At 44.7% G+C, this 72089-nt stretch overlaps 1 protein-coding gene and 1 pseudogene across 1 annotated transcript; both read left to right on the top strand.

Annotated features, from left to right (window-relative positions):
* Positions 1 to 26150: 26150 nt before the first annotated feature.
* LOC136523621 (uncharacterized) lies at positions 26151 to 27725 on the top strand. The gene is made up of 4 exons (XM_066517240.1): positions 26151 to 26282; positions 26417 to 26479; positions 26579 to 26722; positions 27336 to 27725. Exons 1-4 carry the CDS (start codon positions 26151 to 26153, stop codon positions 27723 to 27725), a joined length of 729 nt encoding a protein of 242 aa, XP_066373337.1.
* Positions 27726 to 28296: 571 nt separating this feature from the next.
* LOC136523620 (uncharacterized) lies at positions 28297 to 29597 on the top strand (annotated as a pseudogene).
* The last annotated feature ends 42492 nt before the right edge of the window (positions 29598 to 72089 follow it).

Raw genomic sequence — 72089 nt, 5'->3', positions numbered from 1 at the left:
TTGGAATTTGGAGGTGATCTAAACAAGGCCCTGGGCAGGCCCGGGGACGAGGAGAACGGACTTTTTGTACGAGCAGCAGCGGACACATCAGCACCGACCACAACTATCGTTATAATAATAATAAAGCCATATTACAACATATCGGTATGAAGGCCTTGTTTAGATTCCATCAAAGTTCCAAGTTTTTTCACTCTCTTTCCATCACATTAATTTTTAGCCGCTTGTATGGAGTATTAAATGTAGGTAAAAAAAATAACTAATTACGCAGTTTAGTTGGAAATTACGAGATGAATCTTTTGAGCCTAGTTGTCCACGATTGGACAATATTTACCAAATAAGACGAAAATGGTACTATTCATCTGGTTGAAAAAAGTTACAATCTAAACAAGGCTGAAGTTCGATTCTAAAACTTATTGCAATATTAAAAAAAAAGCTAATAGGGTTGAAACTCGATTCGAACCGTGGTTGCTAGCTCAACTCTAGCACGAGCTAGCCAACCAGGCTCAAGCCCGCTTGCACAATATAAGACGATAGCTGAATAATTCTCTGATCCACAAATTATCTAGGTAAACACGCAACAAGTTATAAGTTTCGTTGCAACGCATAACACACATTGCTAGTTAAGATAAAGCCACGTTGATACCCACTTTTCAACGAACATTCCTTACCATATTTGTATTTGGTCGAGTACAAATTGGGAGAGTATAACATATACGACGGATGTACGTGCTAGCAAGCGTTTGCGCGAAAAAGCCACAGGCTCTTGCGATCGGAGCCGCCCTCCGCTACACGAGCGTAAGAAATAGCGTCACAGACTGACGGCTGCTGCATTTCGCAGGCTTGACGCATCATCATCGGATAAGCAGGGAAGGAAAAGGGCAAAAGGCGCCTTGTTTTATCAAAAAAGGAAAAGGCGCCTTCAAAAGATCACATGAGATTTTGATCTCGGCGATGGGGTCTGCCGAAAGGACAATGATGGGGCATTTATATTTTCTAATAATGTTGTAACTTGTAACGATATTTTTAAGGAAACACGAGCGCTCGCAGATGAGCTTCAGGGGGACTGGGTTTTGCTTTCATAAAGAGAAAACATAATAGAGTTGATGGTCTTCTAGCATAGTATGTATGCTTAATTATAAAGTTTTGTCTTCTCGGCAATGTTGTTGCGACATGTACCCAATTTTGCTGTAAGATTAGTGGTAATGATGTAACCTTTCCTGATTAATAAAGCTCAACCTTTCTCGCAAAAAAGGTCCTCTGTTCTCGGTTATTAGTTACTTGAAATCTAGACATTTGAGACTAACCGAGATCTAGACATTTGAGAGTTTTTACAAGATGGTTTGGTTCAGGACTAAACTTTTTCATGTCTTCTGTTCTCGGTTAGTTACCTGAAAGTTTTTTTTTTAAAAAAAAGAAACAAAGTTTCCCCTCAAAATGGTGCGACGAGAGTGCTGGATTTATCCTTTGTCTTTCTTGGCCTTCAATGGTATATATATCTTATATAATCATAAATCCTACTAGAATTACATCTCGAAATGCAAGTCGTCCACCTCAGCAGTCAACTATCAGACGTAACTAGAAGTATCCCACGCGTTGCTACGGGGATTGCGATGAATTTAGAATGAAATTGAATAGATGACGTATGTGAATAGCTTACAATTAAGTGATTAAGAGATTGGAAGTTAGTGGATGACATGGTTATTAGTGAGAGATGACGTCAATAGTTACCGGGGATGATGTGGATGACTTGCATGTTGAGATAGACTTGTAGTGTAGATTAGCTTTATTATAAGAGATATAGATATATAGATTACAATGCATATAATCAATTATAATATACAGGCCAGAGATACATACTCCCTCCGTCTCATAAAAAGTGTCGCTCACACTTCCCGATAAATCATATATTTTTTACTTTTACCAAATATATATAAAAATAATATTTATGGTACATGATTATTAGTATTATTAGATATATCGTTGAATATATTTTCATAATAAACTTATTTAGATATTAAAAAAAATGCTAATATCTTCTACTAACCTAGTCAAAATTGAAAAAGTTTGACCAACACTTTTTCCATAGCGTCATTTTATATGGAGCAGAGGGAGTCTTATTCACTAACATATACGTGCCATGTCATCCACTACTATTATTTTATAATAGTTTATTTATCCCTTCGTATAAGTAGTTATATGTTGTCTAATTTCATTTCAATTTTTTCACCCGCAAGTCGTGCAGCAACGCAAGTGATATGTTTATAGTATAATTAATTATGATTTGCAAAAAAAAGTTGTTTCTGAAATTAATTAAGAAATCATGCACAAGTCTCCAATCAAAGAGCAGGAAGTTCGATTTTGACACTGACCACACTTTCATTATTGATGTGTGCGGTTAGTTTCTGCGGCGTCAACGTCAACCGCACAAACTGTAGGATATCTCTTCCCTTTGGATCCCATGCATTCTCCTACAAGCTGGCACGAGTTGCTTTCCAACATTATATATGCAAATCAACAGATAGTTGAAAGCGTCCTGGTCGGATTCGATGGATGATATGTGATTGCTTCAGAAATCACACATTCATGTTAATGGCCAGTCTTTTTTTCTAAAAAAAACATAGTACAATAAACACGATCGAATTTAGCTTAGCTACTTGGTAAGAACACGATCGATCGGGCTAGCTATTACGTACGTGATGAGATAGGTAGCATTGTTCCACATCCACACCGATGGATTGATGGATTGCCCTTTGTCCAGCAGTATGTACTAAGTAGCCATCGTTTGCGATCTGACACCGATCTCAGCTCTCTCAGCATCCTGGATGATCTGGCGATGGAACCTGTCGGCTGTGGCGTGCATGCATGGCGATCTATCTTTGAATGAACTGATGCTGCTGCAAGCTAAGTGCATGCGTCAACTCGGAAACTGAAGTTAGGAGATAAGTGATACAACTTAAGACTGACGTAGATCTAACAGGTATAAACTTGCATTTAGGATATAGTAAATCCTAGAACATGATCTAAAACTGAGAGAGATGATGACACTACGTCAGATTTGGACATCACTGCCGGCCTCATTACTGCCGGATTTGTGAGAACCAGCAGTGATGTACCTTCACTGCTGGTTATGAGCTTGAAAATAAGAAAATAATTAGGGCTGGGCTAAAACCGGCAGTGATTTGGCTCTATCACTATCTGTTCTAGCTAAGAACCGACGGTGATAAGCCTACAACACAAAAGGCTGCAGCCGTCCTCTTCTTCCTCCTCTCTTTCATCCCGAGAACAGAGGCTCGCGTTTGGGCTCTTCCCTCCATTGTTGTGGCTGCTCTTCACCATGAAGCTAGCGCTTGTATTTTGAAGAATGGCTTGATCTTTTTGCTTTAAGGTTAGTAACAAATATACACTTCTTTAATTTTGTTGCTTAATTAGCTTCGTTTTGATTGCTACATTGCTTGATTCTCATTCTAGTTCTTTCTCCATTCTAGAGAGCACTTTTTCAATTGGACATTTGTGCAAGGCTCAAATAATTCACCATCCAAACGGTTGGTGTCTATGAACACATTTAAATTTCTAGCTAATTATTCCATAGTGGTCAAGATCATCATTGTTAGTATGTGATGCTATAATTAGTTTTTAGAAGTAGAGTAGAATAGTTGTTCTTCAATATTGTGCAATAATTGTTTTTTACTACAATTTTCAATTTACAGGGTCGGGGCTACCAATTTCAATTTTTCAATAATTAGTGTACAATAATGTTTTCCAAAAATGGTACTTTCGAGCTACAATTGTTATTCATGAAGCTCGATTTTTTATTAATTTTTTGTAATTACTGTCTCAGTATTTTTTTTGTGCAGAGATGGATCGAGAGTGGATGCATCTGTCCTGAACGGACAAGCGGTACATGCATGGGGTCAGCCAGTTTATCACCGATGCCAAAGCCCATGCTGGGAATGGGAACCCTGTCTTCTGCCCATGCAAAGATTACAAGAATCAAAGGAACTTTTGTTAAATTGAGTCTATACGATCGCACTTGATTACCAGGGGTTCATGCCAAACTGTACGATATGGACTATGCATGACGAGGTTGGTGTGAATGTTCTGCAGGAAAATAATGATGATGTGGACATGCCTGGTGTAGCCATTCACGATGCTGACGAGGAACCCGGTATCAACAGGGAACCTATGGCCACAGTTAATAATGTGTTTAGGAACACGTACGCTAGCTGACGACACCGAGGATAACGATGGTATTTCTCAGCTGCTACGTAATATAGAGACCGGATGTCTTAGTGAAAGACAACTGAGAAAGCTAGAGAAAATGAGATAAGATGGCAAAACACCATTGTATAGGAATTGTCCAATGAGCAAACTGGAAGCCGACATCATGCTGTTAGAGTTTAAATCAACAAACGGATTGAGCAATAAAGACTTCGATCAGTTGTTAGGTATAATAAGGAAAATGCTAAAAAAATGAGTTGCCAGAAAAGACATACTTGGCCAAGCAAATGATCTGCCCCATCGACCTCGAGGTTGAAAAAATCCACACATGTTCTAATGATTGCATATTGTACTGTGGAGAAAAATACAAAGACTTAGACAAGTGCCCCAAGTGTGAAGCTCCATGGTACAAGCAAGGGCCATCAGATGAGGGTACCAAGACCAAAGGAGGTCCCGTAAAGATCGTTTGGTATTTTCCTATAGCTCTCTGGGTGCATAGGCTATTTGCATGTGCAAAGTCAACCAAGCTATTGCGTTGGCATGGCGAAGAGCGTAAGAAAGATACAATGATGAGGCACCCCGCCGATGGACATGACTGGAGGACTGTTAATACTATATACTATAAGGACATCGGTGGAGAGGTAAGGCACCTTTGGTTTGCTTTGAGCACAGATGGGATGAATCCTTTGGACCATGTTAGAAGCAATCATAGCGCCTGGCCAGTGACGCTCTGTATATACAATCTTCCACCTTGGGTCTGTATGAAATGATCGTACATCTAGATGCCACTACTGATCCAAGGGCCAAGACAACCTGGAAATGACATCGATGTGTTTCTGGAATCAGTGATCGATGAACTAGTGGAGATGTTTGAAAATGGTGTGCCGGATGTTTGGGACGAGTACAAAAAGGAACATGTCAAGATCAAGGGAGTACTTATCGCTACAGTCACCGACCTGCCAGGTCGAGGTTCGTTGTTCGGAGAGAAGACAAAAGGCCATACTGGATGTGTCGAGTGCTTAGACGACACCGATGCGGTAAATCTATCAAATAATTCAAAGATAGTTTATATGGGACACCGTAGGTTTCTACCTAAGGACCACCCTTACCGTAGGAATAGAAAAGATTTCAACGGTACTATTGAGAAACGCTTAGCTCTAAAATATCGAGACGGGCCTACGATACTTCGAGAACTCAACAACTGGAGGTTGTCCTTGGGAAGGGGGGACAATGCAGTAGCAGCGTCTGATGGGAGCATTTGGAAGAAAAAATCGGTTTTCTGGAAACTACCTTACTGGCCATTTTTGAGTGTACGCCACTGTCTTGATCCCATGCACATCACTAAAAACGTGTGCGCTAACACTCTTAACACCTTGATGGACACTGGGGGGACATCGAAGGATTCACTAGCCACACGCCTGGACATGCAACACTTGGGAATCAGGAAGGAGCTGTATCCCGTGGAGCTAGAGAATGGCCAGTTCGAACTTCCAGTTGCATCATGGACATTGAAGAAGGAAGAAAAGCGTGCGCTTATTTCTTTCTTCAATGAACTCAAAGTCTCGATGGGCTACTATGCAAACCCAAAGATGCTAGTGAACATGAGAGAACTCAAGTTCAACTATGGCCCTATGAAGGCCCATGACTGTCATGTCATTATGACTCAGCTGCTCCATGTTGCCCTGCGTGGTATCCTCCCCCCAAAGGTCCGTGCCTCAATCATAAAGCTTTGCTCGTTCTTCAACGTGATCTCAAAAAAGGTCATTGATGTGTCCACGCTAGAGCAGCTATAGCGGGACATAGCCGAAACTCTCGTTAGGCCTGAGATGCATTTCTCGCTGACTTACTTTGATATCTCATTACATCTGCTCATTCATCTTGTTGACCAAATTAGAGCCCTTGGCCTAATGTACCTACATCAGATGTTCCCTTCTGAAAGATTGATGAAAGTTTTTAGGAGGTATGTTAGGAACAGATTCAGGCCAGAAGGGGGCATGGTTGAAGGATGGTCTACGGAGGAGGCCATTGAGTTTTGCACATATTATCTGGACATCAAAAGGGTCGGGGTTCCAGAATCTCGTCATGAGGGAAGACTACCCGGCAAAGGAATGATCGGGGAGAAATCTGTTATAGTAGACGACCCTATTTCTTTTAGACAAGCACAGTTCGCTATTCTCCAGCAAGCCGAGGGTGTGATGCCATACATTAACGAGCACAGGCAATCGCTGCAAACTCTGTATTCGAGCAGGTCATAGGCTTGGCTGGATAAAAAAATATAAGGAGGAATTTGTCAACTGGTTACGATGTCGCTTGCTTGGAATAAAGTTGGGTAATCAACTGGATGCCTTAGCCAAGGGACCTTCGAGTACATATCTTAAGTACCAAGGGTATGAGATCAATGGATTCACATTTTATACAAAAAATCAAGATGGAAGGAGCACATACCAAAATTGTGGTGTTCGTTTTGATGCTCACGATGAAAACGGCAATGTGCAGGCGACATACTATGGTTTCATAGAGATATGGGAGGCTAGCCTATGATCCATTGAAGGCAGCTCTTTTTCGCTATCGGTGGGTCCGGCTTGAGGAAATCAACACTGACAACGAAGGGTTCACTACCGTTGATCTCACTAAGACCGCATACAGAGACGACCCATTCATCCTTGCAAGAGATGTTATGCAAGTCTTCTATGCAAGGGACAACAAGGCAAAAGGAAGGCTAAAAGTAGTCCTAGAAGGGAAAAAGAAGATTATCGGTGTCGATGGAGTGACGGACGAAGAAGACTACAGGGGCTATCTGGAAGTGCCTCCATTCGGGGCGAACGTACCCCTACCTATCCTTCAAGAGGGTGACAAACATGCTTATGTATGGCTTGATCACAATGAGGCCCTCATTGTTGATGCACCTAAAGATAGTTAGATTATTGTTAACTATGTAATCATTGTGCACATAACCGTGAAGGATGTTTGATGCTGATGAAACTCTCATCTCCTCTCTCCTCCTCGTTAATACTCTGCCAACTCAGCAAATATGCCGACGTATCATAGCAATTAATGAGAATGAAAGTTATTTAAAACTACCATTGAGACTGACCTTATACTATTCAAACACTCAATTAAACTTCCAATAGAAAGACATTGGGGTGGCCATTCTCTTCCGAGCTACTACTAGTAGTGAGGGATCCACAGCTCCTCGGCGCCATTGGTCCCCAACCAGTTTGTAGTCCCTGCTCGCAATACTCAAAGGAGCCCAGCCCACAGTCGGTATTGAGCAAAGGTGTAGTAGCTCCATTCCTCCTCCAACCTTCATTGATCATTGATGTATGTGCTCCTAGAGATGTGAATGGGAATGCTTGTGGCTTGTGTGTTGACTGTTGAGTGATCCATTTACTTGATGCGTGTACTGTTCTAGTCTCCAGATCAGGCCAAGATGAAGAGGAGCACTAAGAAGGACATAGAGAAAGAAGGTGCAAAGGTGTAGTGGTTAAGGCTCCAAACTAAGAACCCCGAGACCTGGGTTGGAATCCTAGGCTCGGTTTTGGTGATTTTTTTTATATTTTTTTACTAAAAGGGTGCGATGGCGGAAGGGCCCTTCACTATCGGTTTTGGTTTTAAAACCGACAGTGATAGCGCTACGATGGTAGGCTCCAAACTGATGGTGATTTTTTTAGATTTTTTTACTAAAAGGCTACGATGGCAGCAGGGCCCTTCACTACCAGTTTTGGTTTTAAAACCGATAGTGATAGCTTCTATCACAGTCGGTTGCTCGAACCGACACAGAAGACCCCATTCACTGTCGGGTTTTAAACTAAAACCGATAGTGATGTGTAGATGCTCCTCACATGCCAACAGCGCTCCCATGACCACAACAGTTGGAACACTGCTCCCACCTATCTCGACAACTTTAGTTCAGAAATAAAAATGTACCATGACTGCTAGCCCCTATAAAATGGCCCTCGGCCAGGAGCTAGCCTCTCCATGCATGTTGATTTCAGCCAGGCCTTATCAACCATGATACAATATTTTTCTCTCACAACAAACCACATATATCGTTATGCGTCATAGTCCACCAAAATGGTGCACACATGAGGTACTAGAAGAATGCTACTAAAGATAGAGCAACACCGAAGATCAGAGATGCCACAAGGTTCACAGAGCCATCCGCTACGGTGCACATCTAGAAAAAGGCCATGTACAGACAAGGCGGATTCATCGATGCCACCTTATCATCTCCAACCGGTATAGCTCGTAGACCACCTTGGTGCTGCTGTTTAACCCTAGTTGGTGCTAGAAGAATGCTACTGAGGTGGTTACATTATAATGTGTTGATACACATTGATGGTAACATTGACCTATACGCAAATAGGTCTTTGTTATCGTATATGGAATTTTAGTGTAAGGTATTTGTTATCGTATATGTAACTTATTTCTAATATTTTTGTAATTTTTTGATGTATTTCATTACTATATAAATAAATATATCATTGTTGTTAAAACTTTCCCACTGTACTATCTAAATAAATATATCATTTACATATATGCACCTTCACTGTCGGTTCTATTTACAAACCGGCAGTGATAGGCACCTTCACTGTCGGTTCTATTTAAAAACTGGCAGTGATAGTAACTTTCACTATCGGTTCTATTTAAAAATCGGCAGTGATGTCCATGTCCCTCTATATAAAACAAACCGCCGGCCACATACATCGATCCCACCCACCCATGAACTCTCACAGTCTCATTTCTCATGTTTCACTCTCACTTCTCAAGACATCCACTCTCTCTCTACGTGATTTGGTCATGGCTCCTGCATTTGTCAATGGTATTGATATGTTGTCTTCTCCAATATTCTATCTATATTCATTTGATCTATATTTATATTCTTATTTCTTTGCATTCTACATTTATATATATTCTTATTCCTTGAATTCGATCTATATTTAATTATGTTGCCATATTTTACTTAGAAATTTTTTTGTGCATATATTTTATGTTCATATTTTTTGCATTTTATCGATCAGGTGGTATGAACAACGGACTTCCCCCACCGCAAGAACTAGGTTTCCACCCTAGCGATGAGCCATTCGCTCCTAATGTGGCCATTTCATGGTTCCCTATTCCAGCTATTGTATGAAACATTTTCCAACATCTCTTTGTTTTTTTATGCTAACAAATAAGTGTAATTAGTTTAATATCACTGTTGCATACATATATGTCGCAGACTATATCCCAATAGATTGGCTGCGAACAACACTTAGCTGGTTCTTTATCTCGGACATCGTCGAGAACACGACATCTAATGCAAGTGGTCGGCTATGGACGTGTGAACTTAGTTTTTCCATCCCTGTGAAGGGTTCAAATCATCTGAACCATATCCACGGGACGGAAAGACAGAGCCCGGACGTGATAAGCGTCCAATTAAGTGCCGTGTGCATCTGTTTAGAGGCACTTCGACGTATTTGCTATGATGTGCCTAATTTCTCGCACTTCAAGGCACTTGCTTTGAATGCTGGTGATATCCCCATCCCACAAGCAAGCAAATGGTTTGCGAGCTACAACCATGCGGATGTGGTAAAATGATCACTTATACCTGAGTCGTGGTTATTTGTTGTTTATTATTGTAATAACATTCTCTAATTCTTTTTCTTTTTCTCCGCATGTAGATTACGCTCCAGGACCTTACCTATGCTGCATGTGGCTTGTGGGCCATTCTAGACCAAGCTACGGAGCAACTTGTGTACGATTGGGACTTCTACAATGGAAACCTCAGCCAGGTCACTATAGAAGGACGCCAGTACTGTATAAGGATTACTAACAGGGGCAGTGGTCATTCAGTAGGTTACATCTATGGCCGACCATTCTTTTGGTATTGTGAGGCACAAGAGAGTGCACTCATACGGGTATTGACCTTTATCGATACAAGCAGATACATAATCTGTGACATCAATTACCATATATGGCTACAGAGGCATGTTAGTGTGCGTGGCCCGATCGATCCCTGCACTGATTCCGATAGTAATTAATGTTTATTTAGCTAGGTTTTCAAGGTCATAGTTTAATTGGGTTCTAATTTTAATATGTACGGCTTTGTGTGTTTAATTATTGTCATGCATGTAATTCGTGTAACATTTATTGTGCAACTAGAAATATACATTCTGGTATCGTATTGGTCTCAAAATTATTCTCAAGCTTGCATGTGCCATGTGTGAAGGAAACACCAAGTTTGGGATTTTTCGGAGATGGTTTGCTACTTTATGAGGTTTAATTGAATTTCCGCGCGACGACACCGATTAATTATCGGTTGAACTGAGTCTACCCACAAAAAGATCCCGAATGGTGCTAAACTTTTACACAGGCTCTAATGTGCCCTAGGGATAAAAATTTTGTGGTGGTGGATGAAAAAAATCTATTGGGTACAAGATGAAATTCAACCTCTTTTGTCTCATTCGGCACAAAGAAAAATATAATAAATAAAAAAATAATCAGAAAAACCTCATATCCTGTGTGGGGCCTTAATTTGGGTGTACATTCTTGCTAAAAAAATTCAAGCCATTTCGACATAGACGGAGTATACATGCTTCACAGTGGTATTTGTGCCCTTTCATCGAACCATGACTATACACATAGGTTATCAAGGTTTTCTGGTTCATAGGCATTCCGGTGTCGTATTGGTCTCAAACTTTTTCTTAGGCTTGCACGTGCCATGTGTGAAGAAAACACCAAGTTTAGGATTTTCTGGAGATGGTTTGCTACTTTCTGAGATTTAATTAAATTTCTGCGCGACGACACCGATTAATTATAGGTTGAACTGAGTCTACCTACGAAAAGATCCGGAATGGCGCTAAACTTTTACATAGGCTCTAATGTGCCCTAGGGATAAGAATTTTGTAGAGGTGGATGAAAAAATCTATTGGGCCCAAGATAAAATTCACCATCTTTTGTCTCATTCGGCACACAGAAAAATATAATAAATAAAAAAACTAATCAGAAAAACCTAAGATCCTTTGTGGGGTCTTAATTTGGGTGTATAAGCTTATCAAAAAAATTCAAGCCATTTTGACATAGGAGGAGTATACATGCTTCACAGAGGTACATGTGCCCTTTCATCGAACCATGACTATACACATAGGTGATCAAGGTTTACGTGGTTCATAGGTATTCCGGTGTCATATTGGTCTCAAACGTTTTTAGGCTTACATGTGCCACGTGTGAAGGAAACACCAAGTTTTTGATTTTCTAGACATGGTTTGCTACTTTATGAGGTTTAATTGAATTTTCGCGCGACGACATCGATTAATTATAGGTTGAACTGAGTCTACCAATAAAAAGATCTAGAATGATGCCAAACTTTTACACAGGCTCTAATATGCCTTAGGGATAAGAATTTTATGGAGGTGGATGAAAAAATCTATTGGGTCCAAGATGAAATTCACCCTCTTTTGTCTCATTCGGCACACAAAAAAATATAATAAATAAAACAATTGATCCGAAAAATCTAAGATCCTGTGTGGGGTCTTAATTTAGGTGTACAAGCTTTCCAAAAAAAATTCAAGCCATTTCGACGTAGAAATACACATGCTTCTATTTATTCAGTATATAAAAGAATTTTTTAATATATATAAACATCACTGTCGGTTTTAAAAAACCGGTAGTGATGAGAAGAAATCGACAGTGATGCTGGTTATCACTGTTAGTTTATTTTGAAAACCGGCAGTGATATATAAAAAATTAAAAAAAATTGTGCCAGCCCTCGGGTTCTAGCTCGGGTCTTGGGCTACAGAGTTCAGATACTTAACCGCTGCGCTAGTATAGGATGTGTGCCAAGGTTTATTTATTTTTTCTTTTTGACCTTTAGGCCGGTTAATAAATTATAAAATTAAACCAAAAAATTCGACCGCCTGGGATTCGAACACGGGTCTCCAGGGGCTAAGTTACGGGGTCTTAACCGTTGAGCCAGTTGAAGGTATTCGAAGGAAATGGAAAAGATAACTTACTTATGCCGTAACCGCTACACCGCAATCACTGCCGGTTTAAATAATGGTCTGACAGTGATATGTCTTTATCAGTGTCGGGTTAGACTTACAACCGACGTTGATGAGCCATTCCCCAAAGTCATTTAATAATTTATAAAATTGAACAAAAAATTTGGGGCACCTGGGACTCGAACACAGGTCTCGGGGCTAAGTTGAGGGGTCTTAACCGTTGAGCCAGCCAGAGAAATTCGAAAGAAAATAAAAAGTTATCCTACTTAACACCTAACTGCTACACCCCATCACTGCCGGTTTGGGGAATGACCCGATAGTGATGTACCCCCATCACTGTCGATTTATAATTAGAACCGACAGTGATGAGCTACTGATATAAAAGCAAGGCGCGGGTTGAAATTTCACAAATTCATTTCAACCCCACGCCAACCCCTCCCCCGTGCCGCTGGAGCACCACCCCGCGCTGACAGGCACCACCGTTCCCAGCGCACCCGTCCACCGCCCCCCGCGCCGCCTTTCCTAGCCCCTCGCTCCTCTTCTTCGACGCCGACGCCCATGCACCACCCCACGTCGGTCCATCGCCCCACGCCGGAGCACCGCGTCGTCCGTGCCCTCGTTCCTCGTCCATGATGCCGGCCGTGCCCCTCCTCCTCCAAGCCTGCAGTCCCACCGCCAAGGCCTTCCGGAGCATGTGGACAACTGCTTTCCCACCCCCACGGTGAGTGCGTGGCTCACTGCCCGCTAGGTGTTTGATGAAATGCCCCACGATTTGGAGTTTTGGTAGCTCAACCTGGTTTCCCACAACGGTTGGCCGCCGTCAACCTTATCTCTCTCTCAGTGATTGCTCAAGCTCGAGTTGAATTTGTTAATAAAAATGGTTATACTGAGCACAAGTCCATTGTTGAAATATGTTTGTTATATAAATCTGAGCACATGTCCATGCCAATGACGATTGATTATATTATGAGGATTTCTCTATACCAAGCACATGTCTATGCTTATGATGGTTGTTTTTAATCTGAGCATTGATCCATTGCCAATGGTGTCTTCTTACTTCTTAGCACTGTCCATTTCCTATGATGTTAGTGCCGATGATAACTATATTTAATCTAAGTGTTTTCTCTCGTCTATGATGGCACTTAGACTAAGGTTATGATGACTTAATATATTAATTGGACTGAGGCTATGGTCATGTGCAATGATGATATAATCATAAGTTGTAGTAACTATTACTGAGGCTATAGACATGTGTGCTATGGTCATGTATTGTTATCTTTTTGGTTATTTTTTTAAGCTTCCATTTATAAATTATTTTGTTCCCCTCTATTTTTTAATCTACAGCAAAGGCTTTAAGCCTGCTTGTACAAAGAACTACATTTAGGAAGCTGAACTCAACCTGTACATTGCTTAACAACGTACATTAGTAAAAAAGGTCTATATCTAGAAATGATGTATAGCATGCTTAAAAAAGGCATCTATAGATGTTTGTTCTAGAAAAAAGTTAAAAACAACTTTTAAAATTGGTCTATATTAACAGACTAACGTAATGAAACCATGGTGGAAAGCTGCAGACCTATATCAGGAACATTGCCAACATAAATATATTAAATTTTATAAGAATACATCATGTTTGAATGACAACCTAATTTACTTAAATATATAGGAAACCATGTCATGGTATGTATTGCATGTTGGTCACATGCCTGGGATTTATCGAACCTAGGAAGATTACTATGCTCAAGTCAATCGCTACCCTGGTAATTTGCATAAAAAATACAACACAGAAGCTAAAGCTTTGAGGGCCTACTATAGTCATCCGGCCTACCTTGCAAACCATGGGCAACCGACCTACTATGGTCCAATGAATGCAAACTATGGCCATCCGCTGGCACTGGAGATTGAAGAGAAGCCACCCGCTGGAGATGTGAAGATTAGGAGAATTGCTCCTTGGTCTTAGAAAGATGTCATGCTTTTATTTATGGCTATGGTCATTACTTTTCTTATTTGAAAGTTGATGTAGGCATAGTTTCGTAGAACAGTTTGTGGACTTTGTTGTATGTGGTCAATCAAACAATGAATTTGTTCTAGGTGAACATATGCTATTATTTGACTTTGTTATATGTGGACTTATTATTAAACTTTGCATTAAACATATTATATATATAATATGAACATATACTATTAGTAGTTGTCCGCAGCCAAAACTAACCACGATTGTGTCACAACCATGACTCGTCGTCGCCTGTTACCCTATCGTCAAAGAACAGATCGACAACAAGAAGCGGCTGATATCGCTGGGATGAGAGAGCCACATGATCCGACAAACGGTGACGGTGTCAATCAGGACGGTGAGAACGAGCAGCCATGGACCTCGTTTGACCTGCTCGATCTAGGTCAAAAGGACCAAGATGGCTAGGTAACTTTGGTATCATGTGACTATGTAGCCACACACGCTAATCAATTGAGAGGGTCATAGCTTACTTGGTGTCTCCAATAGGCACCTCCGCCGGCCGAGGAGCCAGAGGGTTCAGGTAGCAGGAAGGCCAGATCCAAGCGAGGCGTGTCAAAGCTTCCTGTTGGTAGGAATGCATACTGGCACATCACTGAGTTCGATGAATTCAGGGATCCACTCTCACCGCCTATAGCTTTGACCAAATACAAGACTATCCTTGGGTTACTTGTAAGGGACTTTATCCCGATTAGGTACAGGAAGTGGATTGGGAAAGATGATGACCCATGGAGGGTTCCTGAAAGTGAGAAGGATTACATATGAGATATCAAGATCCCATAGTATTTCACTTTCCCAACGGAGTATGACAAGGAATTAGTCAAGAAAAAAGCAAAAGAAATCATGGGGACATGCTTCAAGAATTTCAATGGGACATTGTACAAGAATTTTGTCCTCCAAAATAAAAAGCCATATTTCGATGGTGGACAGTTTAGCTAGTAGAAGGGCTTCTAGCTGGATTTTAAGGAATACAGGTTATCTAAGGAGTACTTAGAACTGAGCAGGAAGAATAAGGAGAACTCACAGAAAGCGACGAATCCTCATCATCTCGGCTCTCGTGGCTATGCCAAAAAGATGCTAGAATTTGAAGCAGAACTTGAAAAGATAGATCGCCTTGCTGAGGAAGGCGTTTAGGTTGAGACCACCGATTGGGAGCCTAGATCGGTAATATACTGTATGGGGAGGAATGTACGGCACGCCGAGGACGGGAGCTTTAGCTCCACAAATCAACCCATGAGCGAACTCATCCAGAGGATCTCCCAGGTAACTGAGGAGGTGAGGCAAGGGACTCACACTTCTAATAGGGAGAAAGACGTGCTCACCCAAGCACTCGGAACCAAGGAGCACCCTGATAGCACTAGAGGAACCGGTGTTGTTCCTTAAAAACTAGCATTCCCCCAAGAATCTAACACTTACTGGAGCCGCTCGAGGGGTAGAGCAGATCAGGAGGCAGAGTATTTGAGGCGACTAAAAGAGATGGAAGACAGAATGGACGCATGGATTGAGGCGACTGTTGAAGCGCGAGTCGAGCAAATTTTGCTGTCCAAGGGGTCAGGAGTACCACAAAACCCTACTCCTACTGCCTTTAGCCCATAGTTTAGGGGTTGCAGCAGCTGCAGATCGACCCCGCTTGACGAAGAAGAGGTGAATGTGCCTCATCCGGTGGATGGCATCACTGAACCCATCAATGTCAAGTTGTACATCCATCAAGAATGGACAAAGGACAATGTGGCGCTCGGCCAGGCCTGGCCTACGGAAGATGGGACAATTAATGGCCACCCAATTCCATAGGGGTACGCTCGCGTCACCATTGACAGAATACTTGATAAGAAGTATAATAAGATACACATTGAATACCCCACAACAGAAGATAGGCCGAAACTTGGTCATAACAAGGGCTCTCAAGTGGCCTAGCGCAAGCGCTTCATTAAGCTTGACCACCAATTGTCCTCTGATGATGAGGACGACTGCGAGTCTTCACCCACCCGCGATGATCACTCACCATCTCCCAACAGAGATCACTCTCCTCCTCATCCGGAGCCATCACCCCCGAGAAGACAGAGGTTTCCTTCTATTCCTCCTCTTCCGACTCTAGCTTCATCAGCCCCGAGAAAAGAGAAGACTCCTCCTCCTCCTCCATCTTCATCAGCGTCGGGAAAATAGAATTCTCGTCATCATCCTCCTCCTCCTCCTCCACCTCAGCCCAAAACAAGATCAAGGACATCCTCGTAGTCGCAGAAAAGGTCCTTGGATTCGGTCGCCAATGCTCCCAAAGTGGACCAACAAAAAAGAAAAAGGTCGTTCAGTGGCAGCGTTACCACCTTGATGAAAGAAAAATTTATAGCACACATCTCGAAGGAAGATTGTGTTAGTTTCTTCAATCTCTATGCCTCACTGCCTTCGCTTTTGTTGAAGTCCGAATTCAAAAGGCAAACATAGAATCAATATGCTACAACAAGAGCCGAAGAAATACATAATAAAGATTTAAGGAACATACAGAAGTACGTCGAAGACAACCCTGCTTTAACCATGGAAGAGGCTGCGAGCATCTATTATGATATACAAGGGACGAAAACACCGGCAATGAAGTATGAAAGGGACAATCTTTTGGTTCCCAATCATGAGTATAAAAATTTGACAACATATATGCGCCAGTTACATGAATATTACATGGCTCAAGCAACAGAGATGGACGACTTCAGTTTTGTGGTTATTATTCGTTTGCCACATGTTTTCCATTATCCTGAAGAAGAGAAGTTCAATGTCGAGTGGGAGTGCTTGTTCCAGCTATACCAGAAACGCTCTCTCGATACACAAATGTTGACGCTGTGGACTATGTAAGTACCGTACACGCACGATATTACAATTAACTACTCTCTCGAGACACAAATTGTTAACTTTTGAGCACTTTCCATAATTTTATGTAGGTGTATAGCAAAATTTTGCATTCTAAAAAGCAAATGGGATAACATAGGCTTCTTGGACCCCTTGTGAGTCAATGAGAGGACATGTCTAGGCCTCCATAGATGTGACGTGGAAGACCTGAAACATAGATTGATTGCTGTTTTTGATGAATTCACGATGAAGAACAAAACCCACATACTTCTAGCCTACAACTACGAGTATGTGTTCTCGGCTTTTAATTTTATGCTTCTTTTTTCGTTAAGATTATTCAATAATTAGAATTCTATGATTGCAACAGCCATTTCGTCTTCATTTATGTTAATCTTGCCAAAAATCTGATCGAGGTGTGGGATTTGAAGAAAAAACCATTTCATCATCTGGATGCACTGGTGGCAGTGCATAATTAGTAAGCGATCCTAATAACATATTATTTTCTAATCACACATACCGCTTTCTAATATTTCTCCTTTTAATGTTGCTCAATGTCCGAAGAAGACATATCGGTGGGACACAGGTCCCATTCAAGGTTGTCAAAATGGAGGGGAAGTACCTAAAAGAGCCGGCGGGAAACAATGAATGCGGGTTTTATGTAATGTGGGCAATGCTTCGCTACATCGGCAGGAAATCGGAAGAAGCCGAAAAGTTGGTGTGTATAATCCCATTTCATTTATGTCTGTTAATAATTCAACAAAATGATTTACTGATTCCTCTTTGGATATCATCTTTTTTGAATGACAGCGCAAGAAATATAACCATGAAAGGCTGTTAGACATGGAGATCGTCGTACTGCAATCAGAGCTGGCAAAATTCATCTTAGCCGAGGTATTGGAAAAAGATAGAGTATTTTCCATTGCACAATCTGTGAAGTACAAGGACCAGTATGGCCTAGAGCGGCTCACCAGATTATTGTAAGAAGTCCGAGAAGCATTGCACAATCTGTGAAGTATGAGAACATTTCTTTTTTATTTTGAGTTATCGAGATCTTGATAAGAACATTTGAATTGTAACCGTAACATTTGTAATGTTTAATATTGATGGACCTATCGTCTACGTAGCGTATATAAAATGAAACCCGATTCCATGAAAAAATATAAATTAAAATAAATTATAAAACAATAAAATATGAACATGACATCACTACCGATTAACAGCAAACCGGTAGTATTGTCGTAAACATCACTGCCGGTTAGCAACAAACCGACAATGATGACACTGCCGGCTGGAGCCATAAACTGGCAGCATTGGCTTAGCCATCACTGCCGGTTCTTGTCACAAAACAGTAGTAATTCTTACGACAACACTGCCGGTTAAAACACAAACTTACAGTGTTGGTGGAACTGAACTCTACCGGGTGGTCTTATGAACTGGCAGTGTTAGTGGAACTAAACTCTGTCGGTTGTGTAAAGAACCGGTAGTGAAGTTGAGGAACACTGCCGGTTTGTAGGAACCGACAGTGATAGCTTACCCTCATCACTACCGGTATGGTTGTGCCGGTTCAAAATCCGGCAGTGATGTGGTGTTTTGAACCGGCAGTGAAGTGCTATTCTGACGTAGTGTGAGAGTGGGGAGGCGTTACCGACCATCGACAGGCTTGGTGGAGGAGCTGGCCATGGTGTTGATGTAGGGCAGCAGTGGAGTCCGGTGGCGGAAGCGATGGCGCTTTCCATCGCTCACAACACCCCCTCTAGATCGGCTTAGGGTTTGTAGGTGGGGATTATGGCGGTGGCAGTGAACCGCGGGATCAAGGTCCAACTCGGTCGTTGGACCGAGTCGGAGGAGATCAACCTAACATTCTCCCCCTTCATCTCAACTTATAACTTAAACTTAACTTACTTTATCTTGTTCCCATTCCATCATAGATCAGTACATAGAGCGCGTCTTATCATCATGGTCAGTTGCCATTAGATTAACAGCTACAATGCACCTCTCTATTTTAAAATAGATTCTCATCTAGGCCCTTATTGTCTAGGAATCATAGGTTTTCCTTTAAACTCATGTCGGCTAAGTGTTCTCTGAACACATTGAGTGGTAAGCCTTTTGTGAGCGGATCCGCGAGCATCTTTTCTGCACTTATGTGCTCAAGACTAATTATATGATCCTGAACTTTGTCTTTCACAACATAATACTTTATGTCAATGTGTTTGACAACACCACTTGGCTTATTGTTGTGAGCATAACATACTGCTGAATTATTATCGTAGTATAACTTGAGTGGTTTATATATGTTGTTTACCACTTTCAACCCAGGCATAAACTTCTTCAGCTAATTCACCTGCCCTGTGGCCTCAAACACGCTACAAACTCGGCATACATCGTAGACGATATAGTGACGGTTTGCTTAGAGCTTTTCCACGATATAGCTCCTCCTACGAGAGTAAATATGTATCCTGACGTGGACTTTCTATCATCTCCCACATAATCTAAATCTGAATACGCCTCTATATGTAGGGAATCAGATCTTCTGTACGTTAGCATGAGACCTTTTGTGCCTTGTAAGTAACGCAAAACTTTCTTTACCAGTCTCCAGTGTTCTATTCCTGTATTACTCTGATATCTGCCAAGTAACCCGATAACAGACGTTATGTCAGGGCATGTACACACTTGAGCATACTGTAAACTTCCGACAGCTGAAGCATATGGAACCGCTTTCATTTGATCGATCTCATATTGGTTCTTAGGACATTGAAATTTCCTAAATCTATCATCCTAGCAGGTGAAGGCTTACAATTTTACATACTGTATTTCTTTAGAACCTTTTCTAAGTATGTCTTTTGTGATAATCCTTAAACCCCTTTTCTTCTATCTTGGTGAATCTCTATTCCTAGAATGATCGAAGCTTCACCGAGATCCTTCATATTAAAATTCGAGGACAAGAACTTCTTCGTTTCTAGTAGTAGATTAACATCACTATTAGCGAGTAAGATGCCATCCACATACAAAATTAGGAAAATGTATTTCTCATTCTTAAACTTTGCATAAACGCAATTGTCCTCTACATTTTCTTGAAACCTAAACTTTTTTTATTGTACTATCAAATATTAAATACCACTGTCTTGATGCTTGTTTTAATCCGTAAATGGATTTCTTCAGGCGACATCCCATACGTTCTTTTCCTTCCACAATAAAACCTTTTGGTTGTGCCATGTAAACATTTTTCTCCAAATCCCCATTTAGGAACGCCGTCTTGCCCCCTTCAAAAGGAGGAATGTGCGAGATGAATGCCATAGGGTTGAGTCCTAAAAACAGTGCCAGAGATAGTGAGAAAATAAGACATAATAATTGCATGCCTTAATTTAACGTTGGTCAAAATTAAAACATACAACATTATTCTACATCACCGTTGGGCAGAAATAGAATTAATGCATGGAAAAACTCATGAATACAAAATTATAATATTGCTATTGTCAACGTTATTCAAAAAATAACAATATCATAATTTAATGAATAAAATTACTGCTCTTCAAATCAAATCCTCCTGTTGGTTCGAATTTAATTAGAAGATAATAAACATCTACTTTGCAGTGGAAACATAAAAAATAAATTATCTACTTTTCAAAAAGCATTTTATTGTACTCATCTACTCTCTGAAAAAAATTACCCCGTTGGTTCAAATTTTGACAGAGATTTAATATCAAAACTTGACAAAACTCATCAAAACTGCTTCTAAAAAATAATAAAACTAAAACAGTGAATTTACTGTGCATTCACCCCGACCCATCAGGCGCTCGCGCGTGCCTCTACACTTCACGGCCCAGCAGCTTTGCGCGTGGCCCAGTACACAGCAGCTGTGCACGGCCCAGCAGCGCCTGCGCACGCTCGTGCGGTGCCTCCCCCACGCCCAGGACGCAACCTGGGCCTGGGTTGGGATTTGCCAATCCCGCCTGGAACGAAGCGATCCCAAGCGATCTAAGCCATTCATCACCATCCGACGGTCGGGCGTTGATTTCGTGAGTTCAAAACCGCTCACTGCACTGTCTCCCAAACCCTAGGTCCATTTCGTCCCTCTCCTTTCTCTCTCTTCTTGCACACCATGGCCGCCGCACCCGAGGTCTCAAGAGCGGACGCGACGCAGGAGGTGGCGGCGCCGCCGTGGCGTCCTTCGCCGGCGCACGCGTGCGGCCGGAGCCGAGCGTGGCACCGTCGAGCGGCACCACGGTGGTGCCCTTTGCGCCCTGCGCACGTGTACGCGGCGTCGCAGAGCGGCGGCGGCGGCTCTCTTCCAGCGTGACGGTCTTCCCGCACGACGGTGGTAGCGCCGGCGGTGAGGGAAACCCGGGTAGGTCCCTCCCCTCGCCAACCTTTCTTCTAGGGTTAGGGTTAGGGTTTGAGAAATTCGAAATCTTTTATCTCCTTATTTCTTTTCAGTTTTTCTACCCCGATCAGGATCTACACATTAACCTGGCTTTGGTACCATTGATAGAACTTACGACCGACTAGCAGTAGATCTAGCGGCTATAAACTTACATTTAGGATATAGTAAACCCTAGAACATGAACTAAAACTGAGAGAGAGAGAGGATGAGAGTGGAGAGGCATTACCGATCATCGGCAGACTTGGCGGAGGAGCTGGCCATGGTGTCGATGTTGGGCAGCAGTGGAGTCCACGCGGCGGAAGCGATGGCGCTTTCCCTCGCTCACAGCGCACCCTCTAGATCGGCTTAGGGTTTGTAGGTGTGGATTGTTGCGGTGGCAGTGAACCTCGTACCTAGTGCCCTGGCCCCCACCTCATTTTTATGGCGCTGCGCGATAGGGAGCCTACCAACTATTGATTCGGTTGGACGTCTCCGATCAAGGTACGGGATCAAGGCCCGACTCGGTCATTGAACTGAGTCAGAGGAGATCAACCTAACAATAAGCTCATAGCTAGACTGGACTGGCAAAATGCAAAGACTAGGGCGCTGCTGCGTTCAACGAAAGTACATGGATCCGATCCGATCTGATTCGATTCGTTCCCTTGGTTCAGCTGCCGGCCGGAGAAGACGTGGCCTAGCACTAGCGGAGCTAGCCAGCTACCTAGTGAACTCGATCGACAAGCTAGCAAGCCAGCCAGGATTCTGATGGATACGAGCGAATCTTTGACGAAACGTATTATTGGCAGGACCGCACGACAGTGACAGTGAACTCTGAACCTGAACCGTTTCATAAAAAAAAACTCTGAACCTGAACCTCATATAGGAGTATAGCTGATCTTGACTGATTCTTCGGCCTTTAGATTGAGGTTAGAAATCAGTATTTTGCACGGTAGCATTTTCGTTTGTATTTAACAATTATTGTCCAATCATGGTCTAATTAGGCTCAAAAGATTCGTCTCGTAATTTACAATCAAACTATGTAATTAGTTATTTTTTTATCTACATTTAATACTCCATGCATGTGTCTAAAGATTTAATATGATAGAGAGAGAGTGAAAAAACTTACAATCTAAACAAGGCCTTCGAATTCACGAGCTCTGTGTCTGGCGCTCTGGCGGCCTTGGTTCTAGAAAACCGGAGGCCGGGTACGTACGTACTCCCTCCGTCCCTCAACAAAGGACGTTCTGGGATTGAACGCAGAGCCCAAAGTAAGAGCTAAAAGACCACAACACCCCTATAATGTAATCAGGGCTCATGGTGTCAGATTGCAAGACATGCACCACTTTTGTCCTCCAAGGCACTGTCTTCAGCCTATGAGTCGAGAACGTACAACTGTCCCTCGTAGTCCACACGCAACCGACCACGTCCGTTGCGGCGCCCGCGCACGTTGCTCCCGTCTCCGACCTGTTCGATCCCGTCGCCGCGGCCCATCTCGACGATGTGCTTCGGGCTCCCATTGCGGCCGCAGCTCCCCAAGTTGAGAGCGCAGGTGCCATCATTGCCGCCCTCCACCGCCACAACGCGGTTCCGGATGTGATCGCTGCCGCAGCTCCCCAATACGGGCTTCAGGCCACAGCTGCCGCTAGCCCCCACCTCCATGACGTGCTTCGGGCTCCCATCGTAGTCGCAGGTACCCATGTTGGGACCGCAGCTGCCGCCGTCGCCTCCATCTCCAACCTCAACGGCACGCTTTCGGCTAACATCGTGGCCGCCGCTCCCTAGCTTGGGGGAGCATGTCCCGTCGCCACCGCCGCCCCCCAGCTTCAGGGCATGCTTGGAGGCCACATCGCCGTCGCGGACCGACGGCTTAACAACGGGCTCGGGGTTCCCATCGCTTTCGCTGCTGCTGCCTCTCAGCTTTGCGCCGCGCTGCTTCGGCCAGGTACGGCGGCGGATCTAAGCCAGGCGGTCGGGTTTAGGGCGGCGCCGCCCAGCGCCAGCCATGCCCGATGGGGAGGAGATGGAAGACGGGGATGCGGCACTGGGATGCGGAGGAGATGGAAGATGGGGAGATGGGGAGGCGGAGGAGATGGGGATGCGGCACTGGGATGCGGAGGCAACAGGGATGGGAGCCGACGGAGATGGAGAGGTGGATGCAGGATGCGGATGGGTGTGCTTCCTCCGTCCGTGACCGAGAGGATAAGCCTCTGGAGATATTTTTCCTTCCTACCAGCTGTTTTCTTTTTTTACTTTTTTATTCGTGGAGTGAGAGACAGGAACGTGATGGATGGATAGTTGCAGTACTCAGTATTGAATGCTTGGACGTCCTCTACCGAGGAACGGAGGGAGTAGGTGTCAAAAGGAACTTGCGATGACCCGTGAGTTTCTGTCATTCTTTATTATATATACATACATGCATTCACTGATCGACATATAGATTTTGTGTCGTCATGGATAGCTTGAAGATCCAGGCTTCTGATTTGTGTAGTACCACTAGCCCTGGATAACGAGCCGGCTCGGCTCGTTTGGGCTCGGCTCGTTCTGGCTCGTTAAGATAACGAGCTAGCTCGGCTCGGCTCGTTAAAAGCTCGAGCTGGCTCGTTAAGCTCGCGAGTCAAGTATAAAAAATACACAAAATATAATATTTGCATTTATCTAAAGTTTAAGAATAATAATAATACAAAAGAAATGCATCTAGACCAGTTACCAGTCAATTTATAGGGTCTAGACTAGTTACCAGTCAATTGTAAAGTGCAAGACATGAAGTAATACAAAAACTAATACAAGTTTTGATACTTTTTTCCTGCAAGCTTGGCTCGTTTAGCTCGCGAGCGGCTCGCGAGCTGGCTCGAGTTGGCTCGTTATAGCTAACGAGCTAAAATCTTGGCTCGGCTCGGCTCGTTATCATAACGAGCCGAGCCGAGCCGAGTCGAGCTAGCCACGAGCCGAGCGAACTAACGAGCTTCGAGTTTTTCGTCCAGCCTTAAGTACCACCGCACCAGACCATGAGTCGTTGGTGTTCAAATCGAATGGATACACCTGCTGCTGCGGCGTAGCGTAGAGAAGTCGTCTTTCTATGATATGGGATGATAGATACGCGAGCATCATCTATCCACGATCCTGTATGATAATGAAGACAAAACCCGCGCTATGTGTAGCCTATAGATATACAGCTTCTCTACTTTAGTACTTGAACGTCTGTTCCCTCTTCCATGACCCAGGCTGTTCTTGCAGGAAAAGTGAAGAGATCTGCTGCATGCATTGTTAACTTCGGCCATGTTTAGATTGTAAAAAATTTCAAACCAATGAATAGTAGCACTTTCGTCTTATTTGATAAATATTGTCCAATCGTGGACCAACTAAGCTCAAAAGATTCATCTCGTGATTTTCAACTAAACTGTGTAATTAGTTATTTTTTTACCTATATTTAATGCTCCATGCAAGCGGCTAAAAATTGATGTGATGGAGAAAGAGTGAAAAAACTTAGAATTTGGAGGTGATCTAAACAAGGCCTTAATTCGTCATGGTTCAGATCGCAGCGAGTCAGTGTCGTCGATCGTCGTCTGGATATCGTCTGACGTATATGTATAGCAGCTAGGGCTGGTTTAGATCGCAAGTTTTTTCACTCTCTCCACGTCAAATCTTTGGATACATGCATGAAGTATTAAATGTAGATAAAAAAATAACTAATTACACAGTTTGATTGTAAATTACGAGACGAATCTTTTGAGCCTAGTTAGGCCATGATTGGACAATAATTGTCAAATACAAACGAAAATGCTACAGTGTCAAATACTGATTCCTAACCTCAATCTAAACCAGGCCTAGGAACAGTAGTTGGGTTCTGTGGCAGAGTCGTCGTCGTCACTCCGATCCGCATGCATACGGCAGGGGGACATGTCTGCATGCTGGTCAAGCTACAAATCCATAGCAAGATCTATCCCGTGCCGTCAGGATCCTGCATGCATGCATGCTCCTGACTCCTGAGTCATATATAATATATAATGCATACAAATATCATGACGAAATCATTTTTCTTACTTTGATGTGCACCGTGCATGATATTATATATATATATATATATATATATATATATATATATATATATATATATATATATATATATATATAGTATTCGTGTTATTTTTTCAAGTATATATACTAAGGGCCTGTTTGGGACTGCTCTGCTCAACCTTTTGTAGCTCTGCTCTCAAACTTTTCTGTCAAACAGGTCTAACTCCACAAACTCTGCTCCCAAAAAAAGATGGAGTTTTGGTCCAACTCCATGTTTTTCGCGGAGCTCCTCAGAGGGTACTCTACAAACCAGCGTTTCGTATGTCCTCGTGGAGTTGGAGGTAATTACCCACAATTGCCACTCGTTACACAAATACCGTTTCGTTCTATTTCCTTCAGTCGCCCCCACCCGACGCCCTCATCCTCCTCTACTCCTGTCGCCTCTCTCCTCTGCTCCAGCCCATCCTCCCCAAACCCTAGCGACGCCGCCGCTCATTCCGACCGCCACGGCAAGACATCCGGCCAGGTGATGGACGGAGAAGATAGATCCGTTGATCCTGAACTGGATCCTCTCTTTTCTTACCCCCAAATCCTCTCCGTCTTCCCTCCCCCAACTTCGCATGAAGCTGCTGCCGGCGTGTACGTGGGTCGAGGAAGCTCGCCGGCGCCTAGGGTGGGGCTGGCGCGGCCTCCTCTAGCGGCGCCGCCGGTGGCCTCCGTCTAGGCCGGGATGGGTGGTGGCCGTCCAGGACCAACTGCTGGCCGATCAGGGCAGGCCGCCCCACAAGCCATGGCCGACCAACGCCCTCTGGCATGTGCTTCACGCAAGCGACCACTACCAGCGAAGAAGAAAGATGAACAGGTATTGCTCCTTGCTGTAAAACTTCAAAATGAGCTTCATGATGCCTTGAATAGATAGTATTTGTGCGACAGTGGTAGCAAAATTCAATAGATTGTCCTGAGTGCTTGAACATACTATTGCAATATCATGGTCAGGGTGATCAAATGGACTGGAACGATGCACATTTGCAATTAGCCTGTGAGTTGATGGCTGAACAAGTTAGTAGAGGCAATCGTCCAAATACTCATTTGAACTCTGTAGGTTATACTGAGGTCACAGCTAGGTTTTTGCAAATGACTGGTATCTCATTATCAAAGACTCAAATTAAGAACAAGTGGGATAAATTAAAGGCTGATTGGACCATTTGGCTAAAGTTGAAGATGAGGCAAACAGGTACTGGTTGGAACAATGCGACCCAAACAATTGACATGGAGGCTGAGTGGTGGAAGAAAGTAAAAAATGTGAGTGCTATCAGCTGATAATTTTATTCTGATCTTTTCTTGAAGAATTTAACTTGGCATTTAGTTTTCCATGTTATCAGCAATCTAACTTGGCATTTATAGATAGAAAGGTAGAGAATAGTACAATGCATTGTACTGATGAAGATTTTAAACCGCATATTTGGGGTAGTCCCTAGCTCCAGAAATTCTTAGATCTAGAGCCCTGGGCATTAGAACATATTTGATTGAGCAGCTTTGTTATTATTTTAGATCATATCTTTAAACCATTCTGTTTTATCCTGCAAACTACAAATCATGCATAGATCCCAGGTCTAGAGATATGCCAAATAACCCCAACGTCACGTGCTTTATCACTATTAATGTAGTTCCACAGCTCATACCAACCAGTTGAATGAAAAATGCAAATTTGAAATTGACAATACAGAGTTAAGATCATTCAGAACTAAGCTAGTGCCCAAGTAAGCAGGAAAAAAACTCAAAACCGTGGCCACTACTGTTTGAAATCCTGAAGTAACCAGATTCCAGATTGAGGATTTGCTTTTTGCAATAGACCTGACCACTAGTGTTTTTGTTTTTGCAATAGACCTGACCACTAGTGTTTTTGTTTTTGCAGGATATTCTAGGGTGTGGCAAGTTCAGGAAAAAGCCTATCCAAAATGAGGATTTGCTTAGGGAAATGTTTAGAAATATTACAAATGAGGAAGTAGATCATTGGAACCCTTTTAGTGACAATCCTATTATCCCTACTAGCCAAGAGAAACATTTTGATGTAGACGACAGTGAATATGTTGATGGAGAGAATAATGCCCAAGGTGACCCATTTGATGCCAACAAGGAGGGGGATGAGGAGGTTCAGGAAGTCACTCCAAGTGCGGTTCCAAATAAAAAACCTCGTGTTGCTGCTGTGGATAGGAAAAAGGCAAAGTCAAGCACAACTCTTCTAATGGTTGAAGCAATTTCAAAGATATCTGACTGTTCAAGTTCATTTACAGCAAAGAAGTAAGAATGGATCACCATCAGAGAAATAATGGAGCATGTGAAGGACTGTGGTGCGGCGTATGGTTCAGATGAGCATGACATTGCCACCTAGCTGTTTGTGAAGAAGGAACACAGAGAAATGTTTATGACCTTGCCTACTAGAGAAATTAGGCTCAATTGGCTTAGGAAGAGGCACAATGACAAATATGGAAGTTAGTTTTTTTTCTCAACCTGTATGACATTGCCACAATGAGATTTTTTCTCTATTTGAACCTGGAACCATGTATTGCTATTTTTTCTCTATTTGAACCTGGAACCTGTATGAACCTGGAACCTGGAACCTGGAACCTGGAACCATGTAGTGCTTGAACATGTCGCTATTTTTACTTCTGGTGCATGTACATGTATGCTGTATGCTACTATTGGTGCTATTTTTTCTCTATTTGAACCTAGAACATGTACGCTAGTATTGGTGCACATGTATGCTACTATTTTGACCATTATTGGACCTTTTTTTCTCTGTGTATGTCTTTTTTTCTCTCTGTGTTGCTGTTTTGTCTCTAATTGGCATCCCTGCATGGCCTTTTTTTACCTCTATGCAGAGTGACGATGAAACTGATGATGAAACTGATACCTCTGACAATGAGAGCATGGCATTTTGGAATCTTGTATTGGCTGGTGCTAAACTTGCTGCAGCTTATGTTGAATTATATTGTGACAAAAATCCACCTAGGACATCACTCCTTAGTGGTATGGGCTGGTTTCTAAAGACGCTTAACACACCGGGAGAATGCCATTCGTAGCTTCGGATGAGCACACAGATGTTCTACGACCTTCATGATTTATTGGTTGGAAGGTACGGTCTGAAACCGTCCCTACATATAAACACTCAGGAGATGTTGGCAGTGTTCTTATTTGTGTTATCTGGAAATGAATCTAATAGAAAAGAACAAAACCGGTTCAAGCACTCGGGTGAAACTATTCATAGGAAATTTGATGAGGTACTGAATGCTTTCATGGATATGTCTAGAGATTTTATTAGACCAAAGGACCCCAACTTTCAAACTGTTCACAGGAGGATAAGAGATGACCGTAGAGCATATCCACATTTCAAAGATTGCATTGGTGCTCTAGATGGTACTCATATCCAAGTTTCGTTGCCACCTAACGATCAAGTAAGATATATTGGAAAGTCTGGTATACCTACTCAAAACGTTCTAGCAAGTTGTGACTTTGATATGAGGTTCACTTATGTGTCGACGGGACAGCTGGGCTCTATGCATGATACTAGTGTCCTGTACAATGCAATTAGAGTGGACGAGAGCTTTTTTCCACACCCTCCAAAAGGTATTAAAAATATGACCATGCACTTCATTGTTTGATCAAATGCTTAAAAATGTGATCTGATATTTTGTTTCTAATAATTATAGGCAAATATTATGTTGTCGATGCGGGATATCCTAATCGTCCGGGATACCTTTGTCCTTATAAAGGTGAGAGGTATCATATGCCGGAGTGGCATAGAGGAATGGAACCAAAAACTCCTAAAGAAAGGTTCAATCGTGTTCACTCATCCATCCGCAATGTTATTGAGCGGTCATTTGGAGTGCTAAAAATGAAATGGCAGATTCTATATAAAATGGCGTCCTACCCGATGTTCAAGCAAAAAATGATTGTTGTGGCTACTATGGTCCTTCACAACTTCATTCGTGAGCATGGCGGTGAAGACTTGGACTTCGCTCAGTGCGACCGTGATCCAAATTATGTTCTAGAGATTTCAGAAAGGTACTTCAAATATGTGGCTAGATCAAATGGCTCTACTGATGCACCGAATGCTCCTACTATGGACAAAATCCGTGATGACTTGGCCACCGCTCTTTCTCTAGCTTGGAACTAGAATTATGTATTAGTCATTATTCTCTAGTTATCTATGGACAACTATTTCTATTAGAATGATGGACTTTGTTATCTTATTTATCATTAGTCATGTATGGACAATTATTTGTATACGAAATATGAACTTTCTCAATTATCCATCAAGCGCTTTGAAATTTACGTGACAAAAGTATGGAATTATTTGTCCAATATATTTGTTTTTTACTTTTCTCCAATAAATTAAATGAGATTATAATATTTACACCATATTTGAATTGGTAAAAAAAATATTCAATTACACATGCTCTGCATACAACAGAACATACACCAAACATCGATCAGGGGCATAGTAGACCTTTCCTATATAAACCTCATGTTTCCAGAGCTGGAGCTAAACTGCGTGCCAAACAGGTCCACTTGCTTCAGAAACTCCATAGTAGAGCTGCTCTGTGGTGGAGTTGGTAGAGCAGAGCTGAAAAAGACGGAGCAGAGTAGTCCAAAACAGGCCCTAACTCCCACGTCAACATTGAGACGATCGATCAATCCATCATCCATGATTCGATGTGGATGTGTTAGGATAATAGGCAATTTCCATGTCATTTTAATTCCATAAATCAACAGCATGATGATGACATATAAACAATTATTAATCATTGTAATCATGATATCGATTATATCCATGGTGAAAATACATGCTAGATCATATATCATGTGAAACTTATAAAGATCAAAAGCATGAGAACTTGATTCATGAATAACAGAGAGAAACAGATGGCATGATATACATCTCATATCTGCAACAAGCATAAAGCTATATACGGTACAACAGAACTGTAAGAAGGAAACACATATGCAGAGCATATTTCTAGCATGAACAGACATAAGCATATTTCTAGCATGAACAGATATAAGATATGAAGCAAACTGATGAACTGCTGAAACATGTAGAACATAAAACAGAAAGATGATGAAACAATCATACCCTCCCATCCGCGATTCTGAAGTTCCAGCAACGTCCCTTGTCATGCCGTAGAAGAAGAAGGTGTTTCCTCCTCCAGGAAGAAGATGGTGACGCCGGCGATCGGGAAGAAGACGACATAGGCGTACAGAGACGGAGACTCTTCGGGCAGTCGCGTAGACGCTCCCCAAAAACCTAATTGCCGATCCCCCGAGCAAGGTCTCGAACGACAAGGGCTTCGGAGGCACCTGCCCTCTCGCTTCTCCGTGCGCGCAGAGTTACGAGATGAGGAAGGCCATCAAGCAACTGAACTGTATCTCTGGATGAGTACTCTCTCTTTAACTGGAGTTGGAATATTAACAGGAAAAGCTGAGAGGTCCCGGAGGAATGCACCGGGACGGGAAGGTGGAGAGACTCCGGGAGATCAGGAGTCAGACTGGCTTCAAGTTGAAACTCCCGTGGTTAGTGGGTATTAAAAAGATAACATGCCACGCCACGCCACGCCCGCCTGCCTGCCTGCCTGCCTGCCTCGCCACGCCACGCCACGCCACGCCCCGGCCCGAGCCCGTGCCCGTGCCTGGCCCGGCCGGCGGCGGCGGCGGCGCGCGCGCACGCGTGTGGCACGCCTTTGTCCGTTTCTCAACTTCTCAAATTAGACGGATCAATTCCAATCATTTAAGTTGAGTCAACGTCCTTTTAACTTCCAATCCGGTACAAATAGTAATACCCACAATTACAAGCCATAGAGTTATTGATTTATTAAATTTATAAATGGGCCTAGCCCATAATAAATCCAACAATCCCCACCAAACTCTAGGGTTTGTAACTGTATAGTTCCAGAATCATAATTCTTTGATATACCAGTGTTTCGATGGAGACTGTTAAGTTGAACATCCACCTAGAACAAGAGTTTCACTCAGTCACAACTGAACAATGGACTATGCCTTGAATTGACAGTTTTGTGTGAGGTGAGATTCACTCAAGTCCTTTGCCGGTACTAGGTTGCAACAAGCATCCCCGCTGTTTGAAGCATATAAGTCACACTTCTATGCCTTTCATGAGTGTTTAGGGATAACCCAGGTCCCATAGACTGTGACCAGCAGTCTGACTCATATAGGTGTACTTCTCAAAAGATGTTCTGTAGGACAACATCTCATCTTTATAAGACTCTCGGAGTACATTAAGGTAAATACCATCCTGCCTTACAGAAGGAAAAAGATATACATCAGAGATAGGTTCGTAGGGAACTTTCCTCTCAATCTACTCATAGTTTGTTTCACCACTCTACTTCACGGGATCTCCGATCACATAGAGCAGGTTACCACTACAGTAGATTTCATGTGGGTCTCATACCCATCTCTCTCGATGCACTTTCTATCACATTTCGTGACAGTCCCTTAGTGAATTGATCTGCCAGATTATTCGACGTGTGGACATAGTCCAACGTTATAACTCCGGAGGTTTTCAACTTTCTGACAGTCTTTAATCTTCTTTTAACATGCCTTGTGGACTTCATGTTATTCCTGGAGCTGTTGACCTTTGTAATCACAGTCTGGTTGTCACAGTTCATTGAGATAGCCGGTATCGGTTTTTCAACTACCGGTAAATCCAACAGGAAATCACGAAGCCACTCGGCTTCAGCTCCAGCAGTGTCCAATGCAGTGAGTTCTGCTTCCATTGTAGACTTCGTTAAGATAGTCTGCTTGCAAGACTTCCAGGAAACAGCGCCACCTCTAAGCAGAAACACATATCCGCTCGTGGCATGAAGCTCATCAGCATCAGAAATCCAGTTGGCATCACAATAGCCTTCCAGTACTTTTGGATATCCAGTATACTGAATACCATAAGTCATAGTACCTTTCAGATAACGCAACACTCTCTCAAGAGCACGCCAGTGATCATCTCCCAGGTTTGACACAAACCGGCTCAGCTTACTCACAGCATATGAGATGTCAGGCCTTGTTGCACTCGCCAGGTACATGAGTGAGCCAATGATCTGGGAGTATGTTAGTTGATCCCTTGCTATTCTTCGATTTTTCCTCAATAGCACGCTAGGATCATAAGGCGTGGGAGCAGGATCACAGTCACTAAAACCAAAGCGACTTAGTACCTTTTCCACATAGTGGGATTGTAACAGAGTTATCCCACCATCACCTTCTCTAATAAGCTTGATGTTTAAAATAACATTAGCTTCTCCCAAATCTTTCATTTCAAAATTGCTCGACAGAAGTTTCTTTACTTTCTCAATCACATTGAGATTTGATCCAAAGATCAGGATGTCATCAACATATAGGCACAACATAACAGCTTCACCCCCACCATATCGATAATACACACATGTGTCAGCTTCATTCACAAAGAAACCGGAAGATGTGAGAGTATTATCAAACTTTTCATGCCATTGCTTAGGTGCTTGTTTTAGGCCATATAATGATTTTAACAACCTGCACACCTTGTTCTCTTGACCATCCGCAATGAACCCTTCTGGCTGATCCATATAGATCTCCTCTTCTAACTCTCCATTCAGGAAAGCTGTCTTAACATCCATCTGATGAATGATAAGACCATAAGAGGCAGCCACGGCAATTAAGGTGCGAATTGTAGTCAATCGAGCAACTGGTGAATAGGTGTCAAAGAAATCTTCACCCTCTTTTTGGGTATATCCTTTGGCCACAAGCCTTGCCTTGTACCTCTCAATTGTACCATCAGGCCTAAGCTTTTTCTTGAAAATCCATTTGCAACCTATAGGTTGACAACCATAAGGACGGTCAACGACCTCCCAAGTTCCATTAGACATAATAGAATCCATCTCACTCCTTACTGCTTCCTTCCACAAGTCAGCATCAGGAGAAGAATATGCCTCTCTAATGGTGGTTGGTATGTCTTCCACAAGGTACACTAAATAGTCATCACCAAAGGATTTTGCAACCCTCTGTCTCTTGCTCTTTCGAGTGACTATAGTGTCATCTTTCTCAGGGATGTGCACATGAAAATCTTCAGCATGATCTGTTGGAATAGACAGTTCGTGTTCATGGGGAATTATAGTCTCATGACTTGTTTCACTAGGTGTATTTTTCATTAGAAATTCATTCTCAAAGAAAGTAGCATCTCTTGATTCCATGATTGTATCAACATACAAATCAGGAACTTCAGATTTTATAATTAAGAACCTATAACCAATGCTGTGAAAGGCATAGCCAAGGAAAATACAATCAACAGTTTTAGGCCCAAGTTTACGCTTTTTGTTGATTGGCACATTTACTTTAGCCAAGCAACCCCAAGTGCGCAAATATGAGAGATTTAATCTTCTCTTTTCCCATTCCTCAAATGGTGTGATTTCTTTGTTCTTTGTTGGGACTCTGTTCAGGACATGGCATGCTGTCAAAATTGCCTCACCCCACCATTCCTTGGATAATCCCGCTGTACTCAACATGGAATTCACTAACTCTGTTAGAGTGCGGTTTTTCCTTTCAGCAATCCCATTGGATTGTGGTGAGAATGGCGGTGTCCTCTCATGAACAATACCATGTTCCACACAGAACTCATCGAAAACATTAGAGAAATATTCTCCACCTCGATCGGACCTTAACCGCTTTATTTTCCTCTCAAGTTGATTCTCAACTTCAGCTTTATAGGTCTTAAAATAATTAAATGCTTCATCTTTTGTTTTTAAGAGATACACATAGCAAAACCTGGTGGAGTCATCTATAAAAGTGATGAAGTATCTTTTACCGCCTTTAGTCAAAATTCCATTTATTTCGCATAAATCAGAATGGACAAGTTCTAGAGGTGCTAAATTCCTCGCCTCAGTAGCCTTGTGAGGCTTGCGGGGTTGTTTTGATTCAACACATACATGGCACTTAGACTTTTTGACCAAATTGAATTTAGGAATTAAATTTAGATTTGCTAACCGCATAAGACAGCCAAAACTTGCATGATAGAAACGTGAATGCCATAAATCCGACTCATCAGAAATATTAACATAATTCACCATTTTATTACACACATCATGCAGTGATAAGCGGAACAAGCCTCCGCAATCATATCCTTTACCAACAAAGGAACCATGTTTCGACACAACACATTTATTCGACTCTAGAACAATTTTGTAGCCATCTCGACATAGCATAGATGCACTAACAAGATTCTTCTTGATGGAGGGCACATGCTGCACGCTCTTCAATGGCACCGTCTTTCCCGAAGTAAACTTCAGAGTGACCGTACCAACACCAAGAACATGAGCACGCGACCCATTTCCCATCAACAAGGCGCCAGACCTCTCGACCTGGTAGGAAGAAAACAGAGAAACATCAGCACACACATGTATATTTGCACCACTATCCATCCACCACTCAGGTGAATTACATACTGAAAGAACAAATGGTAAAGAATTACCATACCCAGATGCTCCTTCTCCAGTATCAGTAGTGACAACATTTGCTGATTTCTTTTCCTGCTTGAACTTGCGCTCAGGGCACTCACTTGCCCAGTGCTGTTCACTGCCACAAACAAAGCAGCCTCCATCTCTCTTGTTGTTGTTCTTCTTTTTAAACTGTGCTGTTTGAACAGGCTTAGTTGTGTTCTCTTGCTTATTCTGGTTTTTCTTCTTCTTGTTAAACTTGCGGAATCCAGAGTTTCTCTTCTGCACCACATTAGCAGTAGAGGTCTCAACGCTCTTTCCATTGTCTTTTGCTCTCGCTCTCTCCTCAACATCAAGAGTACCAATGAGCTCTTCCACATTGAACTCCTATCTCTTATGTTTGAGTGAGGTAGCAAAGTCCTTCCAAGAAGGTGGTAACTTGGCGATTATACCGCCAGCCACAAACTTGTCAGGTAAGACACATGGAAAGAGCTCAAGTTCCTTAGCTAGTGCCTGAATCTCATGAGCCTGTTCCACTACAGATCGGTTCTCAACCATCTTATAGTCATACAGCTGCTCCATGAGATACAGCTCGCTACCAGCATCGATAACTCCAAACTTTCCAACAAGTGCATCCCACAGCTCTTTCCCTGTAGGAAGGATGATATAGCTTTTCTGGAATTTTGGATCAAGTGCGCTAATCACTGCACCTCGAAAGAGGTTGTCATCAGCCTTAAACTTAGCCTCATCCTCAGGAGACAAGTTAGCAGGTTTGCCCTCAAAGACATGATAACATGACATTGCAGTGAGCCACAATTCCATCTTAGCTTTCCAAACCAAGAAGTTTTTACCATCAAAAGGATCAGGCTTTAACACGGCAGCAAAACCTCTGACAGAAAAATGCCTAAAATTAGGTTTTTGGATTGTTAGGATAATAGGCAATTTCCATGTCATTGTAATTCCATAAATCAACAGCATGATGATGACATATAAACAATTATTAATCATTGTAATCATGATATCGATTATATCCATGGTGAAAATACATGCTAGATCATATATCATGTGAAACTTATAAAGATCAAAAGCATGAGAACTTGATTCATGAATAACAGAGAGAAACAGATGGCATGATATACATCTCATATCTGCAACAAGCATAAAGCTATATACGGTACAACAGAACTGTAAGAAGGAAACACATATGCAGAGCATATTTCTAGCATGAACAGACATAAGCATATTTCTAGCATGAACAGATATAAGATATGAAGCAAACTGATGAACTGCTGAAACATGTAAAACATAAAACAGAAAGATGATGAAACAATCGTACCCTCCCATCCGCGATTCTGAAGTTCCAGCAACGTCCCTTGTCATGCCGTAGAAGAAGAAGGTGTTTCCTCCTCCAGGAAGAAGATGGTGACGCCGGCGATCGGGAAGAAGACGACGTAGGCGTACAGAGACGGAGATTCTTCGGGCAGTCGCGTAGACGCTCCCCAAAAACCTAATTGCCGATCCCCCAAGCAAGGTCTCGAACGACAAGGGCTTCGGAGGCACCTGCCCTCTCGCTTCTGGATGAGTACTCTCTCTTTAACTGGAGTTGGAAGATAGTGGGTATTAAAAAGATAACACGCCACGCCCGCCGGCCTGCCTCGCCACGCCCCGCCCCGTGCCCGGCCGGCGGCGGCGCGCGCGCGCGTGTGGCACGCCTTTGTCCGTTTCTCAACTTCTCAAATTAGACGGATCAATTCCAATCATTTAAGTTGAGTCAACGTCCTTTTAACTTCCAATCCGGTACAAATAGTAATACCCACAATTACCAGACATAGAGTTATTGATTTATTAAATTTATAAATGGGCCTAGCCCATAATAAATCCAACAGGATGTACAAATCTGCAGATGGATCGTGAGATCGTCTATGATGACTAGCTAGCTACTTGGCTCTTGACACGTTATTAGTTCTCTCTCTAGACGATCGATCTCTAGCGACGACTCATCAAGGCGACAGGATTCGGTCAAGACAAGATGTGATGACGACCAGTGTCAGATGCACGCTGGATCAATCGTTGACAAACAGATATACACTCGGCATGTTCGCTGGTTGGTTTCTGAACTGATTTGGACTGGCTGGTGCTGATTTATTGTGAGAGAAAAACACTGTTGGCTGGCTGGTTTGGGCTGGCTGAAATCAACAAGCGAACAGCAGCCTGTTCGGGAGGCCGTATCGTATCGTGGATTATTTACTGCTGGCTGGTTTGGTGTGAGAGAAAAATACTGTTCCCGACTGGAAATTTACGATCGTTTACGAGCAAGCGAACAGGCTGACTATATGGTGCTAGATTGTGTCGATTCATATCAATAGATCATGATGCTTGGGGCCTGTTTAGTTCACCGCTGAATCGGCGCCGCCAAATTTTGGCGTACGCTGTAGCTACTGTAGCGTTTTGTTTTTATTTGATAATAATTGTCTAATTGTTGACTAATTAGGCTCAAAACGTTCGTCTCGCAAAGTACAACTAAACTATGTAATTAGTTTTTGATTTCGTCAACATTTAGTACTCCATGCATATACCGTAAGTTTGATGTGACGGGGAATCTTCTTTTTGCATAGTGCCAAATTCTGGAATCAAAGGGAACTAAACAAGGGCTTGATAGGTGTTGTGATGATCTGACAATGCAAATGGATCTTCGAGGAGATCGATATGACAACGTTGCTTATTAACTGAGGCAACCGAAGACACGTACGTACACTTTTGATGCAGACCTTGATGGATAGGCCAGCTAGGAGTATTACACAAGAAGCTACGGAGTACTCCCTAAGAGAGAATTAAGAGACCATTGACGACGATGAACACGTACACTGCATGCATTCAGCTAGCTAGGCCATCGACTATGATTACGGTTACATGCATGGTGGTGGCTTCATACACGTCGACATCATGCACAGCGTGCGTGATGTGCATGCATATGACCTAGGTGACCAACCATCTTTCATATCAGTGCATCCATGTGGCACCCATATGATCTGATTCATGTGAGAGGGTGTTTAGTTGGGTGAATTTTGGATTTTGGGCTACTGTAATACTTTCGTTTTTATTTGGCAATTAGTGTTCAATCATGGTCTAATTAGGCTCAAAACGTTCGTCTCGCGATTTCCAACCAAACTGTGCAATTAGTTTTTTTCGCCTACATTTAATGCTCCATGTATGTATCGCAAGATTCGATGTGATAGATACTGTAGCACTTTTTTAGAATTTGGCCTGGCAACTAAACACGGGCTGAGCTGAAAACAAGCGGTTCAATTTTTCCACGAAAGCGACCGGGGCAGGAGCTAGCAGCCAGCGATTCAGATCTCTCTGCCGGCTGCAGGCTTTACCCCTGCTAGCTACTCCTACGTCCAGAAAAGAATGCATCTGCGAGGAATGTGTCAGTCAAACTAGCTCAACTTTGACTAAGCTTATAGTAAATAATATTAGCACTTATATCTCAAAATAAATTTATTATGAAAATATATTCTATAACTAATCTAATGATATTTATTTTGTCTCATTAGTGTTAATATATTTTCATATTATTTTAATCAAAGTTGAAATTGTTTGACTTTTCGAAATGTGAGAATTGCATTTTTTTTTGGAAGAAGGAAGAAGTGTGTTGTACCACACAAGATCTCATCCTGTAGAATCCCACACAATCACACAAAGCTACGTAGTACTGCTAGCTAGTACCTAGCCAATCGGATCTCTTCAAATATCGTGCCACTTGTCGATAAATCGAAAGCATATCTGTCACCCTTTTTTCTATCTTTCCAATCTCCATGTGTTGCCCTGCGTTATAGGGCGTCAGCAATAGACGGTCCGAAGCCGATCCTATCTCTTTTGCATCCGGGTCGATACATTGTGAGCATGGTCCTTGACAGAACCAGCTCCCATCCGTAGGAGCGAGTCCTGTAGAATAAAAAATGATATTTCATTTCCTTCCCATGCAGCAACAGCATCAGACCATACACAGCTGGCATCCCTGGGCTGTTATTTTTTTAATATCGTGGGCCCTCTTAAAGATCCAACCTTGGTTCTATACATTGGCACCAAATTAACAGTTGAGGGGCTGTTTGGGTTGAAGGAATTACAAAGGAATTTCAAAGGATTGTATTCCTGTGTAAAGTTTTTGAAAATGGCTGTTTGGATTGAAGGAAAGATACATCCCTTTCCAAAGGAAATGATTCCTATGCTGTACAAAACGCAGGGAAAAAAACATCTAGTCGAACTCAAGGGAAAATTTCCTACGGTGCTTGCGCTCATGCTATGTCATGGATTTCTGCGTTTTTCCTGTGTTATGGATTTCTGCGTTCCAAACATCCCTTCTAGTTATTTCCCGCGTTTTTCCTTTCCTCTGTTTTACCACTACACACTCATCCCATTCCTATATTTTTTCCTATTCCCGTGTTTTTTATTCCTGTGTTCCAAACAGGCCCTGATATCACATCATTTTATAGAAACGGGTTCAAGTCTATATACACTGCGGACGCTCAATATACCCCACCTACCTAGGGTATATGAGTCTATTGGTTGATTTGCATTAGTCTTAGCTAAGACCCTATGCATCATATACTAAGCCAATACTATAAAGCTATGCACATATTGTCTTGGCGTTTGGTAGTTTTGCACTCAAGCCGTATTTGGCAAAATTATGTTTGGTTGTTTACATTTCGTTGCATATAGTCAACTCCATGTTCTAGTTGTTGTCTTATACTTTGTGGAGGTATGGACGATGAGAATATTTTATTTTTATGTGCACATTGACCAATGTGCTAGCCTACATAATAGCCTATACAGACAACCAAACATGAGCAAACTACACTACACAAGGTTGTATACATGCTAATATATGCAGGTAACCAATCAAACCCTATATATACATTACATATTATACGTGCTAGCTCTAGCTAGCTTCTTAGGGTCCGTTTAATTTGGTTGGAGAGAGGTAGAATGGGATGAATCCATCCCTAATTTTAGGGGGATACACAAGTTAATATCTGTGTTTAATTAGAGGATAGAACTATTTATGTTTTGTTGTTTGGTTGAAAGGATTAGATAACATATCTGTCAATTAAGATCCATCATGTGGGTCTGAGTCGTCAGACAAACACCCCTCCTCCCATCCCTTCTTCTCATACTTCTCCCCAGACAATTGAAACATCGGATGCCGCCTTCCACACCCGGGCCTCCCATGGCACCACCCCTGGCTCGCCTCCTCCCCACCCATAGAGCCTACTTGCCTACACTCAGCCCATGGCGGTGGATGAAAATAGATGGGGACGGTGCTACATGCGGGACCCACTATCACTAGTACAAAAACTTTAATGGACATGGTCATTTTGGATTAATGGAGGCGGCCACTGCAACCGCCTCCAATGAAAGGTCATGAATAATCTGTGAACTACGGAGGCGGTTGCTTTTGCCTGCCTCGGTAAATCAATAAACAGAGGCGGGCATCTTACAATCACCCGCCTCGGTTAATGGATTAATAAAAACAAAAAAAAATCCGAGCCCACCGGTGAGCCCACTCCTAGCCCTAGATTCAAATCCGCCGCTGTGAACCGCGACGCCAGTGCCGTGAGCCGGATCCACCGCTAGGGGAGCCGTGCGCCGCCGGATTCGTCGCTCTAGGCTGCACCATTGCTTCGACCGCTCGCCACTCGCAGAACCACGCGAAGGGTGGGGGAGGGGCGCCGCCACCACTTGAGGAGGTGGGGAAGGGCGCCGCAGCCGCTCGGGAGGTGGGGGATGGTCGCCGCCGCTCGGGGAGGTGAGGGAAGGGCGCTCACCTCCTCTCCTCTTAGCCGTCCGGATCTAGTATAGAGGAGAGGGGAGCCGCCATCGCCACTGGATCCGCCGTGGGATGGCTGCCACCGCCGCTCGGGGCGGTGAGGGAGCGACCGCCGTCGGATCCGCCATCGTAAGCCCGTTGCACCGCCGGAGGGAGAGGGGCTGCTTCGGTAGGGAGGGGGAGGCCGCTAACCACTGGATCTGGGAGGGGGAGGCCGCCACCCACCAGATCTAGGAGGGGGAGGAAGGGAGAGCCTCCCTACGTCGCCATCGACGGGGAGGGAGGGAGTTGCGCCGCCGGAGGTATAGGGGTGGCCGCTGAAGGAAGGGAGGGAGGGAGGGAGGGAGGGAGGGAGAGGGCCTCCATGCGCCTATGGAGGGAGAAGGAGGAGAGGGAGAGGGATCACCGCTCGGAGGGGGAGGGAGAGAGAGAGGTGTGCTCGGGAGAGGGCCGCTCGGCTGAGGGAGAGCGCCGCTCGGCTACGAAGGGAGGAGAAGTGTGGCTACGGAGGGAGGAGAAGTGAAACAAGAAACCCTAACTTCCTAATTTATATTGAAGACGGCTATCGGGCCTCGACTAGGTCTGTTGGGCCTCGGCCTTTTCGGAGGCGGGCCATATAGTGTGCCCGCCTCCGAAAATAGATTTACGGAGGCAGGTATCTTAAGACGACCGTCTCCGAAAATAGGCCATTTTTTGGAGGCGGTTGTTTTAAGGCGCTCGCCTCCATAAATCAATTTTACGAGGAGGGCAAATGTGACCGCCTCGGTAAATAAAAATAACCACCTCCGTTAATAGCCCAACATTTTAGGAGGCGATTGAAATTTGTGCCCACCTCCATTAATGTTTGGGCACGGTCTCCTAAAACCATTTGTATAGTAGTGTATACAACTATCTGTATATATACTTGCTAAAATTGCTTTATTTTATAGGACAAGACTTGGGAGCTAGAATTGAATTCTTATTCGGAGGGAGGGAGTACGTCGGTAGCTGTCGCCCATGATGTCATGAAATCATTCATTCATCTTTATTCAATAGGTACAAACAAGATCCAACCATCCAATCAAATCCAGAGAATAACATGTCCTTGTTTAGATTGAGGTTAGGAATCAGTATTTGGCACTGTAACACTTTCGTTTGTATTTGACAATTATTGTCCAATCATGGCCTAACTAGGCTCAAAAGATTCGTCTCGTAATTTATAATCAAACTGTATAATTAGTTATTTTTTATCTATATTTAATACTCTATACATGTGTCCAAAAATTTAATGTAATGAAGAGATAGTGAAAAAACTTGCAATCTAAACAAGGCGTAGCACTTTGAAACATGTTGCTTGCATCCGCATGTGTCGTCCTTATTTGAGCGGCGCGCGCGTCGAAGATCTCAAACTCGCAACCTGCAACGCACACTGAAACACACACACATGCATGCATCCATGCTTTGTACCCGTACATCCAGAGATATGTACTGTATGTGTGCAGAGCCTTGTTTAGATTCTAAGTTTTTTTACTTTCTCTCTATCACATCAAATCTTTGGACACATACATGGAGTATTAAATGTAGATAAAAAAATAACTAATTATACAGTTTATTGTAAATTACGAGACGAATCTTTTGAGCCTAGTTAAATCATGATTAGACAATAATTGTCAAATATAAACGAAAATGCTACAGTATTAAATACTGATTCCTAATGCTCATCTAAACAAGGCATGCATGCGCTTTGGTCTACATTCATTCAGATGTCAAGATCTTTTTCTGAGAAGATCCATCTCACGAAATCATGTGAAGGGAAGGGAGCAAACATTTTGTTTGACATACATGTCCTGCGAGGTCGTACTGTGCATGCAACTTTCTTGTTTCTTCCAGATGACCAGATCGTGCAGAGTACCAACTCGATATGCACGGATCAAAAGTATTCATGTGTGCGTGCCCATAGCAAAAAATTTTAACCGAACAATCAATTCATCTCTCTTATAAAGTGCTAGCATTCACACTATATATTTTGGTTTTTGGAGAAAAAAATGCTCAAAATAAAATTATAGATCGAGATTGAACCCTACTCCTGGATCCTAGACTTGCACCTGTCCTTGTGTATTTTCTAAATTTGTTCAGGATGAAGAAACGACGATCCATCAACATTTTCTGAAGGTTTGGAGGTGCATAGTACGTCTAGGCTCTAGCTAGGAATCATGATATCATGGACCGATATTTTTTTGGACAACGTGCATGGCACATATTTCATTAGACCAGTTTCAGTGGAGAAGTTTCACCATACAATTACCAATACTGTCACATTAGCTTTTGTGTTGGTAACTGTGTGTCGATGCGAAAAGTGACCAACAAGTAAATATTTGTAGTTTTGCCAAGCATTGTGATCGGATGTGGCCTAGCACTCAATGACACATGATTTATACTGGTTCAGGCAACGTGCCCTATGTCCGGTTTCGGTCGGTGACTTTATTACTAAGACCAGGTGCTCAAAGTTTGCTGTGGGGTTATAAACGAGTAGGAATAAGAAGGGGGTGTTAAAAGTCCGGTCGGACTCTGAACCGAAGGGTTGAAAGTGACGGGTACTCTAATGTGCGCTAAGTACTGGAGCATGATCTCTGTGTAGCTTTAGAGTTCTAGAGCTATGGAGCTGTTTGAATGCTCAGATTGTCTAGAGCGAGCCGGAGAGAGTTTGAACGACCGTTCCTGTTGGGAGAGAGCCCAGGTTAATGAACCCGACGGGAGCCCCCGAACCCTTTTGGGACTTTTGAGAAGTCGTGAAGGGGTTGTTTACACTCGTTTTTCGAGTGCACCCGGTGGGTGTAAGATCGTGGGTCGCGGGTCGGGCGAGACGGAGCGCGGACCCAAGTGTCGGGCGCGGCCGAGGGGTCGGGCAAGACGGAGCGCGGACCCAAGTGTCGGGCGCGGCCGAGGGGTCGGGCGCTATGGAGCGCCAACACAGGTATCGGGTGCGAATCCAGGTGTCGGGCACGGCCGAGGGGTCAGGCGAGACGGAGCGCGGACCCAGGTGTCGAGTGCGGCTGAGGGGTCGGGCGCGACGGAGCGCGGACCCAGGCGTCGGGCGCGGCCGAGGGGTCGGGGGCGACGGAGCGCGGACCCAAACATTGGGCGTGGCCGAGGGGTCGGGTGCGACGGAGCGCGGACCCACATGTCGGGCGCATGGTCGAGGTGTCGGGCGTGACAGAGCACGGACCCATGTGTCGGGCGATGGTAACTATCGTTGTGGCGGAGAATGACACACCGATCCGGCTTCAGATCGAAAGATCGAACCCTGCAATCTTAGCACCACAGCTCCTCTGGTTATCAACCAAGTCACGGACCAGGTTGACCTCGCCAAGAAGGCTAATCCTTGCCTGCGCAATGAAGAACACAAGCAAGAACAAGAAAGAACGCAACCAAATTGCAGATGAATGATTAAACTAACGAAGTTGGGGTCTCACAAACCGATGAACGGCGAAACTGTTCTTGACAGAATAATCTTAAGCTAAACCCAAACTCTAATGACGGCGGCGGCATATGATTATAAAGGTCTTAGGGTCGTCGCCTACTCTGGACGCGCCCCTAATGGGCCCAAACACGATACACGATCCAACGGACCAAAAGAAGGTGTTGCAGCACCCTGGAAGATTCTGAACGCTGACTTGTTTCGACGATTCCTGTTGATTCCGAAGAGCTTTTGATGTGAAACCACTTGGATTGGCTTTCTTATCAAATTATCTTTCCATCCGTATGTGGATCATCGAAAATGGAGTCCAGATGCATCCTGGGTGACTAGTTTAAGGCAGACTAGTCCTGGATTCCGAGGCAGACTCGAACTTAAGTTGCTTTGGGCCTCCACCTCGGGGACTCGAACCGAATTAGCCTCGGGCCTCCTTCCTGACTTGGACACCTTTGCTGGCCTCCTTCCCCTCCATCCCATGTGCCAAACATGGTCATATGCATGGGTGTCATGTCCTCATCACTTCCCAGGCAGGGTTTGGAAGGGCCCACCAATGGGATCTCCATCGAGGAGAGACCAACGGGTCACTCGAGTCGATCGGACGACTCGGGTGGCTGTCAAGAGATAGGTAAGGAGCAGTGGGATGTCCCATGCTGGCTATGCCAACTCCGTCACGAATGACGGGCCAGGGTTCCATTCGAACATATCCGATAAAGGGCTCCTCAAACTTTTCACTCAAGCCATCGAGGTAACTTTACCCAAACCCCTTTCTGTTTTCTAGTGCATGATCATTCATTCATCCATTCTCATATATTCATCCCATACATCCAAGCATTGCATATGCAAGTTGTTGCATCACAACGCTTCGTGTTGCGTCATGAAGCGATAGTCGCCTCATTCGATATGAGCGATGACCAACCAGGGTTCGAAGGCTAGCCCACGAAGGGCTCGAGGCCGCCTCGCGTCAAATAGAGTCAGGGGAAAAAATGTAGATGAGCCCTAGTGGCCCTAGCCTGATCTTCTCAGGAGCAGACAGGGTCATCTCGACCTTCTCATTTGATCCTAACCTCGAGCCATCCCCATAGAATCTCCATCGAGGGGAGGCCAGCGGGCCACCTATGTCGGTCTCTAGAATAGCTCGAGCATCTGTCAAGAGGCGGGTTAAGGAGTAGTCGAATGCTACATGAGGGCTATGCCGACTCCGTTATGAACGATAGACCTAGATTCCACTCGGACGTACCCGTTAGTGAGCTCACCGAGCGCGTCACTCGAGCCATCGAGGCAAGCGATGTTTGCTCAGCCCCTCCGGTCATGGGAACTACGGATGGGGTAATGCACGAAACTAGACCGACCCCTTGGCCACGCCCGACATTTGGGTTGGTGCTCCGTCTCGCTTGACCCCTCGGCCGTGCCTGATGTTTGGGTTGGCGCTCCGTCGTGCCCAACCCCTCGGCCGCACGCCCGACACTTAGGTCCGCGCTCCACCGCGCTCGACCCCTCTGCCACACTCGATACTTGGGTCCCTGCTCCGTCACGCCCGACCCTTCGGCCGTGTGCCCGAGACGTGGGTCCGCGCTCCGTCGCGCCCGACCCCTCGGCCGCACGCCCGACACTTAGGTCCGTGCTCCCTCGTGCCTGACCCCTTAGCTGCGCCCAATACTTGGGTTTGCGTAATGGAGATGGGGATCCCGATCTTCCATCAGGTGATGGTAACTATCGTTGTGGCAGAGAATGACACACCGATCCGGCTTCAGATCGAAAGATCGAACCCTGCAATCTTAGCACCACAGCTCCTCTGGTTATCAACCAAGTCACAAACTAGGTTGACCTCACCAAGAAGGCTAATCCTTCCCTGCACAACGAAGAACACAAGCAAGAACAAGAAAGAACACAACCAAATTGCCGATGAATGATTAAACTTATGAAGTTGGGGTCTCACAAACCGATGAACGGCAAAACTGTTCTTGATAGAATAATCTAAGCAAAACCCAAACCCTAATGACGGTGGCGGCATATGATTATAAAGGTCTTAGGGTCATCGCCTACCCTGGACGCGCCCCCTAATGAGCCCAAACACGATACACGGTCCAACGGACCAAAAGAAGGTGTCGCAGCACCCTGGCAGATTCTGGATGCTAACTTGTTTCGACGATTACCGTTGATTCCGAAGAGCTTTTGACGTGAAACCACTTGGATTGGCTTTCTTATCAAAGTATCTTTCCATCCATATGTGGATCATCAAAAACGGAGTTCGGATGCGTCTTGGGTGACCAGTTTAAGGCAGACTGGTCCTGGATTCCAAGGCAGGCTTGAACTTGAGTTGCTTTGGGCCTCCACCTCAGGGACTCGAACCGAATTAGCCTCAGGTCTCCTTCTTGACTTGGAAACCTTTGTTGGCCTCCTTTCCCTCCATCCCATGTGCCAAACATGGTCATATGCATGGGTGTCATGTCCTCATCATCCTCCCCTTCTTGATGAAAAGCCGTCCTCGGCGTCGATTGTGCTTGAAACTGATCCTGCACAACATAAAGGAGAACGGGGTTGCGAGGACAAAGAAAACTAAAATAATTGTGAGAAGGAATGTGACCATGTTTCCAAGTTTCTAGCATGTCATCTCGCATAAAAATTTTAGCAAGCATGTAGACTCCATGATCCAAATGCACACGATGTATGTCAACACTATCCTGCAAAAGATTAGAACTAACCAAAGACAATGCAGGAATAGATGGTCGAGCAGACATAGGTAGCGACCAACAATGCTCCCCTTCTTGGAAGTGAACTTGTTTCTTTAAGGAACATGAGAAAATGTTTGTATTATTATGGCTGCCCTCTAAACGATCATAATCTTGTACAACAAAAGGAGAATTTATATTATTATGAATGTATACTCGATGTATCATATATTGTCCCTTATTGTTATATCTGCCAATAACATGATATGTGTGTTTAGAAAACCAAGGCAAATCGACATATTTAAAAAGGCTCTCTTCCAAACAATCTAGGTTACACAAAACATCAAATTCAATGTAACCCAAAGTATGTAAAGAAGACAACAGTTTGAACTCATCAATTTTAGTAGCAATATGAATAACATGTTTATTTTCAGCACAAGTCACTGGTTCCAAAACATGTAAAACTGAAACATCTTCTACCAATTCATCTTTGTCACAAGGAATATCAAACAAATTATCATGGGACAAAGTTAAATCAAGAGAGGGTTCCACTAACAATTGCTCTATGACAGCATGGTTTGTGGAAAAATTTAGTACATTAAGACAATTTTCACCTTTCGTGAGTGTAGGACCATGGGCATTACTTGTGTTCTCAGTAGGAGTAATAGGTGCATGGTGAAGTGATGGTTCTGAATTTGCATATGAGGTTGTGAGCTCCTCATTTTCTTTCACATCATCCTCTCGCTTATGTACATTATTCTGCAGAAGGTTAGTCATAGCAAGAGGAATAACAACTGACTCTTCCTCTAAATGGTGCACCTCAGCATACGAAGTTAAAACAGGAGGTGGATTAACAAAGGTTTCTCGCATAAGAAGTTTCATATCATTCCAAGTTTGAGGTTTATCAGAAGGATCTAAAGACTCCCACCAAGATAAAGCAGAATGTCGCAAAACACTAGCTTCATTTTTTACCTTCCTCCTTGGACACATAAAGCGAGTAGCAAATATATTATCGATGGTAATTTCCCACTCCATGTACTCATCAGCACCTATACCATCATAAGTCGGTGGATACGAACAACCTGTCATTGTAAACACAAAACAAGGAACAAACGGTGAAAGTTGTCCCTACCAAATGACTACGTGGTTGCAGTGGTGTCACTTTTCACAGCAAGTGGAAGTGTCTTACCAAGCTCTTACAAAGTTCTTACCAACGCAAGCAGTGGGTGGTACAACCGGCGGCTGGTTCGTGATACCTGTGAGGCAGTGGTACTGAGATTGCAAGGCCCTTTGTCTGTACTGATCTGAAGAGTTTGTGGAGCTTGGAAGGCACACAAAGAGTAATATGTATATCTGGCACACAAGTTAGTAACAGAAAGTAATGCTAAATTATAGTCCAAAGTACGTGTTCTCATTGCTAGTCTAAAATGTTCCAAGTACCAGGTGTGTGTCAAAAGTATGGTGGATAGCAAGGTGACAGGTGTATGAAAAACAAGTATGGTGGATGGAAACAGCAACCTAAATAAGGAAACAGACAGCACACGCAAACACAACTCACTTTGGTCTTCTCTATGTGCTCCTCTAGATATTGTTCCTCTTTTGTCCCTCTCTTTTTTCTATTTTTTGGGTTATCGTTGTTTTTTTGGGAAATTTCAACTTTTTTATTTTATTTTTTTGATATTTTTCCTTTACTTAGGAGCACAAAAGAAGTAACCACAGAAAATATGAGCTCAAACAAGTGAAAGATGTGGCCTGTGGAATTTTCAGAAAACTAGATCAAAATCGACAAAAACCTTGTGACCACGAAAAGATGATCTTGTGACCATGAAAAGATGATCTTATGACCACTTTTTGACCAATTTAAAAATCTCTAACCCTGACAGAGCGGGGGATGGACGGATCTGAATTTTTTTTCTGATCGATTTGCATATATGGAACGTCGAAAACGGAGTTCGTATGCGAAAACTAGACCAGTTTTAAGAATTGGCTCCGAATTAGAGGACAAAACGGGAACAATATGCGCAAAACTGGTGACAACAGCAAAGATTTGATGGAAACGATGGGGGAAAACACACGAACTAGACTCTAACATGACCTAACCAGCAACAAGACCTCGACCAGGACACAAACTCAACACGACGGACTCTGAAACTGAAATATGCAAAGGCTATGGCGCGGAAGGTGCTAGGACAGGAAAAATAAGTATGGCACTGGACTATGGGACGAATGCGAAACACTCAAACTAGAGAATAAATGTGAACCTGATGGTATACCTTAGCTCTGATTACCACTTAATGGAGACGGGGATCCCGATCTTTCGTCAGGTGATGGTAACTATCGTTGTGGCGGAGAATGACACACCGATCCGGCTTCAGATCGAAAGATCGAACCCTACAATCTTAGCACCACAGCTCCTCTGGTTATCAACCAAGTCATGGACTAGGTTGACCTCGCCAAGAAGGCTAATCCTTGCCTACGCAATGAATAACACAAGCAAGAACAAGAAAGAACGCAACCAAATTGCAGATGAATGATTAAACTTACGAAGTTGGGGTCTCACAAACCGATGAACGGCGAAACTGTTCTTGACAGAATAATCTAAAAAAAACCCAAACCCTAATGACGGCGGCAGCATATGATTATAAAGGTCTTAGAGTCGTCGCCTACCCTAGACGCTCCCCCTAATGGGCCCAAACACGATACACGGTCCAACGGACCAAAAGAAGGTGTCGCAGCACCCTGGTAGATTCTAGACGCTGAGTTGTTTTGACGATTCCTGTTGATTCCGAAGAGCTTTTGATGTGAAACCACTTGGATTGGCTTCCTTATCAAATTATCTTTCCATCCATATGTGGATCATCGAAAACAGAGTCCGGATGCGTCCTGGGTGACTAGTTTAAGGCAGACTGATCCTGAATTCCTAGGCAGACTCGAACTTGAGTTGCTTTGGGCCTCCACCTCGGGGACTCGAACCGAATTAGCCTCGGGCCTCCTTCTTGACTTGGACACCTTTGCTGGCCTCCTTCCCCTCCATCCCATGTGCCAAACATGGTCATATGCATGGGTGTCATGTCCTCATCAGGAAGGCAGAGGGTCGTTTGCGTGCGGTTGCACTTCGTTTCCTGCGCCTGAGTTGCGGTAGTGGTGGGCCCTGCCCAGGCCATGTCCCGTTAACCAGACAACGTTTCATTGGGCAGGGTGCGTCCCATCAGCCAGGACATGTCCCACCGCACGCCTCTCTACATTAAATAGGGGGAAGGGAGAGGGTTTTCTTCCATTCTTTCACCTTTCTCCAACTGCTGCCTCTTCTCCTTCTTCCTTTTCGCGAAGCTCGTTCGTGCGGCATGGCGGTTTCTAGGAGAGGGTAAAGCGAGCGAGAGAAAAACTTATAGATCTATTCATGAATATGAGGTGAGATGTCGAACTGGAGGCCTTCCACCGTGGACGAGGAGGTGCTGGCCGCCTTCGTCGAGAAGAGGCTACTCCCGTCGAAGGAGGTGGCGCATTGGAGGGCTCCTATGTTGGGGGAAGTTGTTTGGAAACCTTGGGCCGACGAGGTCGTCTCCTTCCTCACCTTCCATGAGCATGGGCTTGGGTATCCCACGCACTGGTTCCTGTGTGGGCTCCTCAATGAGTGGGGCCTAGAGTGGCAGCACCTCAACCCAACTAGGGTGATGCACATCACTGGCTTTGTCACCGTCTGCAAGGCCTTCCTAGGGATGGAGCCACACGTGGACCTCTTCTAGTGGATCTTTAGCGGGCAAGCCCTGTCCAAGGGGAAGCCGCCTAGAACCACGCCGGTTGGAGGATTCGCCTTTCAGAAGAAGCCAACGCCGTCGATCGCCTACCCTATGTACTCCCCCTGTGACTCCAATCAGGGGTGGGGCACGGTGAGTGGTTCTACATTTGGAACCTAGTGGAGGCACCATTCCCATCGTTCACCGGAAGAAGGCTGGAGAGGAGGGAAAGCTGGACATGGGGTCCTGTCGGTCGGCAGAACAAGTTGGAGGTTATCGAGGTGGAGCTTCAGAAGCTTGTGCAGCATGGACTCGATGGGTTGCGGGTCTTCCACACCTTCTTCCGCCGTTAGGTCACCCCATTGGCGGAAAGGACGCGACTGATGTGGAAATACATTGGCCCGAAGGATCCTGACCGCGCGTCACCGGAGACGGGGCTAGGCCAGAGGTAGAACATTCACCGATGAGCCACAGAGTCTAGGCAGTGGAGATACCCTTCTCCGATGAGGAAAACACCGAGGTGGAGCCACCGGTCATCCCACCATCCCAGGAGGTGGTGATGATCCAGTCGTCGCATGATACTATGATGGCTAGATCTTCCAGCGGGTCAGGGGTGACCCATGAGCTGGTGTGGCCTTGCCCTAGCGAGTCAAGAAAGGCTCGGTTCGTCCTTCGCGATGAGGAGGAGGTGAAGCTCCAGCACTTGCTTGGGGAGAGAGCTATCGACGGAGTTTGATCTCGCCTATACCAAGGCAAGGCTCAAGGAGGCCTTGGAGCGGGTTGAGCTTGTCCATCAAGCGGTTACAATCAACCTGCCACGCATCGTAGAGGTAAGTTCTTTGCATTTTTGGCGTTGTCCTTGACTCCTTGGCCCTTCAATGGTTGTCTTAGCATGTCTGCTTCTTGCTTTACAGGATTTAGAGACGATGTCGATTCGCAAGTCCCATTTTCTTTGGGAGGAACATGGTCGGATGGAGTGGGAAGCAACAACATCATGGTGGGTTGACGAGCTTAGGCACCAGCTACAATCCGCCTGCCATGAGTCCCAAAACTAGGCGGCCGAGACGACAGGAGCGGGGGCTGCGGAACTGCTTGCGGTCGAATGGGCAACTGCTGTCGAGCAGGAACCCGACGTAGCAAAGGTCCACTTGGCGGAGACTGAGGCGGTGCTTTAGAAGTCCTTGGAGGCTCTGGAGACAGAGCGGAAGGCCTGGTCGAAGGCTAAACAAAGAAGTGGTCGTGCTCCGAGGGCAGGTGCTCGGGGCAGAGGAGTCAAATGCTCGACTGCTCGAGAAGGGGACCCGACAAGAGGAAAGACTCTCCATCCTCAAAAGCGCCTGCCTTGGTATGTATCTGTTCCACCTTTAGTTGATGCCATGGTTTTTCCTTTCCTTTGCTTCTGAACATGTCGTCTGTTTTCCATAACTGGGTAGAAAAATTAGCTCTCTAGAGCAAGAGCTGGAGATAGCCAAGGCGACGGTCGGTCGGGGCACGGAGGAGCTAGCTAAGTTCCTTGAAGAGCAACGTGCTCTTGAGGGAGATCTTGACCAGATTTGTAACGTCACCTAGGTGGTCATCTCTGAGGTGTTTGGGTCGGGACCGAGCACCAGTACACCTGTTGTCCAGCTGACGGAGGTCCCGAATGAGGTTCGGGCGCTCATCCCAGACAACATGTTCTATGGGAGGTCAGGGGTGTTGACCTCAGTGGTGACCCACCACCCTGATCTAGACTTTGCCGCCATCTGTAGAGGGTACGCCGATGGGTGGAGCCCAGATGAAATCCATGCGCTGGGGGAGAGCTTGGTGCCATATGCACATATGGTTGCTGAGCAAGTCTCCATGCAGTGGGTGATGGAGGCTCGCCGTTCAAACATGGCTGAAGATGTGCGCTGGGAAGATGTCATCTAGCCTGTGGAAGGGGTGGAGACTAGGTCAGAAGCGAGCATCGTCCTGCCTCTGACCGATCTAAACGTCATCCCAATCAGAAGCGAGCTGCCTTCATCCTCGTCGATCATCTCGTCAGCCGATGCTGCCGGGGGCCATAATAGAGTTTAGGGTAGAAATAGTTAGTACATGTAAAAGACAAGTTCGTGGGGGAGCCCCCATGTGAACAGTTTTATATTCATGAATATTTCAATATCATTTTGTGATGGAATCATTCGTAAGGGGGAGCTTGTCCCATCCGCCCTTGTTTTTACCCTAGCGTAGCTTTGTTTCTTATCCTCTCTTTTTCACACCTGCCCGTTGACCTATAGGCTACAATCTTAAGAACCCGGGCGTGGCCCGTGAGGCTCAGCTACTCGTAACTGTAGGTCATGGTGGGGTGTGATCGGTCAGGAGGTTAAAACAAAAGTTACGTAGGGCAATCAAAGGAATGGAACGCCCTTTCATTTGGGCGATGCCCTTTTGTTTGGGCAGAAAGTATTACTATATGATAGTAAAAAAGGAGGGTGGCATTGCACCCCCTGTTGAACCCTCGAGTGACCTAGGCCAAGAGTGCTTAGGCTAGGGTGCTGTAGGAGTAGACGTTGAATAGAAAGAAAAATGATAAGACAGAGCTTTAGGGGAAGAAATGACATAACTGTTCGATGTTCCATGTGTTGGTGAGAACGTTGCTATTGTCGTCCTTTAGTCGGTAGGCGCCCGGTCAGATCACCTCAGTCACCATGTGGAGTCCTTCCCATGGTGGAGAGAGTTTATGTTTCTCTTTGGTCGACTAGGTTCTCCGGAGCACGAGATCATCGACCTCGAGGATCCTCCCCCTGATTTTTCTTTCATGGTATCTGCGGATAGCTTGCTGGTAGTGAGCGGAGCGGATGATGGTCGTCTCATGAGCCTCTTCGAGTAGGTCGACTACATCCTGCTGAGCCTCCATGGCGCGGTCTCGGTCAAAGGCCTTCTGTTTACACCAAAATTTGGGAAGAAGAACGCGGGAACTCGAAGCTTCGAAGATTGTGTCATCGAGGAATCGATTGCGTAAGGATCGATATCAGCTGATTGAGATGCGGTACTAGAATAGGCTCTCTTAAAATGATGTCAGCAGATAACGACAATGAGCTATGGTTGGCGTCGGGAAAGACCTGTCGGACTCTATAAAAAGGAAAGATTAGGGTCCAAGTTATCTTAAATTAGGAATGTTTTCTCTTATACCAAAGATTGTAATGAGTCATACTTGAGTATGAATCATGCTTAGATTACGGGTATAAATATTGGACCCCGGCTATTGTAAAAAGGACATCCAATCAATCAATACAAGTTACTTTTTTCGGCTTTACGCCAACCCTTAGGAGTTGGAGTAGTGTAGATCTCAGCGAGTTCTTCAGCAAGCAGGGCTGCGTCGGTTTGGCCAACCTCTGGCTTATCTGTAGGTACCGTCATGGCTTATACTTCTATTTGTAAGGCTGCATTGGTTAAGTTCGACCTCCACTGCTCAAATTAGATTAAGGTGAAGTTATCGGCTCTACCTAAGGGTGGCATCCTTTGGGTAGATTCATTAAGTTACCGATCTTGCTGATGTTCTTACTGTCATTAGTTTTCTTCAATATCAACCTGCCCGATCGAGATCGATCTAGGTCGGCCTCACATCCTTTTAATCCGTCATTTATCTCGTTACATTGCAACGGTTCTTACTTTAAATGACAGATTACGTTTCATCGGCTGTTCTACTTCGATCTTGGTCGTGCATAGTACATGGTCAAGGCATGTCTGATCTTGAGAAGGTTTACTGGCTAGTTGAATCTAGTCTATAGCTCGCTATTATGGATGTATCGATCTGGTCGACCCCCACTATTAGATCTTTAGACCGGAGGATGCTAGTAGGTAGATTTGCTTTCGACCAGGCATGACCCTGGCTGTTTACTGTGCCTGCAAAGGCTAAATAGCCGATCGCCTATGCCTTAACGCCTACAATGTGTCTCTATGATTCTGTTAAATGTGAATAGATCTGTTTACTTTAAAGGTTTGATTTGTTGTCTTTATCATGGCTGTCATCGATCCGGTCGAACCCCACTATTAGAGATAACAGGTTAAGTCTGATGAGTTTATCTATTTGTCCATTTTAAATAGTTGATTGTTCACATGCTATAGTCCCTTTTCCACCTGAATCGGCTATTTTAGCCGATTCGCTTGAGCTTTCACACATATAGCATGCCTTTCGGAAAGCCTGTCAATGTATAGATGGTTTTACGGATTCTTCGGTTTTAGTTTGTTATTATCATCATAGCTGCCATTGATCTGGTCGAACCTCACTATTGATGGTAATAGATTAGATTCAGAGTGTTTGTAGATCCATTTGTACTAGACAGTCGATTTGTTCGCATGTTATATCCTTTCTCGTTAGATTCATCGACTCAATGCTTTACACAGGTAATATCCACCTAGCTGATGATTTTACTTACATCTACGTGCATTGTACTTGACATCATAAAATCAATCGTGACCCGCGAGCTTTATAGTCCGTAATAGCCGATTTCTTTGCGTATCGGTCGTTTGGTCGATTTTTCTTGTCTAGCTGCTCCCAGAGCAGCCCACTTGGAACTGTCTAGACAAAATCGGCATGTTTCACCTTAAAATTACTGATAAACTTTCTCTCCTTGTTAACTACAGGTCAAATTGACTGGCACGCCCTCGGGAGGAATTTGCAGGATCGGCTGGTTCTACGTTGAAGCCAAGCGGATCTCCAGGCTCATCCTAAGCAGATCCTTCCAGCTTGCTGTGTGCCAGGTGCATTGACATGTTTTTGCGCCGACACACGTTCTGGCACACCCTATGGGACACCACAATCGTCATGGCGACTTACAACAACAGTGACATCCTTATGGTGCCTTATGAAGACCTACCTGATGAGGATAAAGATGGCATTGGCAAAGCTATAGAACAATTTAAGAACAAATGTTTCTTATCCTACACCAAGACATGTGACAATAAAGTTGTTCAAAAATATCCACTACCAAGAGTTTTGTTTCATGGACAGTCAGATACAGACAAAGCTGAAGATAGGCATTTCTTCATAGAGGCTGTAAACAAATATGTTCATGATGCCATATTGAACCATAATACAGTTTTCTTGAACACATTCCACAACACCATGAAAGAAGTGTTTCATAGATATCCAATTGATTAGGTTACACCGGTTTACAACAATATTCCACATCCATCGACTCAGGGGACTAATCAAGCCAGTACTAGCCATCAAGAAATAGCGCTGACTAGTAATGATGATGTCTAGGCAGTTCAGAGCTCATCTGAGCAAGTTCATGGTATTACTACTAACCAGATGTAGTACAATCCTGGACCATCAGTATAGCACGTGCAACAGCCGACGAAGAAGCTCAGAATCAAGTGGTTAATTTTGGCGCATCAGGACAGATACCGTTGTCAGCTCAAAAAATAGCGCCATCTGTCCAAAGGATTCATAGAGATATAGATCCTGACATCTACAACCAGAGACTTCAAGCAGCAAACTAGCAAAGTACCCAACAAATAGAGATTCCATAAGGATATCATTATGGCACAGACTACAATACCCTTCATATGATTCCAAATCCACGGTATCAAGGTACCTAAAATTTTAATCCACAGATGGGTCAACAATTGCAAAGAAATCCAGGTTCAAGTACTGATGAGTTGTTGCTCAGAGTGACCGAGATGATGAAAAATCAGTTCAGTTTGAAGCCAAAAGGGCAGACCTTTTCATACAAATGACCATATTCAGAGTGGTATGACTTGGTCGCTCTTCCTACAAATTACAGGCTCCCGGAGTTTGCTAAGTTCGCTGGCCAAGATAACACAAGCACAATAGAACACGTCAGTCAGTATCTTACATAGTTGGGCGAAGCATCCATTGAAGAGGCCCATCGAGTTTGTTTCTTCTCCTTGTCCCTATCAGGACCAGCCTTCACTTAGTTTTCATCACTACCAGTCAATTCCATTGCCAATTGGGCTAACCTAGAGAAGAAGTTTCATACATATTTTATACTGGGATAGGAGAAAAGAAAATTATCGATTTGATGACTATAAGGTAGAGAACTAATGAACCGGGCAACAAGTTTCTTTAGAGGTTTAAGAGTCCAGAAAATTGTGCTTCTCATTGAACTTGATTGATGGTCAGCTAGCTGCTTTGACCGTTTAAGGAATGTTGCCAAAGTGGAGTGAGAAGCTACTGGGGCAAGAGTTTGACAATTTAGGTCAGCTGGCTCAATGAGTGGCAGCGCTCAATAGCCAATTCTAGAATATGCACAGAGATACCCAATTCTAGAAGAGTGCCGCAATTACCGAAGCCTATAATCCATATTTAGTTGATGACGACGACGAATACTACGAAGAAGAAGAGATTGCTGCGGCTGAGTGGAATTGAGGTAAGAAGACAGTAATGGTGCCAAATCCTTGGAGAAAAAGAGTCGAGGAGAGCTATGATTACGATGTCACAAAATTGGACAAGCTCTTCGATTTCTTACTTGAGAAGGGATAGATCAAGTTGCCTCCCAATCATGTTATGTTGCCTCCTGATCAGTTGAAGAATAAGAAGTTCTACAAATTTTATAATGCCACTTCTCATTCTACTAATGAGTGCAGAATTTTTCGGCAACAAATACAGAAGGCTATTCAACAAGGGAAGCTCAAATTTGATACACCTCGGAAGATAAAAGTCGATGATAATCCTTTCCCAAGAGACCAGAACATGGTTGATGCTAGGTTGCTCAAAGGGAAGACTAAAGTCCTAACATTAGCTGGGGCCAAAGAAGTCAGAACCATCGACCCGAAGATGCAAATATCAGCTGATGAATATAGACAGATTAAAAGGCATTGTGACCAACAGAAGAGCCGATATGAGTAGGAAGAGACGTCAAGGGATGGGGCGACAAGGCCGCGTGTCACATATCAAATTTTATTAAATAAATGGCAGCGGCAGAAGGAAAATGATTATCAGCGTTGGTTAGAAGAGAAAGAATACCAACGTCAACAAGAGAAAGAAAGGTATGAAAGAAAGCAAGATGAATCACATTGGAATTGTCCTGTCTTCAGACATTGTTGGAATGAAGGTTTGAAATTACCTACTAGAAATAATTGCACAAAGTGCAGTGAGCAATATTGGGAGTTTAGGCAATCTCAAGCCAACCGCCGGTCAATCCATGTTCGAGATGAGTATCATCATAATAATATGGATCGGCACTTAAAAAATAAAAGTGTTCATGATCGGCTTGGGAAGCGAGTTGTTGATCAAAACTGGGCTGATTATAAAGGAGAAAGTAATGAGGAGTATGTTTGGCAAGAAGGGCAATGGTATCCAGGAGGTTTAACAAGAAGCCAAAAAAGAAGAGTGCAATGCCTAAGGAATAGAGAGCTAGAACAGGCTCAGACATCTGGTAGACCTCCAGTGTGGCGTGCTAAACAAACAACCGATAGGGGGCAACCATTGGCTAATATTCAAATAGCTTTTCTATCACCGTCGAAATTCATAGCTCCAATGGATCAAGAAGTCTATTCAAATTTTGATGAATTGGAGTATAAGGAGATAGTTGCCAAGTTGATAGTTGTACATCAAGCTATATTCGATAAGCCAGTCAAATATCAGCACTTAAAGGCTTTATATGTGAAAGGTTTTGTTGATGGGAAGCCGATGAGCAAAATATTGGTGGACAGAGGAGCTTCTGTTAATCTTATGCCTTACACTACTTTTTGCAAGCTTGGCAAGGGACCAGGAGATTTGATTGAGACTGACATGATGCTTAAGGATTTTGGGGGTAACGCATCCAAGACCAAGGGGGCAATGAACGTCGAACTGACAATCGGAAGTAAGACTTTGCTCACCACATTCTTCATCATTGATGGAAAAGGCTCATACAGTTTACTGCTTGGTCGTGATTGGATTCATGCAAATTATTGTGTACCATCGACCATGCATCATTGTTTGATTCAGTGGCATGAAGATGATGTTGAGCTAGTTCGCGCTCATGATTCTGTAAGGGTCGCAACAGCCAATCCAGTATATTGGGAACTAGAAGACTTCGAGTGTTTTTCTAGCAAGCTATGGGAAGGAGGCTTCATTAAGATCAATGATGAAAGCCAACAGCCGATCCAAGCAATTGGCTCTGAGAGTTTGTTTTAATGGATAATCCAATAGATGGTACAGGTGGTAAGCTAGGGCATGGCTTCATGTTGGCCGGTGAATTAAAGGAAATAGACATTGGTCCTGGAGATAGGCCTAGGCTGACGTATGTGAGCGCTAAGTCGAATCCTGAGTACAAGCCAGAGTTGATAGATTTATTAAAGGAAATTTAAAGATCGTGTTGCTTAATGAGATACCTAACCTAGATCGGTAAATTATTTAATCTTTGGTCTGAATAGTTCTGGTGCAGCCTATCAAGAAGCGATCGATGAAAGATGTTTGAAGGAATATTATCCTAGTGGTCGGATCAATGCTTGATAGCCGATTTGTTCAGCCATCGGCTCTAATAGCCGGTACCTGAAGGGTATCTCCTTTAGCTCAAAATTAACCCAAAAAGGGGAAAAGCTGATACGAGATGTATCGCCTATAGAGCAAAAACAAACACAGAAATAATCATGATGTATACAAAGACATTGCAGAAGTATGCTGAGATACGATCATGGAAAAAAATAGAGATTTTATTTATTGACTAGTTTGCCCTAAATACAAACTAATCAAAAACATTGTTTATCACATCTTGAATGGACGTGATATCCATGATGGCCTCCACTGCATCGACGAACTCCTCGATTAGCTCCTCGTGCTCCTTGGGACCGTCACCCATTGGGAAACTGGTCTCCATGGTATGGAGCTCGTACTCGGTCTGGACCTGTGCTGCGGCCAACGCCACCGATGCGCCATGACGAACGCTGTGAAGGGCAATCTCCTGGACATGGGCTGGGACATCGTGGAGGCGGACGTTGATGAGGGGGCCCTAATTGTTGACGGCCACCATAGCCATGTTCGCTGCCAGTTGGAGGGACTCCAACTACACTGTCAGGGCTGGCGATCACAGAAACAAAAGAGCTATCAAGATATGGACAGTAGAAATCAAAGTAAAGATGTTCTTGGAGTCCATCTTACCCGCCTCCATGGCATCGGATTAGGCCAGCCGTGCCTGAGCAGCGCTGGCCTCTTCCTCGGTGGCGTGAAGGGCTGCTTGAGAGGCCCCGAGGCGAATCTCAAGCTAACCATTTTCTCGAGTTGCCTCGGAATAATGGTCCTAGGCTGCCCTCCACTCCTGAAGGAGACACCGGGGGTCATCGCCGTTGTAGGAATCGAAGGAGTCTGATGATGAGTCCAGCATAGAGGCAGCATTAGATAAGGCATTGGAGGGCTCGCCGGCTCTAGGGGGAAGAGGACAAAGGCTGTCATTCAAGATGAACCTATAGACAAGTTAGAAAAGTTCATTGCCATGAGTAGAAGATATTGAACTCACCTCATACGACGAAGGCGCTGGCTCACCGGTAGGTTCTCCTCCAGAACCTCCTCCACCACGCGCTTGCCTCGGTTGTCCTCGCCGGCCCTAGGGTTGATTGGATCTACAAGAAGGGGGAAGAAAACCGCTATAGAGTTTGCGAGAGTGGAGAAGTGCAAAGGAACAGGAACAGTTGTGAGTATAGACGTGTTCGAGGCCGGAGCCCTCGGCTAGTATTTGTAGCCACGAAATGAGGTGGTAGATATCACAGGACGTGTAAAAGGCAACCGCAATTAATAGAAGGCAAAGCGCCATAGCACTAATGCCGAAGAGAATGTGGCGTTGATAACTAAGGACAGAAGGTTGAGGGGTTTTACTTAATAAAGGCTGTGTTTTCAGACTTAATCGAATCAAGGTTAGAAGTCTGGAATCGGCTATTTTCAAATCGGCTCTTTAGCCGACACAAGAAATGCAATAAGGCGACAGAAAATATGGTTATCACTGGTTCTACACAAAATACATGTTGATATACAGATTACAAGTTTAGAACATCCTAGATTGCTTTCAATGCTTCTAGCCGGATAGCATCTACTCTGTGATTTGTTGCTTGTCTTCTTTGGCTGATCCAGGAATGTCCTCAAGGCCGCTGCAGATGACCCTACCTTCTCTGACCTTGGTCAGTAGTTCCTATTTCTTCTGCTTAATGGCATTGGGTATTTGAGCCAGATTGGACTTATGGCGATCGATGGCAGCCTTCACGTTCTCTAGCTCCTTCTCAAGTTCTGCACGCTTGGTTTCTAGTTGGTTCAGCTCTGGATCGATCCTGAGGAAGGAGTTCTTCAAATTATCAATCAGCTATGTTAGCTCTTTGGCCTCTTGCCTATTGGAGTTCTTCTTAGCTAATAAAGCTTCATGGTTAGACAGGTTCCTCTAAGCCTTTTTCACCTTTGTTGCTTGATCTTTGATGATGGATAAAGATGACAAGACTCTGGTAGGAACTGGGGATGAATTATCCTTAATGGCCAAGAAGACTCTTTGCATTGAATCAGCATCTTGGACCAAATCAGCTATATTCTTCTCAAACATTGGCAATATATCCCTTAGCCGATTTCTGGTCTCTTCTGATAAAGCTTTCTTAGAGGAGGTGGCTGAGGAGCTGATTTCATCTTCATCCAGATACTCTTCAAGATTGAAAGAGTAGCCCGAAGCTAGAAAATTAAGTATCTATATACAAAAGAATCTTGTTAGGAGGATTGAATCAGTTGATAATAAGTAAATACGGTACCTTTTCTGGGATAGTTTCTATCTGAGAAGAAGGAACAACTGATGATGCACCAATGGTATCTGGTTGAATTGGCTCTAAACTCTCAACATTGATATCTGCAAACATGAAGGAAGATTTTTAGTTCATGTTTGTTGCAGAGAGATAAACTAAGCATATGACTTTCTTACCATCAGTTGTTTGCTGGACTAGAGATTCGACAGTCTAGGTGTCAACATCAATAGGATCACCTTTGATGGGTAGACTGCCAGACTCCTGTCCTTACTTGAATGTTTCCTCAGGGAGTGTCTGGCATGGTAAATGGTCAAAGAAGGGAGAAAACTGAATAAACATCAAGAATTTTGAGAAAAATACCTTGGCAGCATCAGGGGGTGAAATGGAAGGAATCACATCTTCTGCTATCCTAGAAGCATCGGTTGTTTCAACCAAAATTGGCTCCTTTTGAGGATCAGCCAATGAAGGTTTAGTTGGTGCTGAATTAAATGCCTGGGACAATAGTTCCGCACCCAGAGCAGATAAGATACAATGGTTGATAACTGTGAAGAAAGGGGATTAGAAGTTGAATATCATTTTAAGGAAAGAATGAATTGTTTTATCTGGGCAACTGATGGTCTCATTCAGCGAAGTCTTTTCCCAGTAATAGTTTCCTAGGTTGTCCCTTGGGCTATCTTATGTTTCGAGGATTGATACGTTATGATTGTAGGGGTAGCATGAGTTTTTATCAACTTCTTCAGTGGAGGTGTAGTTGATCCTATTCTTGAGGCTGGACATGGTGGCTGATAATCTATAGGATGGCCCTTTCTGTCCAATCTTGGGGGATCGAATTCGATGTCCTAAAAAGGTCTGTTAGAACACTTGGAAGGGGAATTCATCGAATAATTTTTCTGAAAAGGGAATGGTAAGTTATCTCACTGTTAGAAGCAAACTCTCCATCCAGAGCTTTGCATCTAGGATGGACCACCCCATAGAAGAGATGGGAGTGACATTCTTGCCACCAGGAGTCAAAAAGGTTGGAAGAGAAGTTTACTCTTGCCCAATCATGCAGGCAAAAGGAAGGAAGATATGATCCTAGTTGACAGACTCTAGAGGCTTCTATTACTTCACTGATACCTTCTCTTGGCTTTAGTGTATTCTTAAAGAACAGTTGAGGAGGCAGCTGACCAAGGCTAAACTGATGGGCCACAAAACAAGGGTTATAGAATTCATAAGTTGGAAGATTTTCTAGGAAGAAAGAACCAGTAGCCATTTTGCCATGGCCATGGTGAAATTCAGCTGGCAGTACATAGGGTTTGATGATGCAACTAAAGATTGTTGCAGCTAATTTATCTGAGCAGCTTGATTCAAATTAGAATTTGACTGGCAAAACTAATTCATTGTCTTCATCTTCATCATAAGGTAGCCAAGTCAAGATATTTTCATCAAACCCTCTATAGAATTTCTTGAAGAGGTGGCCTACATCAATAGCAATTGTTATGGCTAATGCGGCCTCATCGTAGTTCATGCACTGTCGAACTCTTCCTTCTTTCCCTTTGTAATCTTCAGCAAAGTTGGAAGAAGGAAAGCTCAGGCTCCTGAGATCAGGTCTTACAATCTTGTGCATATACAGGTTCAACCATAGTTGTATCAACCACCAAGGACCACTAATAGTAATTCTTCAGTAACTAGATAGCTACCTAGTGCATCAGATGATAAGCAGATCCTAGCAGGTATTTTCCAAGGGGGATGTCATAGCCAACTGCTAAACACTCTGCCAAATATTTATGATTGAATGTTGGACCACAGGAAGATCCACAAAAGATGAATCTCTCCAACCACATGTTCAAGAAAGCTACATGTTCCCTTTCACTAACAGTTGATCCATATCCAATATGGTTCGGAATGTAGCTTGCCCATCCCATGCAGTCTGATATTTTAGCTAATTTCTTAGATCCAGCACTTAAGAAGTCATAAGGTTGCATTGATCCTATTATTCTAAGACCAGTCAACATATAAACATCGGCCAAAGTGAGGGTCATTGGGCCATGATAAAAAACAAAAGCATTTAGGGTGTTAGACCAGAAATAAGAAGCAGAAATCAGGAGTGAATCATTCCTCTCCATTCCAGGCACTAAGAGTGTCAAGCATTGATTCAAGTCATAAATCTCCTAATCTCTAGCCTTTGCCCCCGATACCCTACGAAACTAATCTCTCCATCTCCTAGGCATTTTGGGCTAGCTTCTAAAGGGAGTTTTGGTGTTCTAGGAGGACAAATCCACTACAGATTGTTTGAAAGGGATTTGGTTGGTTTCTTGACGGATAAAGTCAGATGGATCAGGGCCACCCATAGGCCCAAGAAAATAGACATTGGGAGCAACAACCGATGGAATCAAGATTTCATTCCTCATTTCCTAGAAACTGAATAAAATAAATTTGAGAAGAAAGGAAACATGGGGTAACGACTGGTACTTGGAAAGCAGAAACTTGAAAGCGTACCTTAGGGACGTGGTCGCTGGTCGCCATTGCAGCCAAAATAGATCTGAATCTAGAGAAGGTTGCTTGGATAATAGCTTGATGAAGCAGAGGATATGCTAGGGTTAAGGCCTTGGTGATGGCGGCTTTGGTTGTTGAGGCTCGCTCGAAGAAGAAGGGGAAAATATATGGGCTAAATGAATTAGAAATGATACTGTTGGGGTATTATATAAAATTTAGACCGAGAATATTAAGAGTCACGCGTATATCTCAAAATGAACGGTTGCTACATGGTGAACAGGTAAATAGGAATTTTGGAATAAAATCATTTTTATCCCAAAATTGGGGGGCATATGTTTACACCAAAATTTGGAAAGAAGAACGTGGGAACTCAAAGCTTCCGAGATTGTGTCATCGAGGAATCGATTGCGTAAGGATTGATATCAGCTGATTCAGATACGGTACTGGAATTGGCTCTCTTCGAATGACGTCAGCAGATAACGGCAATGAGCTACGGTTGGCGTCGGGAAAGACATGTCGGACTCTATAAAAAGAAAAGATTAGGGTCTAAGTTATCTTAAATTAGGAATGTTTACTCTTATGCCAAAGATTGTAATGAGTCGTACTTGAGTAGGATTCATGCTTAGATTTCGGGTATAAATATTGGACCCCGGCTATTGTAAAAAGGACATCCAATCAATCAATACAAGTTACTTTTTTTGGCTTTATGCCAACCCTTAGGAGTAGGAGTAGTGTAGATCTTGGTGAGTTCTTCAATAAGTAGGGCTGCATTGGTCCGGCTGACCTCTGGCTTGTCTGTAAGTACCGTCATGGCTTATACTTCTGTTTGTAAGGCTGCATCGGTTAAGTTCGACCTCCACTGCTCGAATTAGATTAAGGTGAAGTTATCGGCTCTACCTAAGGGTGGCATCCTTCGAGTAGATTCATTAAGTTACCGATCTTACTGATGTTCTTATTGTCATTAGTTTTCAGCAATATCAACCTGCCCGATCGAGATTGATCTAGGTCGGCCTCACATCCTTTTAATCCATTGTTCATCTCGTTACATTGCAACGGTTCTTACTTTAAACGCAGATTATGTTTCATCGGCTATTCTACTTCGATCTTGGTCGTGCATAGTACACGTTCAATTCATGTCTGATCTTGAGAAGGTTTACTGGCTAATTGAATCTGGTCTATAGCTCACTATTATGGATGTATCGATCTGGTCGACCCCCACTGTTAGTACTTTAGATCGGAGGATGCTAGCAGGTAGATTTGCTTTCGACCAGGCATGACCCTGGCTATTTGTTGTGCCTGCATCGGCTAAATAGCCGATCGCCTATGCTTTAATGCCTATAGTGTGTCTCCATGATTCTGTAAAATGTGAATAGATCTATTTACTTTAAAGGTTTGATTTGTTGTCTCTATCATGGCTGTCATCGATCCGGTCGAACCCTACTATTAGAGATAACAGGTTAAGTCTGATGAGTTCATCAATTTATCCATGTTAAATAGTCGATTGTTCACATGCTATAGTCCCTTTTCCACCTGAATCGGCTATTTCAGCCGATTCGCTTGAGCTTTCACACATATAGCATGCCTTTCGGAAAGCCTGTCAATGTATAGATGGTTTTATGGATTCTTTGGTTTTAGTTTGTTATTATCATCATAACTGCCATTGATCCAGTCAAATCTCACTGTCGATGGTAACAATTAGATTCAGAGCGTTTGTAGATCCATTTGTACTAGACAGTCGATTTGTTCACATGTTATATCCTTTCTCGTTAGATTCATCGGCTCAATGCTTTACACAGGTAATATTCACCTAGCTGATGATTTTACTTACATCTGCGTGCATTGTACTTGACATCATAAAATCAATCGCGAGCCATGAACTTTATAGTCCATAATAGCCAATTTCTTCACGTATCGGTAGTTTGGTCGATTTTCCCCATCTGGCTGGTCCCAAAGCGGCACACTTGGAACTGTCTGGACAAAACCAACATATTCCACCTTAAAATTACTGATAAACTTTCTCTCCTTGTCAATTGTAGGTCAAATTGACTGGCACGCCCTTGGGAGGAATTTGTAGGATCGGTTGGTCCTGCGTTGAAGCCAAGTAGATCTCTGGGCTCATCCTAAGCAGATCCTTCCGGCTTGTTGTGTGCCAGGCACATTGACACATTTTTGCACCGACACCTTCACTCTTAGGGCACCGTGTTCGAGATCGGAGGGCAATACTGCTTTAGCTCTGTAGGCCAGGAAGAAAGATGTGAACCCTGTGGATTGGTTCGGGGTCATTCTCAGGCTCTAGGGGATCATTGGGACCTCGTCAACCCATCACCTGACATACTTATTGAGTCAGTCAAAGATGCAGGGCTTGAGTCCTTAGAGGACCATGCCATTGGCCCGCTCGACCTGACTATTAGTACGCGGATGTTTGACTAAGGCCTTGTCGATCCTGATGCTGTACCCATCACAGAAGTCTAGGAACTTTTTTCTGGTGAAATTTGTTCCGTGGTTGGTGATGATACAGTTAGGAACACTAAACCGATAGATGATGTCGAGGAAGAACTTGACCGCCTCTTCCGAGCGGATATTGGTGATGGGCTTCACCTCTATCCACTTGGTAAACTTGTCCACTGCTATGAGTAGGCGAGTGAAGCCGCCCGGGGCCTTCTTGAGGGGTCTGACCATGTCGAGGCCCCAGACCGTGAATGGCTAGTGATGGGGATGGTTTGAAGCTCCTGTGCCGGCAAATGAGTTTGCTGAGCGTAGAACTGGCACCCCTCACACCTACGGACAACCTCCTCTGCATCTTGCAGCGTAGTGGGCTAGTAAAAACCTTGGCGAAAGGCTTTTCTAACCAGTGACCTCAGGGCCGCATGATGTTCGCAGATTCCAAAATGGACTTCGAGGAGGAGTTGTTTCTCTTGGTCGATCAGGATGCACTTCATGAGTACTCCCAATGGACTTCGCTTGTAAAGTTCATCACCGAGGGCAACGAATGTTTTGGCGTGTCGAGCGATTCATCATGCTTCAGTCCTTTCTGGTGGGAGAACCTCCTCGTGGAGGTAGGCAGGTAGTGGTGCTCTCCAGTTAGCCTGATCGAGTGCCACCATGGCAATGTCAGCGGGCGACGTCGTCATGGAGGCACCAAGGTTGGAGCCCCCGAGCACTTGGTTGGGTCAGGACACGTCGGGAGGTCAGAGCCCCCAAGCGCCAGATTGGTGTCAGAGTGTGTCTAGATAGGATCCTCTAGAATGCGGGCAGACGGCTCATGGAGATCGTTGATGAAGACCCCAACTAGAGACGAAGCCCGCCTGGCTGCCAATTTTGCGAGGAAATCGGCAGCATGATTGTCCTTTCGGGGGACATGATGTAGTTCGATCCCTTGGAATTTGTCCTCGAGCTTGCGCACCTCCTGGTAGTATGCTGCCATAAGAGGGCTTTTGCAGGAGGATTCTTTCATGACTTGGTCGATGACTAACTCTGAGTTGCCGCGGACATACAGCCACGTGGCGCCAAGCTCGACGGTGATGTGCAGTTCGTTGATGAATGCCTCATATTCTATGGTGTTGTTTGAGGCTGAAAAATGGAGACGGATCATGTAGCAGAGCCTACTCCCATTCGGGGAGATCAGAACCACTCCAGCCCCCGAGCCAGGTGCCATGATCAGCCCATTGAAGTATATCGTCTAGTACTCGTGGGTGACATCTAGGGTCAGGAGCTAGACTTCCGTCCATTCGGCGATAAAGTCGGCGAGAGCCTAAGACTTAATAGTAGTGCAGGGGATATACCTGATGTAGTGGCCCATGAGCTCATGAGCCCACTTGGAGATCTGACCCACGGTGTCGCAGTTGCAGATGACGTCTCCCAGCGGGTACGAAGTGACAACCATGACTTCATGGTCGGTGAAGTAGTGCAGGAGCTTCCGGGTCACCATTAGCATGACGTATAGAAGCTTATGAACCTAGGGGTATCTAACCTTGGCATCAGTGATGCTTTGAGGCTCAACATCAGTGACGAGGATTGGGGCCAACATCAGTGATGCTTTGAGGCTTTCCAAAGCCTGCTGTGCCTCCTCTGTCCAGACAAATGTATCTATCTTCTTGAGAAGTTTGTAGAGAGGCATCCCCTGCTCGCCTAGTCTAGAGACGAATCGGCTTAGGGTGGCCAGATAGCCGGTGAGCCTCTGTACGCCCTTGACATTGCATATAGGGCCCTTGTTGGAGATGGCCGTGATTTTTTCAGGGTTGGCCTCGATGCTGCATTCGGACACGATGTATTCGAGTAGCTTCCCCTTCAGAACCCCAAAAACACATTTTTTGAGATTCAATTTGACGTTGAACGTTCAGAGGTTCATGAATGTTGAGGCAAAGTTTGCGATTAGGTCACTGGCTTGAGCCATTTTCACCACTATGTCATCTACATAGACAGCGATTATTGGTTTCGGCCAATCAACTTGATCAGGCTGGTCGGGCAGGTCAATTTAGTCAGCGAAGCATCGCTGCATGCACCGTTGATAGGTGGCGCCAGTGTTCTTTAAACCAAAAGGCATGGTTATGTAGCAGTACGAACCATACGGGGTGATGAATGAAGTCACGAGTTGGTCGGACTCTTTCATCACGATCTAGTGGTAGCCTAAATAGGCATCCAGAAAGGAGAGGATTTGGCATCCTAAGGTAGAGTCGACTATCTGGTCAATGCGTGGCAGAGGAAAATGGGCCTTCGGACACGCCTTGTTGAGGCCAGTATAATCAACACACATTCTCCATTTCCCGATCTTCTTTTTAACAAGAATAGGATTGGCTAGCTAGTCAGAGTGGTATACCTCTTTGATGAATCCGGCTGCCAGGAGTTTGGCGATCTCCTCGCCTATGGCCCTGCGCCTCTCGTCGTTAATGAGACGCAAGCGTTGTTTGGTGGGCTTTGAGCCTAGGACGAGGCGTAATGTGTGCTCGGCGACCTCCCTTGGTATGCCCAGCATGTTTGAAGGTTTCCACATGAAGACATCACGGTTAGCGCGTATAAAGTCGGTGAGCTCACCTTCCTATTTGGCCGGCAGCTTGGTCCTAATCTGCACCGTCTTGGTTGGATCGGTGGGGTCGATCCCCCCCACCTTGGTTTCCTTGGTCAGGTGAAAGGCACTCGACGAGGTTAGCTCATTGCAGTTTAGGACTACTAGAGTCAATGAATTCCTGAGCTCTAGGAGCTCGGTGGAGTTGATGACGGTAGTGGCGAGCTCGTAATGCTCGTGGTCATGCATGTAGGCGTGAGAAAAGGTGCTACCCACAGTGATGATGCCGTTCGGTCCCGACATCTTTAGCTTGAGGTAGGTGTAGTTGAGGATCGCCATGAACTTGGCGTAGCATGGCCGTCCCAAAATGGCATGGAAGGACCCTGGAAAGTCCACCACCTTGAAGGTGAGGACTTTTGAGTGGAAGTTGGCTCAGTCACCAAACGTGACGGGCAGGTCGATCTGCCCGAGCGGGTACGCCCACATCCCTGGGATCATGCCATGGAAGGGAGAGCTCACTGGGCGGAGCGCCAACCGGGGATGCACATGGCGTCGAGGGTGTCGACGTAGAGAATGTTGAGGCCACCGCCTCCGTCCATCAGCACCTTGGTGAGGTGCTTCTTGCAGATGATAGGGTCGACAACAAGCGAGTAGCGACCCAGTCAGGCGATGTGGGAAGGATGGTCTCTCCGATCAAAAGTGATCGGGGAGTCCGACTAGCTAAGGAAAGAGGGGACAACTGTCTTGGTGGCACATGCCTCTCTGTAGCGCACCTTTTGTTGGCATTTGGAGTGGATGGCATCGGATCCCCCAAAGATCATGAGGCATTCCTCGGGGTCAGGGAAGCTGTCATCATCCTTGCCTGCCACGCCTCCTTTCTTGGCCGCTGCCTCCTTGCCCTTTCCTTCCTTCGGCCAGCCGACCTATCGCAGAAAGCCCTAGGTAGAGGTGCCTGATAGGGTAGGCATGGTTGGTACTCGGACTCTCCATGAGTTTGTCGAAGTGGTCGGGCTAGCCCTGCTGGGGCTACTTGTCCGCACGATTGGTTGTGGCGACCAAAGCGGGGTTGGCCGATCGGTGCCGATCCTTCTTGTTCTTCTTACCCCTTTGTGTGGAGGGGCCTTCGCCTTGGTCCTCGTGCTTGGTCTTGCCTCTGTCCTGGCCACCGCTAAAGACCGCCTCGACTGCCTCCTCACCGAAGGCGTGGTTCGTGGCGACGTCGAGTAGGTCGTTGGTGGTATGGGGCTTCGAACAGCCAAGCTTGTGGATCAAGGACACAAGTTGTTCCAGAGAGGAATGTGCTAATGACGTCTACGTCGATGACATAAGGAAGGGAGTTGCACCACTTTGAAAACCTATGGATGTAATCTCATAGGGACTCATTGGGCTTCTGCTGGTAGCTCTTGAGGTCCCAAGAATTCCTAGGATGGACATATGTCCCCTGGAAATTTCCGACAAAGACCCTCTTAAGATCCGCCCAGTTGTGGATGCTATCGGGCAGAAGGAATTCGAGCCACGCTCGAACATGCTCCCTCACGCAAATGGGGAGTAATGGATGATGAAATAGTCATCATCCACTCCTCTGGCTCGGCAGGCAAGCCAGAAGCCATATACCGGGGTTCGTTTCCCTGGTGTATCTGGCGATGTTGATGGGCACTCTCTGGATGCGATGACCAAAGGCCCATGGTCCCGGACCATCCGAGCTAGGACTCTGGTCATCTGGTCAGCGACCACGCCTGGGGTGGGTGTCCCCACGCTCCTCGATGGTCAAGCTAAGATTTGCGCCGCCTGCTCTCGCCGCCACTTGATAGACGTCATCATTGTGCCAGGCATGGCGTCGACTATTGATGACGCTACGAGCATCACGGTTTGGCCCGAGACGCTCGCGCATAGGTGGTCGGTGTGGAGCAGGCTACGGTGCAGCCGCGGCATCCTGCTCCACTCTCGACAACTGTTGTGGTGAGTGGACGGAGCGATTCGACTGGTGCGGCCCCTGTCCCCTGGTGGAGTAAGAGGTCACGAGTCGATGTCGTGATGCGGAGCTCTCTGCCTGTTGAATGGCAGCGGTCTCCACCAGCGCTCGAAGATTCCGATGGATTGCTTGCTCCTAGGGGAGGCCATGTAGAAGCATCGCCACAGCAGCGATGTTCTGGCCAGCTTGAGCAAACTGAGAGGGGTTGTTCCCTCTATCCAGGATGTTGCGCTAGACCTAGCGGGCGTGACCCCAGGCGCCGCTCACTGGGTTACGCGCGCATAGCACAGCGTGCTGCACCAAGCGCCAGCGCAGATGGCGGCTGGCTCCGCCGCCTTTGTCGTACGCATGTGCCAGGGCATTTGCACGAGGGTCTAGAGGGGTGTGAGTCTATAGAGACTTCGCTACCACCAGTGGCTGTCCCAAAGTGTCCGCCATAGCGCACTCTTGGGATGGAGGGTGGCCAGGTGCCATGACATCACCGATGCTAGAGCCATCGCTTTCAGCGTTATCGTCGATGAGGTCATGGAAGGAGGCAGGACCGTAGCCCGCCATCCCCACAAACTCGGAGGTGAGAGGGGATGGTGTCAGCATCCTTCGGAGCCCTTGTGCATATGCATCTGTGGGGGACACGAAGCCATAGGGGAGCCGGTCGCACGGTGGTTGCGGTGGGGACAACGGGGTCCCTCCGGAGAGTTGGCGGAAGGTATTAAACAACGAGTAAAGAACAATATGTACGTTACTCACAGTGGGGTTTGAGCCTAGTGTGGGCTCGAAGAGAAGCGCAGGTGTCTCATCATTGAGGTCGTTGAGTGGCCTAAAACCAGCGGAGGGCGCTCCTCCTCCAATGGGTGCCGAGACAAGTGCCTCCTCACAGAGGCGAAGTACGCTGAGCTGGTCGGCGACAGAGTCCAGACTTCCGAAGGGGAAGGTCTGGAGCGGCTCAAAGATGGGAGGAACCCACATCCCAACAGGTGGGAGCATGGGAAACTCCAGCGAGCCAAAGCAAATCGTATCGCTTGAGCCCGCCATGCTGAAGATGGTGGAAAGGTGGGCCATCCGATGACCAAAAGCGTGAACGCACGATGTCTTCCCCACGGATGGCACCAACTGTCGGTGTGAAAAGTGACCAATAAGTAAATATTTTTAGTTTGGCCATGTGTTGTGATCGGATGTGGCCTAGCAGTCAATGACATAGGATTTATACTAGTTTAGGCAACATGCCCTATGTCCAATTTCGGTCGGTGACTTTATTCCTAAGCCTAGGTGCTCGAAGTTTGCTGTGGGGTTATAAACGAGTATGAATAAGAAGGCGGTGTTAAAGGCCCAGTCAGACTCTGAACTGATGGGTCGAGAGTGACGGGGACTCTAACGTGT

The sequence above is a fragment of the Miscanthus floridulus genome, chromosome 18 (genome assembly GCF_019320115.1).
Source record: "Miscanthus floridulus cultivar M001 chromosome 18, ASM1932011v1, whole genome shotgun sequence".
NCBI lineage: Eukaryota > Viridiplantae > Streptophyta > Magnoliopsida > Poales > Poaceae > Miscanthus > Miscanthus floridulus.
Note: the sequence above shows the minus strand (reverse complement) of the source record. Positions and strands in the feature narration are given on the sequence as shown.

Bases quoted from the DNA above. Each gene is read 5' to 3' on its own strand.
- LOC136523621 (XM_066517240.1), top strand. From the start codon at position 26,151: ATGGGTGGTGGCCGTCCAGGACCAACTGCTGGCCGATCAGGGCAGGCC. The intron at 26,480-26,578 runs GTTAGTAGAGGC...TCATTATCAAAG, and splicing joins GTGAGTTGATGGCTGAACAA to ACTCAAATTAAGAACAAGTG. The intron at 26,723-27,335 runs GTGAGTGCTATC...TTGTTTTTGCAG, and splicing joins GGTGGAAGAAAGTAAAAAAT to GATATTCTAGGGTGTGGCAA.